Source organism: Aegilops tauschii, chromosome 1 (assembly GCF_002575655.3).
Source record: "Aegilops tauschii subsp. strangulata cultivar AL8/78 chromosome 1, Aet v6.0, whole genome shotgun sequence".
NCBI classification, from domain to species: Eukaryota; Viridiplantae; Streptophyta; class Magnoliopsida; order Poales; family Poaceae; genus Aegilops; species Aegilops tauschii.
In genome coordinates this window covers 35,732,058-35,804,146 of record NC_053035.3, presented here as the reverse complement: position 1 = coordinate 35,804,146, position 72,089 = coordinate 35,732,058, and the positions used below count along the sequence as shown (strand labels likewise).

At 45.2% G+C, this 72,089-nt stretch overlaps 3 protein-coding genes across 3 annotated transcripts; 2 read left to right on the top strand and 1 right to left on the bottom strand.

Moving 5' to 3' along the window:
- The first annotated feature begins 29,745 nt into the window (after positions 1–29,745).
- LOC109747471 (uncharacterized) lies at positions 29,746–30,564 on the top strand. The gene is made up of 2 exons (XM_020306519.3): positions 29,746–30,112; positions 30,181–30,564. Exons 1-2 carry the CDS (start codon positions 29,784–29,786, stop codon positions 30,305–30,307), a joined length of 456 nt encoding a protein of 151 aa, XP_020162108.1. The 5' UTR covers positions 29,746–29,783; the 3' UTR covers positions 30,308–30,564.
- Positions 30,565–34,806: 4,242 nt separating this feature from the next.
- On the top strand, positions 34,807–37,059 carry LOC141027214 (protein FAR1-RELATED SEQUENCE 5-like). The gene is made up of 3 exons (XM_073504195.1): positions 34,807–36,408; positions 36,598–36,954; positions 37,039–37,059. Exons 1-3 carry the CDS (start codon positions 34,807–34,809, stop codon positions 37,057–37,059), a joined length of 1,980 nt encoding a protein of 659 aa, XP_073360296.1.
- A 14,541-nt stretch (positions 37,060–51,600) lies between these two features.
- On the bottom strand, positions 51,601–52,990 carry LOC109784925 (uncharacterized). The gene is made up of 2 exons (XM_020343542.1): positions 52,827–52,990; positions 51,601–52,027 (listed from the first exon to the last, which is right to left on the bottom strand). The coding sequence occupies exons 1-2, from the start codon at positions 52,988–52,990 to the stop codon at positions 51,601–51,603; spliced, it is 591 nt and encodes a 196-aa protein (XP_020199131.1).
- Between the last annotated feature and the right edge of the window lie 19,099 nt (positions 52,991–72,089).

The following is a 72,089-nucleotide window of genomic DNA, read 5'->3' as shown; positions in this document are numbered from 1 at the left end:
CAGCAGCGGCGCGGCGAGATGCGGCGCAAGGGCGGCGCCCTCGCCTTTTAAAGGCGAAGGAGGAGGCGGTTGCGTGGGGGAGGGGCTGGAGGAGGCCGGGGCGGAGACGGCGGCGCCGGCGGAGTCGGGCGGGAGACGGACTCCCCGCTGGAGGTCGGGGACGAGGCGGTGCGGGGCTGGTCATATGATAAAAACAAAAATAATAAAAACAAAATAAATAAAAAATATTATATAGGCATATGATATATCAAAATTTTCAGAAAAATATTTTCTACAATATGAATATTTTTCTAACGTCAAATAAAATTCACAAAAAATTCAAATAAATCAAACAGTGCTACTGCTCTAATAAAATCCAATAAAAAATCATTTTAAAAAAGTACCAAAATGAGTTCAAATTTATTTCTCTCCAATTTTCTGATGTAGGGAATCATTTTACCCTATTTTCCATATATTTTATTTTTGGAGAAAAATAATTTGAATAAAAACCAAAATAACTCCAAATTGAAAATAATTTCAAAGGGGCACTAAATTTGGTTTCTTTGAAACTCCCAACTCATATTTCATATCGTTTGAAGAAGTCATTTTATCTTCTCTCATGAAAATCATTGAGTTGCATAAAGTTTCTGAATTGGAAATAGTTCCAAATGGAATTCAAATCTTTTCAAAACCCTTTTCATTTATTTAAATGGAAGAAGTCATGTCATCTTCTCTCCAGGGTTTTGTGATGAAAAGAATTTGAACTCACAGAGACCAAAAAGCAAAGGTGAAAGTTTGGGGAAATCATTTCATTCCCTCTCATTTAACTTTCAAAAAGTTCCGAATTTCACCCACTTTTAGTCAATCAATCACACGACAATCAAACAATCAATCAAATCTATTTATTTAATATAACATTCCAAAATTTAGAATTTTGGGATGTTACAGCACCCTTCCCGCCGCTGCACCTCCTCCGTCAAGATGCCACACACCTCCGCCGTCGAGATGTCGCACGCGATGGGAGGGATGGACCACGCCAGGGGCGACGTCCAGGACGCCGGCGAGGGGTCGAGCGCGCAGCAGGGCCGTCTTGACGTCCTCGTCGCCGTCCTAGATCTTCATCCGGAGCAGGTGGCTCCTCCGCCAGTGTAGGTGACTCTTCGGCCGCAGCTGTTGACTCCTCCGCCCGAGCCCGTGGTCGACGGCGACGATGACGGAGAAGAGGTATGTCATTTATCTTCTTCTGGGCCAAATCCAAAGTTTTATCTGGTGAGTGCTTTCCTCCTTTTTTGGGGAAGACTAGGGTTTCTGTTTTCCTTTAGTTGAAGAAATCCCTGCCAAGATTCTGTAGATCTAGGTTCAGGGGTAGGTCCACATGGGTGCATGGGTGTACATCTGTACATCCCAATTTTTTGGCAGAAAGTTAAGGAAGGTGTATGCAAGGTTAAAAGACTAAAAGTGGTGTACTTTGTTCACTAAACTTCATGCCAATTCGTATAAAACTGCTTGCTTCTTGGAGCCCAATTACCACTGATTTCATTCTATGGTCATGCAGTAAATAATCCTAATTTTCTGTCATTCATGATAGTACTATCATTATGATGGAATAGAAATTATTTTCACATGAACATTTCAGATATTACTCCCTCTGTATCAAAATTATTTGTGGGTTTTTTGTTTACGATATAAATTTTTGAACACCCTAGTGTGAAATCCTGGATCGGCTGCTGTCTAGGTAGGTTACATTTTTTCAACCATGTATATGTCATTTTTTTATCTATATAAGTTATTGTGCTAATAATCTTGCATGGGCGGGCTTGACGTCCTTGCTGCCGTCCAGGTTCTTCGGTCGCAGCAGGTGGCTCATCAGCCGGAGCAGGTGGCTCCTCTGCCGCAGCGGAGCAGGTGGCTCCTCTACCGCAGCCGGTTCCTCTGCCGCTGGTTCCTCTTGTGCCCGAGCTTGTGGTCGCCGTCGACGTCGACGAAGAAGACATTAGTCATCTATCTCCTTTATTATTATTGTAAAATCCTAGGTTTTATATGGTATGTCCTTTTCTCTATTTTTGGGGAAGGCCAGGGTTTCTTTTTTCTTTAATCGATGAAATGCCTATCTAGATTGTGTAGATGTGTTACCTAACTTGCTAGCTTACATGTGTTGAGCCCTTTAGAGGTCATTTTTGATCTATAGAAATTGTTCAGCTAATAATCCGACTATGTTTGGTTATTGTGCTCATACTATTTCGTAGTTGCACCTTGGAATTGAATTTCCTATGCAGATGATTGTGATAATAACATACAGATTGATTTGCCCAGAGCACGAGTTTTGCACTAGGCAAGGTCTTAAAATGTTGAGTATATGCTTTGCTGCTTTTGTTCTTTGAGCACTGATTTTTGGTTCTTATTTAATGATCTTCCTAAGTGATTGTGACAATGATTTTAAACATTGATTATCTCTAAGCAGCGGCTAATGCATAAAGAAACTGGATTTCATCACTGTTTTACTTGAGGATTGTTAATTAGTTTCTTTGTAAATACAAAATTTTGGATCGCTTCTTGTCAGAATTCATAATAACTACTTAGCTAGAATGTTGAATAGTTAAGGACCATTGACGGTCGGGGTATCAATAGGGGAATCTGCCACGACGATAACTTGGGGACTTTCAATATCCATGATCCTAACCACACAAAATCTATATGTTTCTAGATACAGGGTGGCTCTTTTATGACAATGGACTGGATGCAAGAAAGCAACAGAATGGTCTTATTTATATAGCAATTTGCGGTTAGCTAACGAGATCCATAAGATAGACAACTGGCGGTATCTTTAAGATAGAGAACCAGGAAATAGTAGCTGGATATGGTAGTCAAATCTTACTACTTGACTAGCAAATATATCAGTGAGCAAGGGAGGTCTGTTGGAAGCTTGGAGAATACATATGTAGTTGATTTTTTACTGTTCTAGAGATGTCTCTCTTTTCCTATATTGCTAAATATATACAAATCACTACCTATTTTATCAAGTCATGCACCAGTGACACATCAGCAAGTCATCCATGTAAGTTTTAAGTCTTGTTTTTGCATTGGTACATCTTTACGCAGCTCTGCCATGGTACATCATCAGTTCATGCATTTTACGTCGTGAGTGAATTTTTTTGCATTAAGTTGTGTGCTCTCATCGTCATGGTAACCGTCTTTGGTGCATGGCACATAAATGTATGGTTGATCCTTCATTATTTTCTATTATATGTTATCCCATTGGTTGTTTTTGTAGCACCTAATAAACAACAAACTTCTTTCATCAAGATCATTTGGGGTTTCGGGTTTACGCTATCATCTATAATATTATGTTTCATAGACTCTGTGCCTGCTGAATTCCCATTATTTACGCAACATTTTTTACTACATGTAGATACTATTTGAAGACGTCGATAGTGACGAAGAAGGCCAGATGATCTACATGAGTCACAAGGGGAGGGAGCTTCTCGGTGGTGTGCATGCCAGACGTGTCAGGCCTAGTGCTGGGTGCTACGGATGCCCTTTCTGCAACCACAAGGTTAATAACACCCGTATGAGTGTTATCTAGCATGCACTCGGACGAGCCGCTAGCCACGCCCATGGATATGCTTCCAGGGTGGCACACGCCGCGCTTGCTGAGTTCTTGGAGAGGATTTAGGGCAGTGCGTGCACCCTGGCAGCTAGAATGGAAGCTCTTTTGGTCTGAACTAGGTTAAGTACTACCTTAGTTTGTGGTATGTTGGCGAGACTTTATGGATGAACTATGTTAAGAAGTACCGCATGCTTACTGTTGAACTATGGTACAACTATGCATGTTAAGTTGTGTGCCGACTACATATCTAACGTACCAGTGCAATGGAATTGCAGCCTTGAGCTGCAATCAGCTTGGTAGATGGAAATCCAAGCTTCTCTTATAGCAACCTAGGATTGGAATATTGATGTTGTAGTACTCCCTCCGTCCCAGAATTCTTGTCTTAGATTTGTGTAAATACAGACGTACCAAGTCATGTTTTACTCAAAATTTTGGGACGGAGTATTTTCTTGTTGTTTTTTCGAATTATTGTCACACGCTTGTTAGTTTATGACATCACGTGATGACATTGCTAACATCGCAAATGCATGCGAGACGTGACGATTATCGATGCATGGCTTGAGGGTCTAGGCGGCCAACGGTGCATGGTGTGATGTCTACATGGCCACGGAGACCATCGTGTTGGTTGTGGCGTGGCTACATGATGACCACAAAGTCTCGATCCAAGTAATACTATAATGGCCTCTGCGTACACTTCTATCTCAGCTTGAAATTTCTAGATCACTTGCTGACAATTTGATCTGATGTTTCACAAGTCTTGAGCACTAGGGTTTATGTACAAAATTTTCAATCCCCAAACCCATCCACCCCGGACACGATCTTTGGATTGCATCACGTAGATGTACAAAATCCAGTTCCTAGCGCCTGCCCCAAGCACCTATGATTATGATTTTTTTTCCAGGATCCTAATTAAGCGCCTAAATAAGCACCGCTGCATTGAAGGTGCCCAATGGCAACCATCAATTCTTCTCACAAGTATTTCCGGTATAGTAGGTAACTACCAATTACTCCCCGCATCTCTCCCCCTAGGGTACGCTCTAAAACCATCGCCACCGCTCACACGCCCGCCTCCCTGCCGTCGGATATGAAATCCACACGTGGAGGTCAATTGGCCATCGTGACAGATCGGGGCCATGGACGTGGGGGGCCTGTCATGGACGCTGTCGTGACAGATCGTGGACTTGCATGGCTAACCACCGACGTCATCGTCCATCGCATGGGTCAGGATCCCCACGAGAAAGATTTGGACTACTCGGTGTCCGACCCAGAGAAGCATCGTGTCAACGAGGAGGTGTACTACTCCGTCGTCGATCACAAGCAGCAGCACATGCACGGCATGGACTGGAATTCCAATACGGTAATTTTATTTTTTAACCCTAGATCTTTCTTCAAGTTTAAGCTTAGAGGTTAATCATTGAACCATCAATATGTTGTTGAGTTGGCATAATGGAATCTAGCTCTAAATATACTGTTGATCATTAGTATGTAATGATCATTATTTATTCAATCAATCTTTGAGAAATTAATGGTTCATCCACTCCACAATTTAGTGTGTTTTTGTTTTATGCTAAAAGTCCGACATCATAAAGGTTCTCCATGTTTATTGACAATTTTTTTTAAAGTACATCGTATGATTTACGCTTCCATATGGATTTGATATAGCTTTTTTCTCCTTAAATTTTCAAAGTTAATAAATATTTATTTTAAAAATAATTTATAGGCACTAAAGTATGGAACTTAGGGAATATTAGGTATTGTAAACAATGGTGCAGCTTATATCATACATAATTTAAACTTGCACCCTTATTCTGATGATTATGCAGACATTTTCGAAGGAGAGATGGATGGACACACTCAGAAAACCCTTGAAGAATTGCAGAATGGACTGTGCAACGTGCTTAAGCGTATGGCGTATCGTTGCACGTTGTTATGTAGCAAATATCTGGACCCGGCTTTCGTTAGTATTCTTGAGCACGCCGAATGAGTTGCCAAAGGCTACCAAATGAAGCATGGTGTAAGGGCGAAACACAAGGCGCTAGCCCAATATCTCAGGAATTTTTTGGACAAAGAGAAGGTCCGAAGAAGGCGTTACGAGAACCAGCATGCCAAAGAATAGATGAATAATCGAAACCCTGAAGAAGTTCTGGTTGGCATAAGTAGTCATTCGCGTTTTTTTTAAATGCCAATGAATATTTTAATTATCATAGTTTTTGCAAAAATGTTAAATGTATTAAATTTGATCATAAAAATGCATACAATTCAATTATTGATTTTTAAAAAAAAATTAACCTTGCATCGAATAGTTTACCATTTTATTGGTTAACCATTATTTTCATATATATATATATATATATATATATATATATATACCGTGGAGTGCTTAAAATTATTCAAGATCAATTGGTGTACTGAAAGACTCATGCACATGCAATATGAACAACACTGTATTTTTAGGGTTTCTTCAAAAGCACACCTGTGGTGGTCCTGCTGGCCTGGTGATGCTGTTCTTTTCTGTTTGGACAGAATTGGTAAGCTGCCAAAGCTGCATCTGATGCGGCCCGACACTTTGTTCCTTTTGTGGGCCTGTACAAGTGGGAGGCAGAGAGAAAAGCGAGCGAGATGGCCCCAACCCCAACCCCACCCCCATTCCCAATCCCACCACACTTCGTTCTTTGCAGAGACAGAGAGGAGACGCGGTGGGCGACGGCTAGGGTTTGCCAAGCCGTCACCTTGGCCGCCCCCGTCGTCGTCAAATTCGCCGGATCCGCCACCCACTCCCCCTGCTCCGGCCACGATTCTCCACTACTTCGTCGACAACAAGGTCCGACAATGGCACCTCTTCTCCCCAGTACCTAGCCTCGCCGCCCGAAGCTCCGGTGGTGCCAGCTTCGAACAAGTCTACTCCAGCCCCATCTGATAACACTTCGCAGGTAAGATTGATCTTCCCTGCCCTTCGCATGTCGATCTGACCTTAATTTTGCGATCTATTAGCACCGCCCAAGTTAAAAGCTGACCCTTGCTTGTGTGCATGTTTTGGGTATACGCAGATTTACTGTCAACTACTAGGTCATATTGCAACAAGTAATTTTACAGCAAGATAACCTGACAATGTACTGCATAATCATGGTTTTACTTGTTCGTATGGGTAGTAATGGGTAAACACTTTGGTAGCAAGGAAGAGAAAAGGGTGGGAGTTGGCCAGCATACCTTGCTCGTCGACATAGCCTTCACTATGTTATCATCTTGCTTGACAGATGCTATCAAGTAATTTTTCTCCCTGGAAAATGATCCCCCACTGCTAGATATAGAAAAAGTATATTCACAGGAGCATACACATGTTTTGGTTTGTTGGGATAGTTTGAAGACTGTGTATACGTATTTGCTGATGCTTAATTATTAAAAACTAAAAGGCGAGCACAGAAGCAGTCCATGAGGAAATTTGTAATGATGGAATGAGGACCAGTTATAGTTTCATGTATTACTCGATGGTAGTATGATGATTAGTGCATATTTTGAAGGATTTGTCAAGTATAGACGGCTCTTGATTGGTGCATGTTTTTGATGATATGTGCACACATGTAACATTTTTGGTTGGTGCATATTTTTGATGATTGTTGTTACTGCTTACTTGAATTATGTCAGCCTATCTCCATGATATGGTATGGGCTTGTTGGGGTCAATGAAGATTTTATGTGAGCTAGTAGTTCATATTGCAACAAATTCCTCAGTGTTGGATTTTCTGCCATTATACTTCATAATCATGATTTTACTTGTTGGTATGGGTAGTAATGAGTAAATACATAGCAAGTATACAAAAGGGTGACTGTTGGTCAGCATACCTTGCTCGTTCTCATAGCCTTCACTATGATGTCATCTTGCTTCAGAGATGATATCATGTCCGTATTCTCACTGGAAAATTAACCTCCACAGCTACCTCTAAAATGTTATGTACAGGAGCAAATGCATTATTTGTTTTGTTGGGGCAATTTAAAGACTTTATATTTATTACCTGATGGTACCACGCAACAGCCAACCAAAAAATTTGAAGTGATCAAAGGCAGATCAGTTATAGTTTCACGTATTACTCGATGAGAGCAGTCAATTATGGTTCATTTTTTGAATGATTTGTTAAGTATGCAAGGCTACTAATTTGTGCATACCTTTGATGAAATGATTTGTTAAGTGATTGGTTGGCTACTAATCATGGTGTAACAATTATGGTTGGTTTATATTTTTGATGATTCTTTTTACCGCTTGTTCGAATTATGAGTGAAATTGGTTTGATGCCAAATATACATGGCTACTAATTGGTTGGTTACCAAGTTTTCTTGTCCAGATCACATAAATTTGCCAATATTTGGGAATGCCAACATTGCTAGCAAGTCAATCATGATCTGTCAGCATGAATTGTTCGATGCCAAAATTTGGCATGCCAATATCTGGCAAAATGACAAATGTTCGCTAGCGATTGGTTGGCTACCAACTATTTCTGCCAATCTCACAAAAATATGCCAAAAAAATTGTAACTTTGAAATATCCTAATTGGTTATGTCTGCCCAGTGATTATGAGTCTAACCACTAGTCTTGACTAGTCATTCAAATAGTCTAGTAGTATCAATCTGGTTGTCGACTAGATTTTTCGTGTAGATGTTTATACATTAGATACGTACTTAGCAAGAAGTATGCGAAAAGATTATTCACATTGTATATGGTGCTAACAAGTTCTAGTGTAAGACTGATTTCATATATCAATAACTAACATTTGTTCATTGCAATGCATGGAACATGTTTGAATGGCAAGGGAAACCATCCTCATCAGCAGTGAAGAGAGTGATCACCGGACTACCTCAGATGATGCTTCAAATGGCACTTCACATGGGAGTGACGGCTATAGCGGTAATGACGACACCTCTAGCGACTATGACACTGATGATAGTTCTGGTGGAGATGGATATGTGGACCACGATCCCATCTTGGCACACAGGGGTAAAGTTATATATGGCTGGTCAGATATTAAATGAACCGTGAACTATCTAAAGTTGATGTTTGAGTGACACTTGATTACCACACATTACTCTGTTTGGGTTCTAGATGACCTTCCAAATCAACATTGACTGAACTAGAGCTTAAATAGAGCAGTGTTTAGTTGTTAGTTTAAATAAATCAAATATTCAATTTGCCCATGTTTCTACGAGATATTGCTGGGTGGATGTGATTGGGTTATCTATGTCCTTCATTTCTTGATCATTGAAGTAGGCATTGATCATCAACCTAGTGCTGATGTTCTAGATCTTATGTATGAAATTATTTACTACTCTGTCATCTTAATTTTTTTCTACAGGTCCGGGATACCCGGGGAGAAGATGAACTTTCGAGGATCGCATCTTCTACGGCAACCATGTATTGCTAAACCAGGATCGCTGGGACCTTCTCAAATCCATAGTAAAGCAGTGCAAAACTCCCATACCATACTATGTCAGCACCGTCACTCGCTCGGCAGTCATCAGAGGGAAGAGCAAGATGGTAAACACTTGGACTTCTTTTTTTGCAAATCATATTTCACGAGTGAAAATTCCATCATGTAGAGAGAGAGAGGAGGATGGGCATGGTTGTGCAAATCATACTTAATTTTTTTTGTGCAAATCATACTTAATTTTTTATGTAACATTATTTATTTCCCTGTGCAATCAGTGCTTCTCAAAGGATTACAGTCAGGCCTACCTCAAAGACTATCTGCGAAAGCCCATGGTTGTGCGTGTCACCAACGAAAATTTTGAAGGTTCTAAAAAGGTCTTGTTCAAGATGGGCAAGAAGGACGGGCGTGCGATCATGACGAAGAACAGGAGAGAAGTCGTTCAGGGCGCCAAAATGAAAGAAGATCAAATGGCTATCTTCAGGTTCATGGAAAGGAGTGGAGGCGGGCTTAGGGTGAACATGGCCTGTGGCATGAGGATTCGTTGACCCATGGAAGTAGTTTGACGCTAGTTTTATAATATGCATGTAGTAGCCAGGAAGTTGGTAGTATCAGCTTTTGGGTCCAGTAAGTGCAACTTACTAGTAATTGGTACTTGGTAGTAACTGGTATTTTGGTGGTGTAACTTTTGGGTTCGACTGGATATGGAGATCGTCCAGTAAGTGGAACTTGGCAGTAACTTGGTAGTATGAACTTATGTGGCGTAATGTACTTGCTATGCAAGTTTGTTCTTATAACGCACCCTGGCACCCTTCCTAATAGAATTACCTTTATGGACTGCACTGATATTTCCTTTTTTTGCCACAATGATGCTACTATTTTTAAAATCAAATCTAACTGGGTTTCATATGGATGAGATGCTACTTTCATTTTAAGAACGAGGTTTTTGTGTTGGCTAGTGCGAGTTATTTTAAAAATAAGGTTTGCATGTGTTGCATAAAAAATGCAATTCAAAAACAAAAACTTATGGGTCGAATCTTTCATATTTAAAAAATGACGTTTCTGTCATTTTCGAAATGGCATGCTATTTTCAAAAACAGAGCAAACCAGCATGTTATTTTAAAAAATTTAAAAACAGCGTAATTAAAAAAATGCAGTTTTCAAAATCTTTAAAAACAGCGTAATTAAAAAATGTTGTTTTCAAAATCAGCATGCTACTTTCAAAACAGCATATTTAAAAAGCATGTAATTTTTTAAATCAGCATGCTATTTTAAAAACAGCATTATATTTTAGAAATCAGGATGTTATTTTGAAATCAGCATGCTATTTTGAAAAACAACATATTCAAAACAACATGATATTTTTAAAATCATCATGCTATTTTTGAAATTAGCATGCTATTTTTGAAATCTGCATGCTATTTTAAAACTAGCATATTGAAAAGAGCATTATATTTTCAAAAGTAGCATCCTATTGTTGAAATCAGCATGCTTATTTTGAAAACAACATATTGAAAACAGCATAATATTTTTAAAATCAACATGCTATTTTTAAAATCAGCATTATATTTTTAAAATCAGCATGCTATTTTTAAAATAGCATGCTGAGTTTATAAATAGCATATTCAAAGCAGCATGCTATTTTTAAATCTGCATATTCATTCTATCTTCAAATGAACATGCTTTTTTCAAATGAGCATGCTATTTTTAAAATATCAGTATGCTTATTTACTATTTCAAAATAAACATTTTTCAAGATTATTTGAAAACGAGGTTTCTATTTTGATTTCAAGTAGGTTTCGGAGGAAATCCAACGTTCTATTTTCATATATATATATAGTTTTTGGTTTCTATTTTATATTTCAAGTATGAAATTTGACTACACTTTTAACAACATTTGGCAATATATTGCGTAAAAAATGAAAAAAATACAGAAACTTCACTAAAAATGCATTGTTTGATCGATGTTGATAAATCATAACTAGCCGACCATGTCGACCCGTCCATAATAAAATGAGGGTGTACTAATCAAACGAGGAATTCAGAAAAATAGTAGCAGTCCATCAAATAGGTCTAATACATAAGAAACAAGGTGGATCACGGCATGGAAAACTGTTTAATTCAGTTTGTTCTCATTTTCTCGACCCAGAAATCTTTTTGTTTTATCTGCATGACCCTGTGCATCTAAACATCCTGTCTCGACTTCACTTTAGCTTTCCTGTGTGAAACAACGTTTGTTAATAGGATAGCAAAGTAGATTTGAGCATCTATAGTACATTTGAACACAAAAAACACTAACTTTACTGATTTTCTCTTCATAGCAAGCTTACTTGACAGCTCTTATTCGCTCAGCCTTTGGTACATTCCTAGCAGGCCTTTTTGTCTTCATCACCCCTTTGGACTGTTCTTTACCGCCCTTCCTAGAGTCTTTCCTAGAAAAGTTAAGAAACGTCAACACAGTACTAAGAAAGACCTGACTTGTAGAGCGGACATGTATGTAGAGATACTAACTTCACTGGTTTTCCTCGTGCACCCTTGTCATCGTTCTTTTTCTTCCTCCCAGCTTTGACATTTGGAGCGCCCTGACGTTTCCTACAAAAAATGAAATAGATGAATCTGCAGCCAGCATTCGAAAACATGTTTAAATAGGAACAATTGTGGTAATGCCCACTTATTTGGTTTTGCATAATCCTCTTCTCCAACCTCCAATGGTCTCTTCCTAGCCCTCCTCAGCCCACCATCTTCTGCATCTGAATCTTCCTCTTCTTCTGCAGCTGAATCTTCCTCTACTTCTGCATCTGAAGCTTCCTCTTCTTCTGCAGCTGAATCTTCCTCTTCTTCTGCATCTGAATCTTCCTCTTCTTCTGTACATGGATCTTCCTCTTCTTCTGTATCTGCGTCTATCTCTTCTTCTATATCTGTCTCTGTCTCTTCTTCTGTATCTGACTCTGTCTCTTCTTTTTGCTTCCTCCTCCTTGTGACCTTTGATTTCCATGATTTTTTCTTGCGTAAATTGAAGAAAAACATGTGAACACTCTCCGGGAGAACATATTAACACTGTAAGCATGTATGGAAATGAACAATGAGATTAACATGTGCACTAACTTTGTTGCTTTTTTTGAAGCTTCCTCTTCTTCTGTATCTGACTCTGTGTCTTCTTCTGTCTCTGAGTCTTTCCCTTTTCGCTTCTTCCTCCTTGTGACCTTTGATTTCCCCGATTTTTCCCTGCGTAAATTGAAGAAAAACATGTGAACACTCTCCCGGAGAACATATTAACACTGTAAGCATGTATGGAAATGAACAATGAGATTAACATGTGCACTAACTTCGTTGCTTTTTTTAAGCTTCCTCTTCTTCTGTATATGACTCTGTGTCTTCTTCTGTCTCTGAGTCTTTCCCTTTTCTGTTCTTCCTCCTTGTGACCTTTGATTTCCCCGATTTTTTCCTACGTAAATTGAAGAAAAACATGTGAACAATCTCCCGGAGAACATATTAACACTGTAAGCATGTATGGAAATGAACAATGAGATTAACATGTGCACTAACTTCGTTTCTTTTTTTTCCTCTCATCCGCTCACGCCTGGATTTAATCCTCTTGTTCGATTCTTCAGTAGTTGGTCTCCCTTTTGGAACTATTTTGATTGGATTTTCCACGTCATCAGTGCAGCATTCGCGAGCAGCAGCGAAGTATGCTGGCAAAGGAACAAACGATTTCTGGCCTTCATCCAGATCAGTTTTTTTCTCCATCAACCAATATACTCTGGAGGAGCTCCATCACCAGTTCTGACTGTGAATCGCTAGCTGCGGCTGTGAATAAAGCGTCACTAGCCATGTTGCGTAGTTGATGATACTTATTCATGTGATCAGACCATTCATGAGTATTCGCAGTCCTCGAGGAAGGGAACGCTGGCTTGGCATGCATTGTCCATCTTTTCTTCACTATTTTTTTGGAAATGTGTGTACACCAAGATGATCCAGAATGCAGAATATATGTGCGCATGGGTAATCCTGACTTTCCAACTTTTTAAATTTACAAGATGCAGCGTCCAGTCTTGCTCCTATAAACAGACAAGTCACGTGATATATAAAATCCACAGGCTTAGCATCCATGGCTTGTGCATCCAACTTTTTTGCATCCAACTCCTCACTGTCCTTACCTTCCAAGTCATTGGGATCCTTAGCATCCAGGATTTTTGCATGCAAGTCCACACCATCCTTGCCTTCCAAGTCATTGGGATCCTCAACATCCAAGTTTTTTGCATGCAAGTCATCGGCATCCTTACCTTCCAAGTCTGTAGGAACCTTAGCATCCGAGTCCTTACCATCCTTATCTTGCAATTCTCTAGCATCCCTGCCATATGGGACTTCGCACAAAACTCCAAACACGACCAAACCATCACACGCTACCCGGTCTGTGACCTGCCAATTTGTTCCTTCGACAATCTGACGCTTTACCCGTGGAAACATCACAGTTGTATAAATATAAGAGGCAGCAATCTCCAGAGGGTGTGCATTCAGCTTAGTGAAGGGTATCGTATGTGTCGCTACTGCATCTAATGCTGCTTCATTCTTACGCATTATGGATACAAAGTGTTCAACATGCTGCAACAAATCAACAAGCTGCATCTTCCTATTAAGGTGCACATGAAGCCTTGAGTTGAGAGACTCACTCCTCTGATTGCTCATCATGCCTAGGAAATATCTACCCTTTGTGTACGCAGCAGCCCATATGTGTCGCAGCTCGTACATCCTGTTAACCCATGACGACCTCTTCCCCGTTGGTTTTATTTTGAACCAAACCTTATAAGCCTCTCATCTTTTCTCAAATTCATCAACATCCCAACGACGGTAAATGAATTCCCTAAATTCCTCAAGCTTTTTCTTGCGGAGGTGGATCAGCATATTCTCCTAGATATGCCACGTGCACAAACGATGATCTGTTCCGGTCCAGACAGTAGCTATTGCTTTAGCCATTGAACCATCCCCATCGGTGATTGTTGAAATGGGTGCCGTCTGGGACATTGCCTCCAAAAATTCATGAAGAAGCCACTGGTATGATGCAACTGTCTCGTCTGACACTAGACCGGCCCCAAACAAAATTGTGTTGCGGTGATGGTTCAGACCAACAAATGGAAAAAACGAAAGTCTGTACTTGTTAGACCGATATGTACTGTCGAACACCACGACACCACCAAAGGCAACATAGTCAATCCGGGATTGTGAATCACCCCAGAATATGTTCCTCAAATGGCCTTCGCTGTCTTTTGTGTATTTGAAAAAGAATTCTGGGTCTGCTTTTTTCTGTGCAATCATATAGGTGAGCAAATATCTAGCGTCACTACCTTCTATCTTGCGCTTCTTCTGGATTGAAACATGGTTGTATAGGTCTCGATCTATAAATCCAAGCTTGTGGGGACCTCTGGCATTCTTCTCCATTACATTCATAATATGATGTGTTCGAAGTCCACCGACAGCATACTCGATGACATCGGCCTTTTGTGCGTCAGTCATTCCATGATGAGCCGATAAGTAGGGAGTCAGGTCAGCAGGGACAAACAGATGGTTATGCTTGTCCGCAAAATTCTTGACGAACCAGAGGCCACTGCTATCTTGTAGCTCAACCTGAAAAAGAGCGGGACACCCACACCGAGAAAGACCCCTCGGTGTTCTTTTTCTTTCAGCTCTGTTAAAGTACTTATGGGCCCGCCATCCTTGTTTGCAGCACTTGTATGTCCTTCTGTATGCATTTTGTTTCGGACCCGGACCCCTGTACTTCAGATCATGCTTTGTAACACCAAACCCTTTTTTTCTCGCATAGCCTACGTAGACCATGTAGGCTTCTTCCTCAGTCCTGAAAGTCTTCTTCACAATCTCTAAGTATTCCATACACTCATGCAGGTGTGAACCAGCCATGCCTTTATTATCAATTCCTTTACCTTGCATGTGTACATCATCCATGTCTATGCCATCCTTGCCTGCATCCTCATTATCCTTATCATCCATGCACATGCCATCCATTCCTTTGGGGTCCATGGCTACGAAATCATTGTCCTTATCATCCATGCCTTTGCCTTCGTTGCCTCTATGACCCATGTCCTTGTCATCCTTGCCTGTATCACCCAAGTTTTTGCCATCGTTGCCTTTATCATCCATGTCGTTATGCTGCCAGCGAAAAAAGATAGTCAATGTTACGGATGGGTAGCATACGTTACCGAAATTATGCACTACTCTGCTTAAATAATTGATCTAATTTTTTATATCGGATTCATGTACCTAACTCAGTCCTTCAAAAGCTGTAAGTAAATATGCCCTGACTAAATCCAGAAATTTTTAATTGATTGTAGTAGTTGTAACTGATGATCTCCTAACTAAATAAAAAGTCCACGAGTCCTTCAAATGCCCTGATAGATCCACCCTGGTAGATCAATTATCTCCAAACTCCATTCAAAATTATCTCCTAACTAAATCCAAATTATCTCCTAACTAAATCCAAAAGTATCTCCTAACAAAATCAAATTATCTCCTAACTAAATCCAAAATAAGTCCAAACTCCATACAAAAATACTTATCTCCTAGCTAAATCCAAAATATCTCTAAACTCAATTCAAAAGTATCTCCTAACTAAATCCAAAATAACTTTCTTTGAATCCAAATTTGCTGACAACTTTCTCATGCCACAAAACCCTAAATAAGTCCTTCAATATGCCCTAGCTACATCCGACTTACACTTACTTTCAATCGTAATCTCGTCACAACTTTCTGAAAACATAAACCCTAAACCTCACATGACATATCCTAAACCCTAACCAAATCCGACCGAAATCTCGTCACAACTTTCTAAAACGATAAACCCTAAACCTCACATGACATATCCTAAACCCGGATCAAATTCGACCCCTATTGGTACAATATGAAGAAGGGACCAGAAAAGATTTGAGGTGGCTAGGCAATTACAGCGAAGATCCGGCGTGAAAAAGTTGATGCACGTCGATGAGGATGATGTGGCCTCTCGGGTCGGGGAAGGTGGCGTCCGCTCGGGGAAGGAGTGGACTAGCGGCTCGTCGGAAGATCTGGCGCCGCGACCCGAGTGGGGTGATTTGGGATGGAGGGGGAGGGGGAGTAGGAGCAGGAGGGGTAGACACGGCGAGTGCGATGGGCGGCGATCGAGGGTGCCGGGGGCGATCGGCGGCGATCAAGGGGGCCCGAGGTTAGGGCTCGAAAGGAGGAGAGAGGACGAACCGCTCGAACCGAAATTCAAAAGAATACGCACGATGATTGGACCTCTATAATGAATTGCTTTATTAATGCAATTAATTTAATCGAAAAATTTAGGACGAGAATACCCCTGGACTTAACTGGGCCGATTAAAGGTACAAAAACTTTTAGGTCGAAAATACCCTTGGGCTCAAAAAGGCCCAGTTATTCTCATCCGTTAGATCGCTCATATAATACACGTGCTCTAGTGTATTATAATGCACCGTAAAATTTCCCAAAATTTATGATCTGTAGGTTGCCGTAGCATAGCTGGTTGGTGCTATGATGAAGAGTTCTGCTGTGCGCAGGTGCGATCTGAAGGTTGCTGTAGATGTTCTGTGTTGATCATTCGAATCAGTTGGAGTAGCGGATGCGAATGATGATCCTATATACTGAACCACAAGTCCACGACTACATAACCAAATCGGACTTTCAGGGGAACTTTTTTAAGCCCCTTAAAAATGGTGCTTAAAGTTTTGATTTTTTTATAGGAAATAGCTGCCTTATATTACTTATGCCATGGGCCCGTGGCATCATCAGCCACAATAGCATCCCAAAAACAAGACCGAGAAACATTAAACCAAGTTTTACAAAGATTAAAAAGGCAGCCCTCCCTGGCTTGGCTTCGGTAACACCAGATAGTAACTCTTTGATCTCTTGGACAAGGGGGCCATACTTGGAACGACCCAACATGTCGGATTTGAGAACCCGCACCACAGATTGACTATCTGATTCAAGAACAATTTTAGTGGCGCCAACCTCCAGTGCAAGCTGCATTCCCCTCCGACACGCAAGAAACTCTGCATGTTCTGGAGCTGAGACGTTTGAGAAAGCATGGGAAGCTCCAGCTCGGAAAATACCACAGTGATCGCGAATGACTGCTCCGCCACCTCCTCCAAACCCTTGCTTCTTTAGAGCGCCATCAACGTTAATCTTGAGCCAGTGCTCATCCGGCGATGTCCAGCAGGCTTCCAGAGACAATGCAGGGGCTGTCCCCTCCAGCGCATTTACCTTCACCCACTCATCTATCAACCTGAAGACCAGATCGGCAACCACATGAACCTGTTCAAAAATCTTAGAATCTCTAGCATTGTTACGTACCAGCCACATATGATACAGACTCATCACCATTACAGCCCTAGCCGCCTCCTTACTCTTCCCCAACCAATCGAGCAGCCACCCTGCCAATTGTCGTTGCGACTCAACCCCTTATTTTGTTAACACAGTTCTAGTAATGCTTGGCATAAGTACACCTCCGTGCAATCCGGTCTCCTCACGACCACACGCCAAACAAAAAATCCACGGCTTGATCCTTCTCCGATGAAGTTCTGTACAAACAGCGAGGCCGTTCTTCAATAATCTTCAAGTATGAATCTTAGCCTTGCTAGGAACATTAGTACTCCATAGCTCGTTCCATCCAACATGCATTAGGTCAAAGAAGAACACTCGGGAGAGCCGGTTTTTGAGTCCTTCAGCTTCATCTTCAAATGATATGCTGACCGAACCGTGAAAAGACCATTCTTTGTAAAATTCCAAGCCAACACATCTTCTCTGCGAAAAGATGTAGTCTCTCGTGTGACCAAGGAGAAAGGCCTCTTGGCAAAGTTAATTGGCTTTCTTTCTTGGCGTGTGTGTGCGTCTGCGTTCAATCTTTCACATGGTGTTTGTCTGTGTTCTTGTGTGAGACAAGAGACAGAGTTGTGCGAGTCAGCTCGTGGAAGAAGAAGAAAGGCGCTGCGAGGAGGCGGCGCCAACAAAGACCTCCCACCGGAATCTGAATAATGTCAGCAATGTCACTCTCATGAAAAGCCCTCTGTAGCGTGTGCATGAATACACATGCATGTGCTCTAAGTACCTGTTAAATTTCGTTAATATATGTCACACAAAAAAGGCAAAAATTGGGCCCAAAATCAACAAAAGACAAGCCCATTTTTTGCACACATTTTCTCTTTTTTTGCATCTTTTTTTTTCTTTTTGCGGGTATATTGATGGAAATTTGGCTTGCTATAATACAATGCAATACCTGCATGTACGTACACAATTTTTTGGGCCGTAAAAATACTTTTTTTAGTGGGCGCAATGTGCCAATGCTCCAAAGTCAATATTCAGTGGAAACCCCTTATGTTATCAATCGTTGTGATCTTTGAATTTATGTTTGCAATTTCAGCAATGAAATTGGTTGGAAACCCCTTAATTTAAAGGAAAAAGTATATTTTTCATCCTTCAACTCTTTGAAAAGTATAGAAATCGTCTCTTAACTTTAAAACCAGCAAAATCTAGTCTTTTAACTTTTAAAACCGGATAAGTTTAATCCCTCGGTGGCTTTGTGTGGACGTGGAGTGGTTTTTGATTCAGACACATGCACGGAAGGTGCTCGGCATAATGCCCATCAAGCAGCCGTGCACATGGGAGGTGAAACACGCAAGCAGTAGCGGCAGCGCATGCCGACGGCGCCCGGCAGTGTGCGCACTGAGCGAATATGGCGGCGGCGTGGCTCGGTGCGCGTCAGCTCAGTGTCTCCACGATGAGGCTGCCCAACAACAATCTGTGCAGGATGCCTTTCTAGCGTTTCCTGCCTACGTGGTAGCTGCTGGAGTGCTGGAGGCAGGATGCTCTTGTGCTGGAGGCGGACCTACTCCCTCCATTACATAATGTAGTGCCTATAAATTTTTGTGGAAATTAAACTTTGTCAACTTTAATCAAGTGTATAGAGAAAACAGTCTACATTACAATACCAAACATGTACATTCTGAAAATGTAACTCATGATGTATCCAATGATATGCATTTGGTATTTTAGATGTACCTACTTTTCTTTATAAATATGGTCAAAATTTGTAATGTTTGTTGAAAAATCTATAGGACTACATTATGAAATAGAGGGAGTACGTTGAAGCTTGTGGAGGCAGCTGCCCCCACTCATTTTTTCCATTCGCTTGTAGTACGTGTTGCTGCCTATACTTGTGTGCCCCCACTAGGACGAGTACTCTGCCCCACTCAGCCCGATTTCTTGCGTATTTTCAAAAGCCCATTTACTCTAAACTGTGAAGAAAATAAAGAAATAGCCCAGAAATAAGGACGTGACTACCTGGCGCCCGAGCATCAGTTCGCGGGAGCGAGCGCTCTCCCCAAAAGGAAGGGCCGACCACGCGGCTCCGTCAGGACAGCCCAGAGATGGACCACGATTATCCCATCTGCATTTATTAGAGGATCAAAAACTTTAAAAACTTGTAACTTTTGATTAGAATGTCAAAATTCAAATCCGTTTTCACCGTTGGGTTTCTCATGACGAGTTCTTCAAAACTAGATCCCATATGAGTAGGTTTCGACGAACTTTTTTTTTCGAGCAACTTCGTGTGCTACGGAGGCAACTTTAGTGCTATATAAAAGCAACTTCTTTTCCCCTAGTATGAGTACCTATCAACGGAGGATCCTCTCTAAGTTGGTTACCATGACTACCAATTGACTAGTTTCACCTCTAAATCGCCTACCATAAGGACAACTCCAACGTGGATCATCAAAATCACCCCAAAAAATGTCTTAATAGACCTGTCTGGACACTGACGGTCACCTAATTTGTTTGAACAAGTCCGTACGTCATAAATCCTCCAAAACCGAACGACAAGGGGGTGTTCTCAGGGCTCCTTAGCGCCAATTGCTCCCTCCAACATGAAGCTAGATCCCATCTCCTCATACGACAAGAGGAGCAGAATTCGCCCCTCCTAGTTGAGGCCCCCGCGATGGACAAAGAGTCCGCACTACAAATGGAGATGCTAACCCAATGGTCAACCACCAACCACTATCTGACAATGCCCTCTCTGCTACTCCCGAACAAATACGAAGTCCAAAACTAGATGCCGCCTAACGGAGGAGACGTCGTCCGTCCCCACTGCGCCAACCATTTCTGTTGTAACAAGGAGGTGGCAACAAAGAACTTCGAGTATTGATAAACGCAACCACATATAAAAAAAGACTAAGTTCACCCAACAAACCCCGTTGGGGTAGAAAAAGAAAAACAACCATATGACTTATATGCACTGGAGTTGTACTTAAAAAGCCAGCAACTTTTGGGGTGTTTTTGTGCAACTCCAATGCATTCACCAGACAACTCGTGTGTAGTCTCATCCTAACTGGGTATCTAGATAAAGCTGCCACATATAGAAAATACTAAGTTCACAAGGCAACTCGTGTGTAGTCCAAGCCTGAGAAACTCCACAGTTTTTCTTGCGCACCTAGGCAATAGCGTTTTTCTTGCGCACCTAGGCAATAGCAGAGGAAAAAACACACACACGCGCACACACACATAGTCAGGCGCCTCATATCTCTAGCTAGGAAACCTGACCGGTTCCACCCGCTCCCTTCTATGATCGCACTAAGAGATTCCACCCGAGGTGAGGAAAATCTTGACTACACCTCTATGACACAAACTTAATTACAGGTATCTAAAACGTTTAGATATTTACCAAATAATAATGGTCTTGATAAATGTTTCTGTTCATGAGGATTGGGCAACTGGATACATGGTTTTAGGCAAACTATTTGCTGATCGTGGGCAACTCGATACTTGGTTTTAGGTAATTGTATGATTAATTGTGGGCAACTATATTATCTTTCATGTATTGTGCATAAAAAAGGATGCAAACTATGTAGAGCACCTCAGAGTATTCAGTCTAGCACAAGTTAACTAGGAAATAAAAAAAGAGAAAAAACATAGCAAACTATGTTATCTTTCATGCTTTTAGACAACTGTATGGTTGATTGTGGACAACTAGATATATGATTTTAGATAACTGTACAGATGATTGTCGACAACTAGATACATGGTTTTAGACAACATAAGGGTTGATTGTAGGCAACTATGACAACTAAAAAAGGGATAAAGAACGTAGACATGTTCCTTTCTGGAGGGGGTCACAAATAAACTTAATCACTTGAAAACACTTTGTGGTTTTAGTTATGTCTCCATGACCAGCTCCACACCGCTTCCCCTATATGATCATTCACCTAGTATTTACAATCATACCAAGGGATCCAACCCCGAGGATATGAAATTCGTGATGTGTCTCTATGACACAATCTTAATTGAAAGGTATCTAAAACCTTTACATATAAGCTAAATTAAGGTCTTGGTAATATTTCCGTTCATGAGGGTTGGGCAACTGGATACATGGTTCTAGGCAACTGTATAGCTGATTGTGGGCAACTATGACACCTGAAAAAGGATAAAGAACATTCACATGTTTGCTTTTTTAGGGGTTCACATATAAACTTAATCTCATAAAAATTCCATGGTTTTAGTTATGTCCCCATGACTAGCTCCACCCCACCACCCTCTATGATCATTCGCCAAGTGTTTACGATCATAACAAGGGATCCCACCCGAAGAGAAGAAATTCTTGACACACCACTATGACACAAACTTAATTGAAAGGTATCTAAAACCTTTAGATGTTGGCCAAATCGTGGTCTTGATAATGTTTTTGTTCATATGGATTGGGCAATGGGATACATGCTTTTAGGCAATTGTATGATTAATTGTGGGCAACTATGTTATCTTTCATGTATTCTGCATAAAAAAGAATGCAAACTATGTAGAGCACCTCAGAGTATTCAGTCTAGCACAAGTTAACTAGGAAATAAAAAAAAGGAAAAAACATAGCAGCTCTAAGTGTTTCTGATCAAAACAAAAGAAAGCAACTATAACCTAATTTATGTGCAACTCATGTGTATTTCCCAAACAACTTAGCTGCTGGAAAAAAGCACACAGACAAAAGAAGACATGATCTTGTTACCCCCTCCCCTGCCAACTCCGTCGCTCCATCGTGATCTTGTTAAGCCCATGTACGCCCTTTCTCCTATGGATAAAAGTGTGATATGTTTGTGTTAACCTAGGATAAAAACATTTGTGGAAAAACTAAGAAAAGAAAGAAAATGAAGCATACCACAATAAAACCGTCCCCTATAAATTGGAGCAACTCATGCTAAAAATTGGAGCAACTAGTTGCGAACAACGATTTTAGGCAACTTTACCAGTGATTTTAGGCGAATCGTGTTAAAATTTGAAGCAAGTATTATCAGGCATGTAAAAAATGACTGGTACCCATATCAAAGAAATTTCCTTATAGTAAATATATCATGCATCCCCTATGCAAAAGTATAAACATGCAGCAACTTTTCTTGTGATTTCAGGCAAGTCATACTAAAATTTGAAGCAACTAGTGTTGGGCATTAAAAAAGGGACTGTTGCCCCTATAAGCTCCTTGATGCTGGCCCATCAGTTTGGTTAGTACATTCTAGCAACAGATCAGCGTGAAGATCAGCATGAAGCCCACCACAAATTAAACACATCAGAGTGATCAGCCTGAAGCCCACCACAAATTCATGGGGGAATAAGCCATGGAAAACAAGACTCTAATGTTTTCCTACATTACAACTTCCTGACTGAGCTTTAGCCACATCTGTCGGTCAGAGGAATACATCGTAGAAACAGAAATCTGACAGCTTTTAAAACTGAAAAATGATTCCCTACCCGATTGATTCTAAAGCTTTCAAGGGTCAAACAAGATTTGGAGCCAGAAAGTGGAGCTATATATGGCAGCATCTTCATACATACAGACAATTAAGCTAATCTTTTTCTACCGAACCAACAATATAAGCTCGGCATTGTGCTGTTAGCTCTTCGCTGCAACCTCTCCTCGCTCGTCAGACTTTTTTGAGCAACTCTTACAGCCGTTGTGAGATACTACTAGTCCCGTGAATTACAACTTGTGCAGCTTACCTCCTCAGAAGCATGCCAGCCGTGCTCATCTGCTCGAAGAGTAGACACAGCCGGTCCAGACCTCCGGGTGCACCCTTGTGGACACACACTGGGGACTTGTTCGCCCCGACCAGCAGCGCGGCAACGCTGATGTCGCTCCTTTCATTGCGCTCCATCCAGGACCCCGACGAAGGGAGGTAAAACGGATTGGCGACCTGTGTCGCAGGGAACCGAGGGAGCAGGCCCACCGGGCACGGCGTGGATCCCCAGGAGGAGGCAGGAGGAGGGGTGGTCGGGCGCGTGCCGGCCGTGGCGCTCGTCGCCGGGAATAGGTAAGAGGAAGAGGCGGCCTGGGGTTTGCTTGGCGGGTGCGTGCCGGCCGCGGCGCTCGTCGCCGGGAATAGGTAAGAGGAAGAGACGGCCAGGGGTTTGCTTGGCGCGAGACACGTCGAAGGGAGGAGGACCAGGTGGCAGCCCTGTAGGCGAGAGGAGGAGCGCGACGGAGGGGCGCATGGCCTGGGGGAGGAGCGCGGCGGCGGTCGCATCTCACGGAGGAGGCGTCAGGCGGCAGGTGTGGGACGAAGTGTGGATGGTGGGATGAGTGGATAAGGAATGAGAGTCGGACGACATTGTCGGTAGCGCGTGCGTTCGAAACGACCAAAAGCGCTCCTGCGTTTTCTAGAATTTAGGCAGAAATAAATAGGGTACGGTGTTGCAGCGTCTAGCCTGCAAGCCTGCAGATTGCATTGTTGGCTTGGCCAGCGGCTCGCTCAGATTTCCTCGTGAACACACGCACCCACACGAAACGGCCGAAGCCCTGACCTTGCCGCTCGCAGCCGCCGGCTCGCTCCAACTCCGGCGGCAACTGCTGACTTGCCTATATCCGTCCCTTGCGGCCTTGCACGACGTCACCTTCGCACAACCCGGTCACCAAACCCCGATACTGTAATTTCCCTCTAATTGACATCAAGGTGAGCCGTATAACACATCTAGGTTTTTCTCCTTGCGATTTTTTTTTTGTTAGTTTGTAATTTCAATCTTATAAAAATTAAGATTGAAATTCAACTGTTTGCAATTTCAATCTAGGCCTTGCATGTGTGCTATCAGATTTGTGTATAATTCATCCGTTTGCCCATGCCTTTCTCCTTTTGAAATCTAGATGAGCCATATAAAACATCAAAATATGTGTATAATCCATCAATTTTGATAATTAGGTCAATTCAACTGTTCAATCATTTTTTGTGTCACGTAGAAATTTTAATATGCAATTTTCTACTTAAGGGCAATATTGGCTAGTCCAATTCGAATCAACTATTATAAAAAATTCTAACAATCATTCGTTTGTGCACGCACACACATCAAATGTGTTATTTATATTGATGCAAACACACACATACATCAAATGTGATATTCATATTGATGCTAGTCATTGTCTCAAATTTTTAGTTTTTTTCACTTCACAATGAACTTGATACCTTGTGAAGAATGAGGTGATCATGCCCAAAATTTTAGTTTATACCAATACTTGCCTTGCTAGTTCGTGAATATGCCCATACATTTTGCCCCCTGTAAATTTTTTCCCTGGATCCGCCCCTGCTCTTGTCGCTGCCACCGCTGGTGATTGTGCACAAGCGCTCCGAGTATGATTGCTCGTGCAGGCGCTCAAAAAACAAGCTTTGCACTTACATTTCTTCACATGGCTGTAACTGGATGGAAGGAGGGGCACCAACCGAGACGTTTTACAGGGGACGGGGATCGCGAGCTCCTCCAAGGCGCCGGTGCACATGGATGGTGGGCGCGTGATCTTGTCGTAGCTCAAACTCGCTGCACGTCCGCGTCCCAAGTTTCATGGCGCCTCATCATGGTCCGGTCCTGGGCATCGAAGGCAGCGGAGCCACTTGCTTCTGCTCCTCGGCGCTCGTCGGCACTGGCCCGCGTCCCAAGTTTCAGTGATGCATACGTGCTTATAAGACATGTGGTTGAGATACGGTCTGTTAGCTACTTGATCTCTACGATATACACAGTCTGTACAATTTTCTATACAAGATAATTCTAACTCAACCGACCGAAATCAAGGTACAACACACACACGCACTATTTCCCTGCGACACATATTTCAGTACGGCAGCTGGTCTCGGCATATTGCCGCCCACGGGACAGATATGATGGGGGGCACACTTGTCAATCCCGAGTCAAAAACCACTCCACGTCTGCACGATACCACCGTAAGCGGTACGAAAGACTAAACTTATCATATTTTTAAAGTTGAGAGACCTAGAGCATCTCTAGCCGCGCCCCCAACAGGCCCTCCCAGGCGTTTTTTTCATGCCAGCGCCCAAAAATCGGCCCAACCGCGTCCTCAGAAGCCTTTTTTCGCCGGTTTGGGCCGAAACTGGCGCCGGCGGACCCAGGCCAAACCCGGCGCGTTGGGGGCGCCCGGGGGCACCGGACGAGTGGTTTTGGCGCGAAAGAGGATGGGCCGCCGAGTCAGCGAGACGCCGCTTCGTCGCCCTCATCGCCTCGATTTCCGCGGGAATCAATGCGAAGGCTGTCGCGCTGCCGCGCCGGTCAGCCTCCATTGATGCCTCACGGGCGGCGCAGTGAACGCGCCGCGACGCGCGTCCCATCCTCCCCCCCACGCGTCGCCCGGCATGCAGCCCGTCGCCGCCCCAGGTGCGGCTATAAAAGATGACCTCCCCGCCGGTGGACGCACAGCTCCCATTTTCCCCCCTCTCTGGCGCAGGAAGCAACCCTCTCCCCCTCCTCTCGCTGACGAAAAAGATGGCAGCTAGGTTCCCAGGCGATGGCGCTGCGGCGAATGGCTTCGGGTGCCGCCACCTCCAAGAGCAGGAGGCTCGCCTGCTCTACGAGGCCGAGTACCCGGCGCCCCCGGACATGCGGGTGCCGGGGATGTGGAGGTTGAGCGCCGGCGTCGTCCCGGTGCCACCGGTGCCAGAAGGGGCGGCGCGGCGGGCCGAGATAGCCCGTATCCGGTCGTCCCTGGCGGAGGAACAGCGGAACGAGCCGTGCTACGCCGCCGACAGCCACACCCTCTGGACCATGTACTTCGAGCGCCGCCGCGAGGAGCAGATCGCCTCTTGCAACGGCGTCATTCCCCGCGGCCGACACAACGCCGTCGGGCGCCGGGAGTGGTGGGGCGTGCCAGGCCACACCCTCGAGGTCGTCCTCGACCACATCGAGACCGGCAACGTGCCGCGCCTCGAGTACCCGCCACCGCCCTCCTTCTCTCGCCACCGTGGCAGCTCCTAGACGCCGCGGCGGATGGAGCCGGGGTCGTCCTCGTCGTCCGGCTCCGGCTCGCCGGCCGCGCTCCGCCCCGTCAAGCCCGAGCCGGAGGAGACACCGCTCGGGCGCCGCACTCGCAGCGGCGCCCTCGCCATCAACGAGGGTGCACGGCCCTCCCCGCACGGCTCCCTCCGCCTGGTCCGGCCGAAGCCGGAGCATGTCGAGATGGCGGCCCCGGACGACGAGTCCGCCCTCAAGTGGGCGAAGGAGGACTACGTCCGGGAGCAGGTGCGCCGCTAGCGTCGGGCGTACGCGCGGCTCCAGGCCCAGCGCCGCGGTCGCGAGGAGGGCGACATCATTTTCCTCGACAGCGACAAGGAGAACGACGCCGGGCCGTCCAGCGCCCCACCGCGCCTCGGCGACCCCGGCCAGGGCTGTAGCTGGGACGGCGCCGGCTCAAGCCAGGCGCGCAACGACGACGACGACGGCGACGGCGGTGACTACACCCACTTCTACAGGCTTCTCGGCATGTAGACGACGACGACGGGCGGCGGCGGTGGCGGCTAGGCGTTGTTTGGTGTAGGCGTAGTTTGGCGTAGTTTAGGCGTAGTTTGGCGTAGTTTGCATGTTTTTATGGTTTTTGTACAAAATTTAGTGAAGTTTCGCCGAGTTTGTGCCAAAATTGTCGAGTTTGCATACATTTGTAAGAAACAACGCCGAACCCGGGGCGACGCGTGGGCCGACGACTGGGTCCAAAGTCGCCCTCAGGGGCCGATCTAGCGCCGGCTCGCCTCCAGGCGGCACTTTTTCGGCGCCCTCGGGGGCCGAACGGCTGGAGATGCTCTTAGATTTACTGGTTTTGGATTTGAGGGATCATTTGTATATTTTCGAAATAGTTGAAGGACGGAAAATATACTTTTCCCTAATTTAAAAAACATCTTGAGTTTTTTACGGTCTTATTATTCATGCACATGATCTGTCATTTTTTTACTGCACTAGAACTACCTTTAACCGTGAACTGGGAATCATTGTTTAAAGGATCAGTTGGTGCCTTGGTGGCACACTCCACTTGTTTTGCACTCTTGCAGTATCGTGTCTATATATATGTTTGTACACTCAACTGCTATTGTTTTCTTATTACAACATTTATATTTTCTTGCACTAAAATGTTAATAAAAGAAAGAAGAAATAGCTACTCTGATTTCTTACTGCCAACTGAGAAGAAAGGGATATTTCACAACCGATAGTGCTATGAGGAAACCTTGGATATTTTAGGGAGTTTTGGAGGTTGAAAATCCCAATGACTGAAGAGATTTTATTGTGAATTGTTATAGCATAAATCCCCATATACCTCACACTCAGAAGTAAACAACTTGTATGCATTGGCTCATGTTTATGGTGATTATAAATGTTGTTGATGGCTGGGTACTCACATGCTATCTTTTTTTTTTCGGAAAAACTCACATAGTATCTTTATCAAGCCTTTAGAGGTTGGAATAAAATAAAAAATAAAATAAAGGAGTCTGTGCACCGAGATCTGCCATAAAAGGTAGCCATAGCAAGTGCGAGAAGCTATACGGCATGTGTACTTCGAACCAAGTTGTGAAGAAAATTTCTTTGGGAGTCATTAGGAAAGACGTCATTCCATGATATTTTGTTGAGTGATGACCAGCCAGCAGAAGCAGTACGCCGGCACGCCGTTAATGGCTCGCGGGATCTATGGCCATCCCTCACGGTGCCGCCAGTCCCTCTGCCTTTCCGTACCAACCGAGGTTGGGGGGTTTCGATAAAGGGCGTTTTTATTATCTCAACAAAGCGTTATGAGTAACACCCGGCCTCTACATAACTATATATGATAACTGATTGAATTGAGCAGTTATAAATATATGACATGATGTGAGTTACTATTTGCCACAATATTACATTGAATATTTATGTATAAAGCATTTTAGAATCATAAATTATATATCTAGCTTCCTTAATTATATAATGCAATTTGAAATAATTAATTAGTATCACTAATGGGAAAAGGCATATAGGTGGGCTCACATTAGTGCCGATCGTAGTCTAGCGTCTGCCACTGATAATCTAAGAAATTAGCAGTGGGGGTGCAAAACCCCACTCGCCACTGCTATTGTATTACCAGTGGCGGACACCAGTTTGTGCCTACCACTGGTAACACATGTCCAGATTTATCTTGGGACAACTGTTACCAGGGCGGCTCGGGCGAACCCTACCCGCCGCCTAGAACCCTTCTCCCTCCCGCTCTTCGCATCGCGGCTCGCCTCCTACCCTCGCATGGAGGCCTCTTGCTGTGGTGCGACAACACCCCTGGGCGCCCGACGTGGCGGCGGAGTTGGGATGCTGGGGCGGGGGCCCTGGGATACCAGCAAAGGATGTGCAGAAGTCCAGATCCATCAGCTCTCCAACTGCCGTTTGATTTGAGATCCAACGGTTCTGGAGTTCGTATCACGGGAGCAGCTAAGCGTGTGGAGCACCTGATACTTTCCCTCCTTGATGACACTCTACTACATGGTCCCGAGACTTAGTGTTGGATACAAGGTTTTCCACGACGGAACTATGTCAGATCACCACGATCATGCATGCAATATGGTCGTCGAAGAATTGTTGGACACATGATGAGGACGAATATAACCCAATTCAGGCAGTCAAGAGGGCGACGGAGGACCTGGCTCTCTTGGATCTTCTTGGAGATAAACCTAGCACTCATGAAGGTCATGCTTGGTGACCACCGGAACCTGTCTGGGTTAAAATTAACACTGATGGATCGGTGGATGCTTTGATGCAGGTAGGAGGAGGAGGCGGTGTAGCACGGTCGCACCTCTCCGTTTTGGGCGCATGGAGCAAGCCCCTACCTGGTACCACTGACACTTCCATTGCCAAAGCGCTTGTGTTATGCGAGGGAGTCATATTTGCCCAACTGAGGGGTTTCTCGCTCGTGGTGATGGAGGTCGATTGTTTAGAGTGGTGAACCTCTAACTGCCGCGTCATAATACAAGATCTGTTGTGACGCCTATTTTCGAGGAAATTAGGAAGAGAGCTATAAATTTTGCTTCCTTTTCAATGCAACATGTTAGTAGGGATGCCGACAGCACGGTCGATCTTTGTGCTAAACATGCTACTTTCTTAGAGGTATCCAAGTGTTGGATGAATATTTGTCCAACCTTCATTGTAAGCAGCCTTAGGGCTGAGTGTAACGGAATTTCATTCATGCAATAAAACTCTCGTGTTTCGCGTAAAAAAATGACGATCTGCTATCTCACCCGCAAAAAGAAATTGCAACCCAATTAGACACGTCCATCCGGCGGGCCTTGACGCCCGGGTTGGCCAGCCCTGGGCAGACCTTGTGAGCCCGACACGTCTCGACCACGTGCTCCTCCAGTGCGCTCTAGAAGTTCTTCACGTGTCGATCGGCAAAGGCCCCGCAGTTCTTCTCGCACTACTATAGTATCCGTTCCGTCTTGCCGATCTCGTCGCCATAGCATCCTCCACCGAACCGACGACGACATGGCGGACGCCAGGGACACAGCCGCCACCAGCACCGACGACCACCACCACCAAACTGGCCGCGCCGCGGCGGCACCGCCAGCGGCGAAAGGCGGCACCACCATATCCATCACCATCGTCCTCCTCGCACTGCTCGTGGCCTCCGTCGCGGCGTTCCTGCTGTCGTCGCCGACGGGCGTGGGGGGCGGCAGCCGCCCCGGCGCCGAGCCGGTGGAGCAGGCCGTAGGCCATGGTGGCGTCCCCGGGTTCAACAGCCGGCTGGACGCGTTCCGCACGTGGGCCAAACTAACGTGGATGAAGCTGGAGCGGCCGCACTCCGATGATCATCGGTACGTATTATTATGTTCCTGGTGTGGAGTACTACTTTGTGAGCATGATGTGATTCTGTTGTGTCAAGGTATGATGCTGGTGGAAATCGAATCGCCGGCTCGGCAGCGGAGGCGACCAAGAAGAGCCTGGAGATGGGCAAAGAGACGGCGGAGCAGGCGGCGGTGACCGCCCCGGGGGTGGCCAAGGACACGTGAAGGGAGTGGCCGCGCCCTCCTCCGATGCCGAGCTCTGAACAGAAGTTTTACTGCATGCCGCCGTGTTCTGTTAGTTTTGCCCGTGTGAATGTGTACTCTACCGTAGTTGTTTGTAGTATACTGGGCATTCTGGGTCCCTGTCTCTTTCTTTTTCTTTTTTTTAATGATTCTGGGTGCCTGAGCACCCTGCGCTGAAGTTCCACATGTATATTGTACTACGACAGAAAGTGAACAGAGATATGTGTTATGCGGCATAATCACAATGCTATAAAACATGATCATAAGAAGAGAAATGCATGATATAAATCGCATCACCACAAGAACTACACAGATATTTGGTACTCCGGGCGGAACTAACGCCCGACAAACCAAAATAATAAAAGTGCTATATATAACGAACGGTTATGAACTTTTTTTTTAAAAGGAGGAAGACCTCGGGCCTCTGCATCCGCATCCGGACGATGCATATATTCATTTTATTAATTATTAATACAAAAACTTACAAAGGCATACATCTATTTTATTAATTAATTATTAATACAAGAACTTACAAAGGCATACATCTATTTTATTAATTATTAATACAAGACCTTACAAAGTCATACAACAGTATGACTAAAGTCACCGCCTAAATAACATCTGTCACTACACCTATTCAGTTGATGAAGGGGCGCTAACAGTGTGGCCTAATACCAAGCAGACCTTATGAAGGGGCGCTAACAGTGTGGCCTAATACCAAGCAGACCTTGCAGCCAAACATAACATTTAAGACCTGAGGTCCCAACCAGGACGTCTGTCGGGTATGGGCACCCACCAGTCTGGCATGCTCCTCAACCAGGATGCCTGCCGGGTATGAGGCCGCCACAGCCACCTGCCACCAATCCATCTTCAGAGCTGTATTGCTGCATCTACCTTGCCCTATCTAGCTGCCGCCGACGCCACCACGATGCCAGACAGCGTTACCCTCCTGCGTGAGTCCATCTCCGCACATCGGGCGTCGAGTCTCCACTGCGCCACGCCGCCGAGATCCGCCGTCATCAATGGGCAAGATCAATCACCGCTCCTCCTTTTGTCCCCTCCAATCAACACTTGCTCCAAAACGATGCCCCCCAAGAGGGAGAACGACACCGAAGGCGCCGTCATCGGATGTCCGATCCGGTAAACCTAGATCTAGGGTTTCCCCCGGAACTTCCCGATCAGATTGACGTGACCTGCAACGACGATGCCCCAAGAAGGGAACGACGTCCGAGACGCCGCCATCCTCCGTCAAGACCGCAATTAGACGCGATTTTCACCGAAAGCCACGTCGTCCCGATCTCGCGGCTGGCTAGAACCGAGCAGAACCTTGCCATGAAGACGTATGGTGCCGTCGGAAAGCCGGTTGAGGACCTCCGGCCGCCCCACCTTGGCCCCATCACGCGCCGCCGGCCGGCCATAGCCGAAGCACGGCGGATTTGGCCGGGACGCCAGATCCACGGCCATCGCCGCCGCCCATCGCATAGCGGAGAATACCACCAGAGGACCTCGCCAGCCCTGGGTTCGCCGGCTGCCGCCGCACAGCTAGGATGCTGCCGTGGCTGCCGCGCGAAGACCCCGCACGAGGCGCCCCGGCCGCCTGATGGGAGATCCGTCGCTTCCCTCCCGCCCTAGCCCTTTAGGCGTCGGGCGCCGCCACCAGCGCGGCCAGTGCCGGCGATAGCGATCTGCCTCGCGTGAAGGCTGGCGGCGCGAGGAATTTGGTCCCCCGGCGTCACCCTGGGTGGCGGCGCGAGGGGGTCGCGAGAGAAAAATACAGATAGATGGCTCAAGTCTGCAGTGCATCTGAAACAGTTGGCTGTATTTTTAAGCCCTGAAGAAGAAACACTAGCACTAGAAGAGTGGCTTGTCTATTTTTTCATGTCTCCAAAGGCGGCATAATCTTGCTCATATAGCCATGCAGATGCCAAGAGTAACGGAATCGTTCGGTTCAGTCATTTTGTTTTTCAATCTGCATGACAGCACATTCACTTCTTCTTATATAAAGTTCGAGAGAAAAAAAAAAGCACTTGCACGCTTGCAGAACATTCCTTTTAAAATTATAAAAGAAAAAAACTCGTAACAAATGATGGGTATACAAAGACCAGATAATAGGCGACACCGGTCTCTCTCAGTAGCTCAGGCTTTCCCTTTTTTAGCCACTTGTTGATCCTTTTTTGACATGGCCACTTGCTGATTCTGATGTTTGTCGATTGGATGGTCTGATACGAACTGATCTCCTACGGGCACTCCTTCAGATAGCGTGGATGTCCGCAGAGACGATGGCGCCAAGTCTGAGCATGTTATATGCAGAGCTGGTAGAATAGGAACCAGCGCATTTCATCGCGACTAGAAATCATCAGAGAACATGCATCACCTCGTCAGGTTGATGTACTGTTAGTTTTGCCGTGTAAATATGCACTCTGCCGTAGCTTTGCCGTGTACTGTTGGTTTTGCCGTGTAAATATGCACTCTACCGTAGTTGATTGTATTGTGCTGCGCCCTGAGCACCCTGCACTGATCGCCCGCGCTGAAGTTCCACATATACTTCCTCCGTTCCTAAAAATATCTCTTTTTAGAGATCTCACTAAGAAATACGTACGAATGTATATAGACATATTTTAGATTGATTGTACATTCACTCATTTTGCTCGGTACGTAGTTCCAATTAAAATCTCGAAAAAGACTTATATTTAGGTATGGAGGGAGTATATTGTACAACAGGAAGTGTCAGAGATGTGTTATGCGGCATAATCAATATGTCTAGATACATCCATTGCCCCGACAAGTATATAAAACTTGGTCACAAGAAGAGATAAATTGCATCACCAGAATTTCACTGATATATTTGGTACTCCGAACAAACCAACGAACAGTTATGAACTGAGAATACAGATGTCTGCTGAAGTCTGAACTGCACCTAAAACAGTTACCCTTCTGTTCTTAGCCGTCGTGAACCATTCTTTCAAGTGTTGCAGCATCAGCCAAACGAAGATCTTGCAGTTCATCATCACCCTGAATCTTCAGATAGCGTTCACGCCCGTAAAGCCAATGGCAGATCATGTTACACACAGAACTGATAGAATAGGAACCAGCACACCTCATCCCCACAGGGAAACATCGGAGAGCATGCACCACCTCGATCGTTGGGTTGGATCTAGACCACATGAACATCATCCCACAAATGACATGCTCAACATCCTGCTGCGACATCCCGAACCCATCCGAGAGCATGCATCTCCTCTTCACAGTTATAGGGGCCATGATGACTCGCTTGCCTGGCTTCTCCAAAACCAGGGACAAATTCAACAACACGGCGGCAACTAGAGCCAAACCAAGCCACTTCATATGCTAGGACAAGGCATGTCACGATAATGTGGCCAGTACGGGGCAAGAGACCAGGCCACAACGACTTCCATCTTACAAGAGAGAACCTGAAGCATAGCATAGCTTCTAGATGATTTCCTAGCTATGAAAACCTCAGAAACTTCCTCAATAGTTTGATCCTGCAAACAACTGGCCATGACAGAGACTCTCAGCTCCCCATCGTCTTCAACAGATACGACGCGGCGCGAGAGCTGTATCGTGCCATCAGCTACAACAGGCAGTTTGTCCTCTCCGAAATCAAGCAACTTCCATGTCGTCTATACTGGCAGTGGTGACAGTAAACACACCTCGAATTCCTTCTGGCCATTCCCCATCCACCATTCTCACACTGATGGTGGCCTCCACGGAGTGAACCATGTCTCCCAGTGTCAACTCCATTGTGCTAAGCCTGCTAGTCCTGACACGATTGAACACGTAGGACTTCATTGAGCCAGAAATATAATACGGCTCGACGTGATAGCTTAACTATTTGAGCTGTTTTACGGTGATTGGGTTAGTACTCGGAATACTTAGCAGTACTTACATCTCTGATCACGTCTGATTTTTATTAGCCGTCCGATCTTGTGGGGAATTAAACTTGATTAAATTTAATATGTTAATTGCGATAAGGGCATAATGGTCCAGGGGGAAATATCTTTTCTTGAACCGGTCACCTGAGGACCAGATCCATGTCTACTCGATCCAGATCAGAATCCTCCTCCGATCTATTCGTCGCCGCTCCTGACCTTCTCCGTCCTCGACCTGCCCGGTGAGAGGAATAAATTCATCGTCCTCGTCCTCCACCCAACCAACCCCAGCCCCCCCACACCGTCACCGAAGAAGAAGAAGGCCAGATCTGCGCTGGCTGAATCGGCGGCGACGGCGGCGGACGATCCCATCTCTTCGCGCGTACCAGGTATGAATCCAGTTTATTAGAGTCATCATCCATGCTAGGATAGTACTTGTTGGGCGTTGATGATTGGTTTCCCTCACCTGTCAAACAAGCAAAGTCATTTCCATGCACTTGTCTTTGCCTATGAGCTATTTTACACCTGCAACATTGATAAACAGAAAGATGTTGATGATTGGTTTCCCTCACATGTCATATGCAGGAAGACATGGCGTATGCAAGTGATGAGAGTATGTTCGAGTATCTAAATGTTGTCAGCAAGATGTTTGATAGTGAGGCTGAAGGCTATGAATTCTACAACAAATATGCTCTTGAAAAAGGTTTTAGTGTGAGGAAAAGCTACGTTGAGTGGGATGGATCCAACAAATACATAATTTTAAGGAAAATTGTGTGTAGTCGTCAAGGGTTTCGCGAAGAGAAGCACATGAAAAGAAAGATGGAAGATAGAAAGAGGAGGCCACGAAGTTTAACTCGTGTTGGGTGTAATGCTAAATTGGTCATTACGAGACAGGAGGAAACCGGTCGGTGGTTTGTCAAGGATTTCATCGATGAGCACAGCCATCCTCTAGCCCCACGGGATCTTTCTTGTCTGCTGCGTTCGCACAGACGAATTAGCGATGAGCAGAAAGCGGACATTGCGGACATGGAAAAATGTGGGATCCGCAAATACCGTATTATGGATATTTTGTGCTTTCAATACGGTGGATTTGATAAGGTTGGATGCATAAAGAGGGACATTTATAATTTCTGCCATGCTAATAAGCAGGAGACAATCAGTGTCGGTGATGCTAATACGGTGATCATGCACATGATGGCGAGGCGAGAGCGAGATGTGGATTTTTTCTTCAAGTACTTGGTAGACGAGCATGGCCATCTGAAGGGACTGTTCTGGGCTGATAGTCAATCGCGACTTGACTACGAGGCTTTCGGAGACGTCATTGTTTTCGATAGCACATATAGAACCAACAAATACAATCTGCCATTCGTGCCGTTTGTCGGGTTGAATCACCACCGGAGCACTGTCATTTTTGGTTGTGGTATAATTTCTCATGAAACAAGCCAGGCATACGAGTGGATGTTGCGGACCTTTTCTGATTGCATGGCACAGAAGCATCCGATATCTGTGATCACAGATGGGGACCTTGCAATGCAGAGAGCAATCAGGGTGGTCTGGCCAGACTCAAACCATAGACTATGTATATGGCACATTCAGCAGAACATTGTACGCCATCTGCATGATGACGACGTAAAGGAGGAATTCAGATCTTTCATTTATGATACTTCTTCCATTGAAGAGCATGAGATAGAATGGATATACTTCTTACAACGGAATAAAGTAACCAGTGAGGAGTCTTGGCTGCATCAGATGTATCAAATGAGAAAGTTGTGGTGTGCTCCATATCTTGAGGGGCGTTGTTTCCTAGGATTGAGCAGCAATCAGAGGAGTGAGAGCTTGAACTCGGTGCTACATACGCATCTTGAGGGTAAGATGTCGTTGTTTGAAATGCTAGAGCACTATGAGCGTTGCCTTGCGTCGCGACGGATTAACGAAGCTCTCCATGACGTCGAAGCCTTGCAGTCCGTTCCATTTACAGAGGAAAATGCTTCGCCGCTTGAGAAACACGCCGCAACAGTTTTCACACCTAGTGTCTTTAAGATGGTCTTATGGAGCATAGATGCTGTCAGCAAATGTCAGATCAGAGAGATACTAGATGGATCAGAAGATTCCACTTATGTTGTGTCCAAGCAGGAAAGAATGGATAAAAAGTTTGGAGTGCGCATTGAAGAGCAAGGAGGTCTTTTGCACAGGGTGAGTTGTTCTTGCCGTAAGCTGGAATGCACAGGCACACCATGTTCCCACATTTTTTACATATTGGGGATTTTAAAACAAACAATTCTGCCCAGTTGTTGCGTTCCCACTAGGTGGACTATGAATGCAAAATGTGCATACGCGCCTACCAGAAAAAACCAGATGTATGACTATTCGGTAAGCCTGCAGAGGTACCGCGAGTTGCGGAATTGTAGTCACGCCGCAAGTTTCAAGGCATGCCACTCTTATGAGGACTATCACCGTCTAATTATGCTTTTGCAAGCACAACATCATGGCAAGCAATCAAGTTTTGAACAAGCTGACAGCAAGGAGTCAACTAATGCTCAGCATAACAACATTAGGTTTGGCCCGTTGATGCTGCACTCGGAGAAAGTTGATAAGGTTCTGGATCCCGTGCATGTGCCAGGCCGAGGTGCACCAAAGAAAAGGCTGCAGGCAAAGACAAAGAAGTCAAGATCACAGAATATCTGTGGCTATTGCAAGAATCCTGGTCACAATCGACGTAAATGCGCTAAATTGCTAGAGGTACGAAATATGTTCATATTTATTTTTTGCATGTGTTTTACTCATAATTGATGTCCATGTGATTTATTCTATTCTTCTGTGTAGGATCTCGAGGCTGAACTGTGATGTCTACATACAGCATGAACCGACGATGAGCCAGAGAAAGTCGTGTGCCATTCAGCTTTCTGTGATGTGGTCTTTACATTCTATTTCATCGTGACAGTAATTTAGTGAAGTGCGGTTGTACTGCCATGTTACTGTATTAGTTTGACATCTTTCGTTTCCATTTTCTGTGTGTATCATTTGATGTCCAACTTTAAGAATGATGATGTATTTCGAACAGGAATAAGGGCTAGCATGGAGCACTTGTTATTGTCGAGTAGAATAATTTTTGTGATGTATTTCTGCACGCACGCACGCACGGCCGCCAGACGGATCTCCCGCGCGATCCCACGGTCTGCATGGCTCATGCATGGCAGGCCGTTTTCGTACGTAGACCCAAACACCGGCCCATCCGAGGTTGCAGCTCCGGACGGCCCACGTCACGTACGATCTGGCGCGTTGTTCTCGTGTAACTAAAAATAGTCCCACCTCGCCCCTCGACCAGCTCCTTTACCTGCTTAAATACCTTCATCGAGGTGATTCATTGTTGGATGAAAATGATTCTTCACCCTTACTATGGTTGTCATGCATATTCATAATCATCATGCATATTCTTCATTTAGAGATCATTAATGACTGACGTATTTTTTAAATAAGCGGGGCCCAGTGGGGTGTGCTTGGAAATATTTGAGAAACCTCCATGCACGTTTATCTTCGCTGCATGCAAATCGGGCGGCAGCCGCTGTGCCAGCAGCTGTCAAGGCCTTGATGAATCACTATTCACATGCAGGTCCCCGACTCTTGCATGCAGGTGCCTGGTTTTTGCATGAAGGTCCTTGGGTCGCATCATTGGTTGAGGAAGTATCTCTAGAGTGTTTCGAACTGACATTGCCCAGGGCATAAAAAATTCAAAAAAATACAAAACCTTGGAAACCTAGCATTGTTTGTGCTAGAGATCATGTGTGCCAAACATGTCTATGAAAGAAATTTTAAAAAAAATTATTTTACAATGCCCCCTTGAGGCATAGACCGATGCTTTCAGCAGTCAGTCTAGAGGGCATTATAAATTCAAAAAAATACAAAAACTTGGAAACCTAGCATTGTATGTGCAAGAGATCATGTGTGCCAAAATTGAGGTGATTTGGAGGTGGTCGAAAAAATGCCCGCATTCCGGAGGGACCATTTGGTCTAACTTAAGCCAGTTTTTGAAAAAAGGTGAATTTTTTCACCGCCTCCAAATCACCCAAATTTTCTTGTACATGGTGACACACATGTGCCAAACATGTCTATGAAAATTATTTTACAATGCCCCCCTTGAGGCATAGACCGATGTTTTCAGCAGTCAGTCTAGAGGGCATTATAAATTCCAAAAAATATAAAAACTTGGAAACCTAGCATTGTTTGTGCAAGAGATCATGTGTGCCAAAATTGAGGTGATTTGGAGGTGGTCGAAAAAATGCCCGCATTCCGGAGGGACCATTTGGTACTTAAGCCAGTTTTTGAAAAAAGGTGAATTTTTCCACCGCCTCCAAATCACCCAAATTTTCTTGTACATGGTGACACACATGTGCCAAACATGTGTATGAAAGAAATTTTTGAAAAAAATTATTTTACAATGCCCCCTTGAGGCATAGACCGATGTTTTCAGCAGTCAGTCTAGAGGGAATTATAAATTGAAAAAAATTCAAAAAAATACAAAAACTTGGAAACCTAGTTTTGTTTGTGGAAGAGATCGTGTGTGCAACATGTCTATGAAAGAAATTTTTGAAAACAATTATTTTACAATGTCCCCTTGAGGTATAGACCAACATTTTGAGCATTAAATCAGGGTGTGTACAACTCTAGCTTGTTTTTGCCAAAATGCAGCATGATGGACAGGCTGCAATGGAAATAATGGTGACAAATGAAAAAAATGAAATAGACGAAAAAAGCCCGCCTACTTGCCCGCTTTCACAATTCAACGGTCTGCATACGACTAGTAACCCAATCATTTATTGGGCCAGGATGCAGAGGCCCGCCAGATTGTGAAAACAGGTAGCAAGTAGGCCCCACAGGGCAGGGACGGAGACGGTTAGGCAATGTGCTGCCCGCTTTAGAAAGGAACTTGAGAGGGAAAGCTCAGCCCGCGAGGTGGGACTAAACTTTCTGCACCCCTGGGATGTGCCCGGCGCGAAGCTCGCTTGGGCCTAATTCGGGTGGGCCGTCCCACGCCAGCCTCACCCGCTGGGTCGCTGGATGGACCATTGGGCCATCTCGTTGTCTGCGCCTGAGGCCTGCATGCATGGGAAGGGCGGCGACGTGGGTTTGCATGCGCGGGTGGCGGACGTGCATGCATGCGAGCGAGGCAATTAAAACCTTGTTTTCACACTTTTCGATTCAACGTGGCAATTAAAACCTTGGTTTCACACTTTTTTGATCCACCCGCATGTATTCAACGTGGCAATTAAAGCCTTGTTTCACACTTTTTTGATCCACCCGCATCTATTCAACGTGGCAATTAAAGTGGCATATGGATCGTTCGACGCGGCTAGCTTGAACGTAAGCGCGGTCGGTTCCCTTCCCTCCCCTTTCCCTATTTAAACCACCAGATCTTCCCCGACCTTCTGCTCGCCGACGGGTGCCTCCACGGCTGCGATGGCAGCGGGAGCAGGCACAACGGTCGCTGCACCGCCAGCTTTCACCGCTATGGCGGACTCAGCCGCTCCACCCACGGTTGCAGCCACGGCAGCAGACTGCTCTGCTCCGATGGTTGCCTCCGGCTCGTCCGCCGCATCTTCACGCCCGCGTTTCATCGTCGGTCGAAGACAGGAGGAGGGAGGCGTAGGAAGGGAGGAGGGTGGTGAGGAAGGAAGAGAGGGTGGTTAGGTTCGGGAAAGGACGAGGGTTTTCTACCCGATTTGGGGAAGAAATGCACTGCTCCCGCCTGTTGGAGTTACCGAGAAGCCGCGGGTGCCGATTTGACTTGACACACCCACCCGGCCGTCCCCATTCCACGTGGGGACGTGGCGGTCGTGCACGTGGTCGTGCACCTCCTGCGGTTTGCCATCAATTGCTATCGGTCTCACAAGTGGGTCCCCTTGTCATCCACACAACCACGCCACCACATGTACCACATTTTTCTTTCTCCCCGTCTTGACCACTCCACATCTTTCTTTCTCCCCTTCTCGACCAGCGCCGCCGCCGCCGCCATCTCCCGACGACCCCTCTCTTCGCTGCCGGTGCGCGGCCGCCGCCAACTCCGGCAAGTACGTGAGATCTCCCCTCTTCTTCCCTTTCCCAACCGCGTCTCCCTATGGAGGCAGATCTGAGCCGATTGGCTGTGTTGGAAATATGCCCTAGAGGCAATAACAAATGGTTATTATTATATTTCTTTGTTCATGGTAATTGTCTATTGTTCATGCTATAATTGTATTGTCCGGAAATCATAATACATGTGTGAATACATAGACCACAACGTGTCCCTAGTAAGCCTCTAGTTGACTAGCTCGTTGATCAACAGATAGTCATGGTTTCCTGACTATGGACATGGGATGTCGTTGATAACGGGATCGCATCATTAGGAGAATGATGTGATAGACAAGACCCAATCCTAAGCATAGCATAAAAGATCGTGTAGTTTCGTTTGCTAGAGATTTTCCAATGTCAAGTATCTTTTCCTTAGACCATGAGATCGTGCAACTCCCGGATACCGTAGGAGTGCTTTGGGTGTGCCAAACGTCACAACGTAACTGGGTGACTATAAAGGTGCACTACGGGTATCTCCGAAAGTGTCTGTTGGGTTGGCACGGATCGAGACTGGGATTTGTCACTCCGTGTGACGGAGAGGTGTCTCTGGGCCCACTCGGTAATGCATCATCATAATGAGCTCTATGTGACTAAGGCGTTAGTCACGGGATCATGCATTTGCGGTACGAGTAAAGAGACTTGCCGGTAACGAGATTGAACAAGGTATTGGGATACCGACGATCGAATCTCGGGCAAGTAACATACCGATTGACAAAGGGAATTCTATACGGGATTGATTGAATCGTCGACATCGTGGTTCATCCGATGAGATCATCGTGGAACATGTGGGAGCCAACATGGGTATCCAGATCCCGCTGTTGGTTATTGACCGGAGAGGCGTCTCGGTCATGTCTGCATGTCTCCCGAACCCGTAGGGTCTACACACTTAAGGTTCGGTGACGCTAGGGTTGTAGAGATATGTGTATGCGGAAACCCAAAAGTTGTTCGGAGTCCCGGATGAGATCCCGGACGTCACGAGGAGTTCCGGAATGGTCCAGAGGTGAAGAATTATATATAGGAAGTCAAGTTTCGGCCACCGGGAAAGTTTCGGGGGTTACCGGTATTGTACCGGGACCACCGGAAGGGTCCCGGGGGTCCACCGAGTGGGGCCACCTATCCCGGAGGGCCCCGTGGGCTGAAGTGGGAAGGTAACCAGCCCCTAGTGGGCTGGGCGCCCCCCCATGGGCCTCCCCCCTGCGCCTAGGGTTGGAAACCCTAGGGTGGGGGGCGCCCCACTTGCCTTGGGGGGCAAGGCACCCCCCTGGCCGCCGCCCCCCATCCAGATGGGATCCCTGGCCAGCGCCCCCCCTCCCAGGGGCCTATATAAAGGGGGGGAGGGAGGGCAGCAACATAACAGCCTTGGGCGCCTCCCTCCTCCCCTGCTACACCTCTCTCTCTCGTAGAAGCTCGGCGAAGCCCTGCCGGCATCCCGCTACATCCACCACCACGCCGTCGTGCTGCTGGATCTCCATCAACCTCTCCTTCCCCCTTGCTGGATCAAGAAGGAGGAGACGTCGCTGCATGGTACGTGTGTTGAACGCGGAGGTGCCGTCCGTTCGGCACTCGGTCATCAGTGATTTGGATCACGGCGAGTACGACTCCGTCATCCACGTTCATTGGAACACTTCCGCTCGCGATCTACAAGGGTATGTAGATGCACTCCTTTCCCCTCGTTGCTAGTATACTCCATAGATGCATCTTGGTGAGCGTAGGAAAATTTTAAAATTATGCTACGATTCCCAACAGTGGCATCATGAGCCAGGCCTATGCGTAGTTACTATGCACGAGTAGAACACAAAGCAGTTGTGGGCGTTGATGTTGCCAATTCTTCTTGCCGCTACTAGTCGTATCTTGTTTCGGCAGCATTGTAGGATGAAGCGGCCCGGACCGACCTTACACATACGCTTATGTGAGACAGGTTCCACCGACTGACATGCACTAGTTGCATAAGGTGGCTAGCGGGTGTCTGTCTCTCCTACTTTAGTCGGAACGGATTCGATGAAAAGGGTCCTTATGAAGGGTAAATAGAAATTGGCAAATCACGTTGTGGTCATATGTAGGTAAGAAACGTTCTTGCTAGAAACCTACAAACCACGTAAAAACTTGCAACAACAATTAGAGGACGTCTAACTTGTTTTTGCAGCATGTGTTATGTGATGTGATATGGCCAGAAGATGTGATGAATGATATATGTGATATATGAGATTGATCATATTCTTGTAATAGGAATCACGACTTGCATGTCGATGAGTATGACAACCGGCAGGAGCCATAGGAGTTGTCTTTATTATTTTGTATGACCCGCGTGTCATTGAATAACACTTTGTTGCTAAACGCGTTAGCCATAGAAGTAGAAGTAATCGTTGGCGTGACGACTTCATGAAGACACAATGATGGAGATCATGATGATGGAGATCATGGTGTCATACCGGTGACGAAGATGATCATGGTGCCCCGAAGATGGAGATCAAAGGAGCATAATGATATTGGCCATATCATGTCACTATTTGATTGCATGTGATGTTTATCATGTTTTTGCATCTTATTTACTTAGAACGACGGTAGTAAGTAAGATGATCCCTTATAATAATTTCAAGAAAGTGTTCACCCTAACTGTGCACCGTTGCGAAGGTTCGTTGTTTCGAAGCACCACGTGATGATCGGGTGTGATAGATTCTAACGTTCGAATACAACGGGTGTTGACGAGCCTAGCATGTACAGACATGGCCTCGGAACACACGCAATACACTTAGGTTGACTTGACGAGCCTAGCATGTACAGACATGGCCTCGGAACACGGAGGACCGAAAGGTCGAGCATGAGTCGTATAGAAGATACAATCAACATGGAGATGTTCACCGATCTTGACTAGTCCGTCTCACGTGATGATCGGACACGGCCTAGTTAACTCGGATCATGTTTCACTTAGATGACTAGAGGGATGTCTATCTGAGTGGGAGTTCATTAAATAATTTGATTAGATGAACTTAATTATCATGAACTTAGTCTAAAATCTTTACACTATGTCTTGTAGATCAAATGGCCAACGTTGTCGTCAATTTCAACGCGTTCCTAGAGAAAACCAAGCTGAAAGATGATGGCAGCAACTATACGGACTGGGTCCGGAACCTGAGGATCATCCTCATAGTAGCCAAGAAAGATTATGTCCTAGAAGCACCGCTAGGTGAAGCACCAATCCCAGAAAACCAATACGTTATGAACGCTTGGCAGCAGCGTGCTGATGATTACTCCCTCGTTCAGTGCGGCATGCTTTACAGCTTAGAACCGGGTCTCCAAAAGCGTTTTGAGAAACATGGAGCATATGAGATGTTCGAGGAGCTGAAATTGGTTTTCCAAGCTCATGCCCGGGTCGAGAGATATGAAGTCTCCGACAAGTTCTTCAGCTGTAAAATTTAGGAAAATAGTTCTGTAAGTGAGCACATACTCAGAATGTCTGGGTTGCACAACCGCTTGACTCAGCTGGGAGTTAATCTCCCGGATGACGCGGTCATTGACAGAATCCTTCAGTCGCTTCCACCAAGCTACAAGAGCTTTGTGATGAACTTCAATATGCAGGGGATGGAAAAGACCATTCCTGAGATATATTCAATGCTGAAATCAGCGGAGGTGGAGATCAGAAAAGAACATCAAGTGTTGATGGTGAATAAAACCACTAAGTTCAAGAAGGGCAAGGGTAAGAAGAACTTCAAGAAGGACGGCAAGGGAGTTGCCGCGCCCGGTAAACCAGTTACTGGGAAGAAGTCAAAGAATGGACCCAAGCCTGAAACTGAGTGCTTTTATTGCAAGGGAAGTGGTCACTGGAAGCGGAACTGCCCCAAATACTTAGCGGACAAGAAGGCTGGCAACACCAAAGGTATATGTGATATACATGTAATTGATGTGTACCTTACCAGTACTCGTAGTAGCTCCTGGGTATTTGATACCGGTGCGGTTGCTCATATTTGTAACTCAAAACAGGAACTACGGAATAAACGGAGACTGGCGAAGGACGAGGTGACGATGCGCGTCGGGAATGGTTCCAAGGTCGATGTGATCGCCGTCGGCGCGCTACCTCTGCATCTACCTACGGGATTAGTTTTAAACCTCAATAATTGTTATTTAGTGCCAGCTTTGAGCATGAACATTGTATCTGGATCTCGTTTAATTCGAGATGGTTACTCATTTAAATCCGAGAATAATGGTTGTTCTATTTATTTGAGAGATATGTTTTATGGTCATGCCCCGCTGGTCAATGGTTTATTCTTGATGAATCTCGAACGTGATGTTACACATGTTCATAGTGTGAATACCAAAAGATGTAAAGTTGATAACGATAGTCCCACATATCTGTGGCACTGCCGCCTTGGTCACATTGGTGTCAAGCGCATGAAGAAGCTCCATGCAGATGGACTTTTGGAGTCTCTTGATTACGAATCATTTGACACGTGCGAACCATGCCTCATGGGTAAGATGACCAAGACTCCGTTCTCTGAAACAATGGAGCGAGCAACCAACTTATTGGAAATCATACATACCGATGTGTGCGGTCCAATGAGTGTTGAGGCTCGCGGAGGATATCGTTATGTTCTCACTCTCACTGATGACTTAAGTAGATATGGGTATGTCTACCTAATGAAACACAAGTCTGAAACCTTTGAAAAGTTGAAGGAATTTCAGAGTGAGGTTGAGAATCAACGTGACAGGAAAATAAAGTTCTTACGATCAGATCGTGGAGGAGAATATTTGAGTCACGAATTTGGTGCACACTTAAGGAAATGTGGAATAGTTTCACAACTCACGCCGCCTGGAACACCTCAGCGAAATGGTGTGTCCGAACGTCGTAATCGCACTCTATTGGATATGGTGCGATCTATGATGTCTCTTACCGATTTACCGCTCTCATTTTGGGGCTATGCTTTAGAGACTGCCGCATTCACTTTAAATAGGGCTCGTCAAAATCCGTTGAGACGACACCGTATGAATTATGGTTTGGGAAGAAACCTAAGCTGTCGTTTCTGAAAGTTTGGGGATGCGATGCTTATGTCAAGAAACTTCAACCTGAAAAGCTCGAACCCAAGTCGGAGAAATGCGTCTTCATAGGATACCCTAAGGAAACCATTGGGTATACCTTCTACCTCAGATCCGAAGGCAAGATCTTCGTTGCCAAGAACGGGTCCTTTCTGGAGAAGGAGTTTCTCTCGAAAGAATTGAGTGGGAGGAAAGTGGAACTTGATGAGGTGATAGTCACCCCTTCCGTACCGGAAAGTAGCGCAGTGCGGGAAGATGTTCCTGTGGTGCCTACACCGACTGGGGAAGAAGTTAATGATGATGATCATGAAGCTTCGGATCAAGTTGCCACTGAACTTCGTAGGTCCACAAGGACACGTTCCGCACCAGAGTGGTACGGCAACCCTGTCCTGAAAATCATGTTGTTAGACAACGGTGAACCTTCGAACTATGAAGAAGCGATGGCGGGCCCGGATTCCGACAAATGGCTAGAAGCCATGAAATCCGAGATAGGATCCATGTATGAAAACAAAGTATGGACTTTGACCGACTTGCCCGATGATCGGCGAGCCATAGAAAATAAATGGATCTTTAAGAAGAAGACGGACGCGGATGGTAATGTGACCATCTACAAAGCTCGACTTGTCGCTAAGGGTTATCGACAAGTTCAAGGGGTTGACTACGATGGGACTTTCTCACCCGTAGCGAAGCTGAAGTCCGTCCGAATCATGTTAGCAATTGCCGCATACTATGATTATGAGATATGGCAGATGGACGTCAAAACGGCATTCCTTAATGGCTTCCTTAAGGAAGAGTTGTATATGATGCAGCCGGAAGGTTTTGTCGATCCTAAGAATGCTAACAAAGTATGCAAGCTCCAGCGCTCAATCTATGGGCTGGTGCAAGCATCTCGGAGTTGGAACATTCGCTTTGATGAGATGATCAAAGCGTTTGGGTTTACACAGACTTATGGAGAAGCCTGTGTTTACAAGAAAGTGAGTGGGAGCTCTGTAGCATTTCTCATATTATATGTGGATGACATACTATTGATGGGAAATGATATAGAATTCTTGGAAAGTATAAAGGCCTATTTGAATAAGTGTTTTTCGATGAAGGACCTTGGAGAAGCTGCTTATATATTAGGCATCAAGATCTATAGAGATAGATCGAGACGCCTCATTGGTCTTTCACAGAGTACATACCTTGACAAGATATTGGAGAAGTTCAATACGGATCAGTCCAAGAAGGGGTTCTTGCCTGTGTTGCAAGGTGCGCAGTTGAGCACGGCTCAATGCCCGTCCATGGCGGAAGATAGAGAAAAGATGAGTGTCATCCCCTATGCCTCGACCATAGGGTCTATTATGTATGCCATGCTGTGTACCAGACCTGATGTAAACCTTGCCGTGAGTTTGGTAGGAAGGTACCAAAGTAATCCCGGCATAGAACACTGGACAGTGGTCAAGAATATCCTGAAGTACCTGAAGAGGACTAAGGATATGTTTCTCGTTTATGGAGGTGACGAAGAGCTCGTCGTAAAGGGTTACGTCGACGCTAGCTTCGACACAGATCTGGATGACTCGAAGTCACAAACCGGATACGTGTATATTTTGAATGGAGGAGCAGTAAGCTGGTGCAGTTGCAAGCAAAGCGTCGTGGCGGGATCTACATGTGAAGCGGAGTACATGGCAGCCTCGGAGGCAGCACATGAAGCAGTCTGGATGAAGGAGTTCATTACCGACCTAGGGGTGATTCCCAATGCGTCGGGCCCGATGACTCTCTTCTGTGACAACACTGGAGCTATTGCCCTTGCAAAGGAGCCCAGGTTTCACAGGAAGACCAGGCATATCAAGCGTCGCTTCAACTCCATTCGTGAAAGTGTTCAAAATGGAGACATAGATATTTGTAAAGTACATACGGACCTGAATGTAGCAGATCCGTTGACTAAACCTCTCCCTAGAGCAAAACATGATCAACACCAGGACGCAATGGGTGTTCGATTCATCACAACGTAACTAGATTATTGACTCTAGTGCAAGTGGGAGACTGTTGGAAATATGCCCTAGAGGCAATAACAAATGGTTATTATTATATTTCTTTGTTCATGGTAATTGTCTATTGTTCATGCTATAATTGTATTGTCCGGAAATTGTAATACATGTGTGAATACATAGACCACAACGTGTCCCTAGTAAGCCTATAGTTGACTAGCTCATTGATCAACAGATAGTCATGGTTTCCTGACTATGGACATGGGATGTCGTTGATAACGGGATCACATCATTAGGAGAATGATGTGATGGACAAGACCCAATCCTAAGCATAGCATAAATGATCGTGTAGTTTCGTTTGCTAGAGCTTTTCCAATGTCAAGTATCTTTTCCTTAGACCATGAGATCGTGCAACTCCCGGATACCGTAGGAGTGCTTTGGGTGTGCCAAACGTCACAACGTAACTGGGTGACTATAAAGGTGCACTACGGGTATCTCCGAAAGTGTCTGTTGGGTTGGCACGGATCGAGACTGGGATTTGTCACTCCGTGTGACGGAGAGGTGTCTCTGGGCCCACTCGGTAATGCATCATCATAATGAGCTCTATGCGACTAAGGCGTTAGTCACGGGATCATGCATTTGCGGTACGAGTAAAGAGACTTGCCGGTAACGAGATTGAACAAGGTATTGGGATACCGACGATCGAATCTCGGGCAAGTAACATACCGATTGACAAAGGGAATTGTATACGGGATTGATTGAATCCTCGACATCGTGGTTCATCCGATGAGATCATCGTGGAACATGCGGGAGCCAACATGGGTATCCAGATCCCGCTGTTGGTTATTGACCGGAGAGGCGTCTCGGTCATGTCTGCATGTCTCCCGAACCCGTAGGGTCTACACACTTAAGGTTCGGTGACGCTAGGGTTGTAGGGATATGTGTATGCGGAAACCCGAAAGTTGTTCGGAGTCCCGGATGAGATCCCGTACGTCACGAGGAGTTCCGGAATGGTCCGGAGGTGAAGAATTATATATAGGAAGTCAAGTTTCGGCCACCGGGAAAGTTTCGGGGGTTACCGGTATTGTACCGGGACCACCGGAAGGGTCCCGGGGGTCCACCGGGTGGGGTCACCTATCCCGGAGGGCCCCGTGGGCTGAAGTGGGAAGGTAACCAGCCCCTAGTGGGCTGGGCGCCCCCCCATGGGCCTTCCCCCTGCGCCTAGGGTTGGAAACCCTAGGGTGGGGGGCGCCCCACTTGCCTTGGGGGGCAAGGCACCCCCCTGGCCGCCGCCCCCCATCCAGATGGGATCCCTGGCCGGCGCCCCCCCTCCCAGGGGGCCTATATAAAGGGGGGAGGGAGGGCAGCAACATAACAGCCTTGGGCGCCTCCCTCCTCCCCTGCTACACCTCTCTCTCTCAAAGAAGCTCGGCGAAGCCCTGCCGGCATCCCGCTACATCCACCACCACGCCGTCGTGCTGCTGGATCTCCATCAACCTCTCCTTCCCCCTTGCTGGATCAAGAAGGAGGAGACATCACTGCACCGTACGTGTGTTGAACGCGGAGGTGCCGTCCGTTCGGCACTCGGTCATCGGTGATTTGGATCACGGCGAGTACGACTCCATCATCCATGTTCATTGGAACGCTTCCGCTCGCGATCTACAAGGGTATGTAGATGCACTCCTTTCCCCTCGTTGCTAGTATACTCCATAGATGCATCTTGGTGAGCGTAGGAAAATTTTAAAATTATGCTACGATTCCCAACAGGCTGTTGCCGGCCGGAGCTCGTCGGACCTCTCGATGTCATGTCTGATCTAGATCCAAAAGTTGAAAACGGTTTGGACTGGGTTGGATGACTAGCATGTATAGTTCGGTTTGGTCTAGATTCTAAATGAAAATATCTGGATTGGTTTGGTTTTGATGTGTGCCGTGGATTGGACTCGTTTTAGTTTGGATGCCGAACTATTCCCAGGTTTAGATGAGACGGGCATTGCCATTGTCATTGGCATTGCTTTATTACGTAGATGATAGTAAATAGATTGATTGGCCATTGCCAGTATAGGTTATCACTATGATTTATTATATGTATGATCTTTGTATTGTACTATGTACAATTCAACTTAGAGTTCAACATGTTCTGTGTAGAATGGAGGAAGCACCATGTGGACGCTGCAACTCACGGTGCCGGACCAGCCTTTCTACTGCCACGCTGTTCGGCATCTACTTCCAGCCTTCTTTTGTTGTTGCAGCGGTAACAATTTATATGAACCTTCTGACAGTACATTCTTTTTTTTTTGCTATTTCCACTAATGTATTGTGTCTGTTATTTGTTTTTATCTTACACAGATCGTACCATGCAATGTGAGATTTCCATTCAATGAGCTCATCGGAGACACCGTGACCTTCGACGCTCTTGGGGGCCCATACACTATGCAGGTCGAGAAGGGGCGAAAGATAACCCAGATAGGAGGAGATGATTGGGATCGTTTCATCGCTCGCATGCGTCTTAGTGGGGGTGAATTGATCCGCTTCTCCTTCAGAACAGATAGGCCCAGGATTTCTGTTATCTATCTAAATTTGATTCCGGATAGTGAGGATGATGTTCATGAGGAGGAAGATGGTGCTGATTCAGATGATGACGACTCAGATGATGATGAGAACCCACTTGTTGAATACCTGTATGCCCAAGGACTCAGACTGGGCGACAAGGAAATCGGCAACCTCTGGGACATGCTTCCGCTACGTGAAGACTACCTAGGGAAGCCATTCGTGACCCGCCTCACAAGGATGAATGTTAAACGGCATATCATGGTATGTTACTTAGTGTGGTAATTACATGATATGCATGCTTAGTTAGTGTAGTAGTTCATATGATATGCATGTTGTAGTACTGTGATGAGAGGCCTAGTTTAGAATTCATTTAGTGAAGAATTTTATGACATGCATGTAGTGTAGTAATATGCGATGATATGCTTAGTGTACGCAGTAATCTAATGATATGCCTAATTACTGTAGTAATTTGATGCTTGGCGTATAGTGTAGTGATGTGATGATATATATGCTCAGTGTTGAATCCAATGATATAAGTGTCTTGAAGTGTATGCTTTGTTGATAATTGCACGTGACATGATCATATATCATGTCAACTGTTTTCAGAAATTACCTAAGAGGTTACTTGATAGCTGTGGCATCGACCCGGACGAAGAAGGCATGGCTGCTGGACTACGCCTTACCAGAACGGGCTCCATCACCAGCTGTGCCTATGCAGTGGACACAGACGGTCGTACTGTCTTGAGAAGGGCAGGCTGGAAGAAGTTCCTTCGTGGCAAGAATCTTCGGGTAGGACAGGCCATCCTACTCACTGTTGCGAACACCAGTCGCCATGACTTGAGGATGATGATCACCATCCACCTCATTTAGAACTTGTTATGTTAGCTCTTGTTTGCGAGTACTTGTCGTGTATTACCGTACCTATATCTACTCATATCTAGGTACTATTGCTTGTGATGGATTGCAACTATTATTAACTGGTAACTAATGCTCTACTAGCTATGATTATTCCACTGTGTGGTGTTTTATAGACTGTAGTGTGACATGGTAACTATTATATATGGTAGAGGCTGGTCTCTAAGACCTTGTACAATGCAAGGTGCTTAGGGATGTGCTTAGAAAAATAAAGCGGTTTTTTCTGAAGCACCAGTGCCTATTTCTACAGGAGAGACGCCTAGTTAAGCGTCTACCTTGTACAAATAAGCACCGGTGCTTAAGGAAAACCTAGTTTATTTCTCTAAGCACCTCTCTTAAGCACGCTGCATTGTACAAGGCCTAATTGGACCGACATGTTGAACTAGTATCAATGGTAGAGGCTGGCTGCCACAAAGTTCCATTCACAAGCTACTATGAATTTGAAATAATGCATAAACAAAATACGAAGCTTTTCTTAAGCACAGGTGCTTATTTGTACAGGGTAAACGCTTAACTAGGCGTCTCTCCTGTAGAAATAGGCACCAGTGCTTCAGAAAAACCCTGTTTATTTTTCTAAGCACCACCGTACGCATCAAGCATTGTACAAGGCTTATCATGCATCACCAAAATAGTATTAACAACTTGGAACACTAAACCAGAGTAGCAGCAAACTCTTAAGATAAACGGCAGATCAACCACCGCACAACATAAGTTCAGACACACCATAGGACATAAGTTTAGACACACCGAACAACAAAGAAACATAGATATCATAAAAGGACACTGCGCTAGCAACTTGAAGGAAGACTTTGATCTCTCTTCATGCCGCGTAGTGGCAGTGGTAGTAGGGGTCAGCCTCCTGTGCTTCTGAAATTTCCACACCTGATTTGATGTTGTCTATTATCTTCCAAGCCTTGTAGGTGGCGTACGCATCCTTCGCTGCGTACTCGATGAGGTAGTCTGGCAACGGGCTGATCCCCCACAGTTTATGGTCTTCGGTCCTGTTGATCTTCTTCTTCATGTTTTGGTAAAATGGGTGGATGACGCTGGCTGCAACATCAGCCAAGGAGTCGTACTGCTTCTTTCTGCCGGCATATGGAACTCTATAGTTTTTCTGAATGTCGATGTACTTTTCATGGTTGATCTCCAAACCAGACATCTTCAGCATCTCTTTGTCATTATGAATGCTGAAACCGGCAAAGGTGAACAACTTCTTCTCCTGGAGGAAGCTCTTGAGGCGCTTGGGCCTTCAAGGGGAGAGACATATTGAAGATTAGTAGTAATTTTGAAGATTTAGGAGTTGTTTGGTTTGTGACTAAGTTTGCCAAAGATTGCCACACCTAAGGTTAGGCAAGTTTGACCAACTTAGGTGTGTGTTTGGTTCAAGCCACACCTTAGGCAAGCCACACTTGGGTCCCACATGGCATACACACAAAAAGTGTGGCAAGATTCCCTTAGGCTTGCCAACTTGTGGCCCTCATTTTGATGAACTAACCTTAGGCAAACTTGGCAAAAAATTGTGGCAAAGTGTGACAATGCTAGTGCTAGAACCAAACACTACGAGTGATGAATGCATGAAGTACATGATGTTATTTCTCTTTTTGGATCATACAGTTGAAAATAACACTACAGCAAACTACTTCACTACATCAACTTCAGAAACAACTTTTAATACATCTAGTCCAGTGCATCCACACCGGTAGACACAACACTAATGCATCAATATCAGAAACTACACTAGTATATCAGAAACTACACTAGTAGACACAACACTAATACATCTAGTCCAGTGCATCAACTTCAGAAAATAACACTAATGCATCCACAGCGGTAGACACAACACTAATGCATCAAGATCAGAAACTACACTAGTATATCAAGTTTGGTGATTAATCTGGTGCAAGATTTTAAGATACTAATCCAGTGCATCAGGGTAAAAATCTATGCCAGTGCATGTACTTGAGAAACCACACTAGTGCGTCCACTTCACAATCTACACTAGTACATGCAGTTGAGAAACTAGGGTATATGAGTAGGATGGCTCACCATTTTGTGGCCGCAGCGATGTGGTAGACCAGGCAGAGTTCATCCACGCATAACTGCAGAACTGCTGCGTACTGCGGAGGTTCTTCATCCCTGGTATACTCCACATCAACGCCGACGAATCTAGGATACCTGCCGACGGCTTTCATGAAGAGCCTCGTGAGCATTTCGTCGGCAGTGTCTGGATTGCTGGTGCAGACGACCTCCAGCGTCTCTTTGCCGTGGAGTTCCACCTTGTCAAGTTTGGTGGTGTAGTCGCGCTTCTCACCGGGGACCTGAACGTCGTCTTCCTTGATGCTCTACTCTTCCTTGATGCTCTGGTAGGACGTCTCGCCACAGTGACGCTTGGTAGACGGCTCCTCCGCCATTGCCCTTCTCCAGCGACGGCCGTTTTGAGACAGAGACGGTGGTTGCAGTTTGTGGAGTAGATGGACGTGGTTCGCATAATGAGGGAGGAATGGAGGAGAAGGTGCCTTTTTGAGTTCTGGGGGAGGCAGTTCGTCGCGTGAGGGAGGCGCTCGTCGTTATCGTGATCGTGGGGGTCGTGGGGTTCGTGTTGTTCGTCTTCCATTCTGTAACCACCCACGGTCCTGCATCGTGGCCCATATCACTGGGTTTGTAGTCGTATGCAGGCCGTGGTGTGTGAGAAAACTCATGTTAGGTAGGTGGGCTTTTCTCCTCCTTCACCCGGCGGCCGTGATGTAAACATGAGAAGCAAGTTTGCTAAGGTTGTAAACGGACCGAATATTTTTTCTACATCTTTGTATCAACATGAAAAGCAATCATGACTAGTTTGCTAAGGTTGTCGGCATTTGTATGGATTTTCTAAGTTTTCTGCAACGATAAAATGCTTAAAACACTTCTGACATGTTGCGATGTTTTCGGTATTTAGTGGTCTACTCGCTGGGATTATTCCACTGTGTGATGTTTTGTACGTGCCAGGTTGTAGTATGAAATGCTAACTGTTCTATATGGTAGTGGTTGGTCTCTAATTGGACCGACATGTTGAACTAGTATCAATGGTAGAGGCGTTTCGTTGTGCGCCACATCCAATAGTTCACATAATTAATTATCCAAAGATTAAGGTATCAAACCCTTGGTCATACAAAGCAACATTTCATTCCTAAAAATTAAGGTACTTCCACATTCAAACTAACTACTACTACAAATTCGAAGGAACTACTTAATACATTAACAGCACATAGGGAAGTGGCCCTGGTCCAACGGCTTGAGAAAGGACGAACAAAAGCTGAAAGAAGAAGGATCAGCCAGTAGCAGCACCATCAGCCTCCCAGCCTCACAACTTCAGCCAGCCTGGTGAACTCCAGGTTTTTTCCTGCAAAACACACATGGGATGTTGGAGGCAAGAAAATAAATTTGCCAGGGGTCTTGTCATGGCATCTAATCGCACGGAATGCTAGTACAAATGATGGAGAACAAAACATCCAACATGAGCAAATTCATAGGAGTTCTAGATCCATGGATACCATCAAGAAAAAATGCTCAGTTCTAATTCAGACACAACACTTGGTGAAAACATGCATATTCATATCAGCAACATTGATATGGCATCTTTGCAAGCTTGGGTCAGTGACTTGTCTTGTGTTTCATGGCATGGCAATAATTTTAACAATAAATAGACATGAAATTGACCCAAACTCATGTACAAAGTTAGGACATATGATGCATGGATTAATTCACAAATACATGACAAAATGCCAACTTTGTATAGAATTTGCAGTACTGAAATATTTCAGTGTGTACCGGTGTGTACTGAAACTGCAATACTGAAATAATTCAGTGTGCATCGGTGTGTACTGAAATTGTAGTAACGAAATATTTCATTGCCTACCGGTGTGTACCGAAATATTTCAGTGTCTACCACTACAACATTACAAATTTTGCCTAGGGCAGTACCGAAATATTTCAGTGCCTACCGGTGTGTGCCAAAATATTTCAGTGTCCACCACTACAACATTACAAATTTTGCCTAGGGCAGTACCGAAATATTTCAGTGCCTACCGGTGTGTACCAAAATATTTCAGTGTCCACCACTACAACATTACAAATTTTGCCTAGGGCAGTACCGAAATATTTCAGTGCCTACCGGTGTGTACCGAAATATTTCAGTGTCTACCACTAGAACATTACTAATTTTTCCTAGGGTTCATATGATGCCTAGGGTTCACATACATCATAATCATCCTCCAAATCCATGTACTCAAATATTCATGCAATTCATTGAGATTAAAATGCCATATAGCATTCCCTCTCTGAGCTATTACGATCAGTATCACCACGATGTAAGCACGAGCAGTAGGAAGATGAGGAGTGGGGAAGCTTACTCTAAACATAGCTACCGCCGCCGTTCAGACGAGGAGAGCGGCGAGGGAAGCGTGGAGAACGGCGGGGAAGCGAGGTCGCGACCACTGTCCTCCTCATCTTGTGCTTCGGAGTCTCCGATGACTCGGTTGGAGGCTGCACAATCTGCAACGGCACCTCGTGCACGGTGGGTTCCTGATCCAGTGGATGCTCTACCCTGGATCTGAACGCCCACCACCTCCGCCTGGTCCACTTGCTGGACGAATTGGCCTGCTCCATCGCCCAGAGGAGGATCTCGATTTTGTGAATCGGTTGTGCGGGCGGGGGGCAAAGCTTTGCCCTCTCCTTGTTCGTCAAATTCTTGAGAGTGGCCATTGCCGTCCAGCTCATCTGCCTTGTGTTGTCAAACCAAGAACGGATCTCCCTCAACCTGGCCAACTTGACCTGGTCACCGCCGGCGATCTGCACGAAGTCGGTGTTCTCGCCGCCGGCCATCAGCTCGATCTGCCGATTCTTGCTTCGATGGAAGAGGGGGTGGGGGTGGGTGGGGGGGAGAAGGAGGAGATGACTGCGGTGGACTTGGAGGAGAGGGTGGAGATGGCCGCCGATGAGTAATTGTGGAAGGTGTAGCACCATGGCGGCGGTTTTGCATTCGACGAGAGGGGCGGCGCGTGCAAATTTTCCTAGGACTAAACTGCCCCTATATTAAAACGCGTCCCCACCTTGTCACGAGTACCGGCCCCACTCGTTTTAGTACTTTCGCGTACTTTCATCGGAGTACTACCCAGTACTTCGTATTTGTCTGCCGTTAGATCGACATCAACGAACGGTTCTAAAAAAGCCCAACCACTCTAAAACTTGTATAACTATTTATCCTCGGATTCAGTAGCGCCCTTCACTTGCAATGTAACCTCAAACCACACAGGATCCACCACCATGGAGCTTAAGACAAGAATTTTGGGACGGAGGGAGTATTTAGTAAAATATTTGTAAACCTGAGTATAATATAAACATGTGTGTTATATAAATGTGCGTATTACATATTTGGCTTTCAAATATATAAGTTTGGAGAATTTTTTTTATACACTCATTTTTATTGTTCAAGGTTTGTCTAAACTAAATTTTCATAATTTGTAATTTAAACTATTAATATGAATATTCAATCGTGGCTAATATTTTAATTATATATTATTTTTGAATGTAGGTCATGAGTAAAACTTGTACACAAGTGAATTTCATAAATATTTAGTAAATGTTTGTACTTATCATTTTGTATAATTTAAATATAAGATGCAAGTGTGTATATTTTTTGAATTTATTAAACATATTTATTTAATAAACATTTTCTATGCGTGTTAACTGAATATTTTTTATATAATTCACATGTTTATATTTAAATGTTCTTATTTACTAATCATTATTTTTATGTATGGTATTTTCAACACATAAGTATTTGAATAAAATTTTATTACTTAATTTTTACGAATATCTTAAATGTTTTTATTAATTATGTTTTACTAAATATTATATATAATACACAATTTTATAATTAAATATTTTTATTTACTGATCGTCATTTGAATGTATAATATTTTTAACACGCAAATATAAATTTATTCCTTATGTTTTACAAATATCTTAAAAGAATTATACGTGCAAAGTGGGCCGCATTATCTGCAGTTCATTCAAACTCTGCGTGAGGCCTCGTTTTACATATATGATATATGTTTGTTATCCGTATTAGGCATCAAGTCCTCAAGGCCGTATTGGTTAGACTGTCTACTGTGGTGTTAATTTTCGCATACATGTGCAGTACTATGGTCGGGGTTTTGTGTAAATAAAAAAAATGCGAGGGTGTTCTGTGCTGCGTCGCACTGATTGACTTTTCCCATGAATAATTTTCTTACGAGGGTGTTTTGTGTAAATATGTCTGCATACGCGCAATGTGTGCGTATCTACATGCTTGAGTCAAGTGAAGTGACCACAACACCGTATTTTCAAAGTTCTATCATCAAACTGAATATGCGACACAAGTTTTATGACTCCCGAGATATTACCTCACTAAGAAAATAGAACAAGGAAGTAGTACAATTAATTTTCTCTTTTGAGCAAAAGTAGGGTACAATTGATGATGGAAGGGGTTATAACGGAGCGAGCGATGCAGCGATGGGCCGGCGGCCCGCGAGAGCAAAGTGTGATCGCGATGCGATGCATGCATGCACGCAAAATAGTTAGCCTGGGAGCGATCACGCGCGACCACAAATGTTTGAGGACCAGTCGTGCCACGACCGTGAACCGGACGGTCGGAGCCTGGCACGCTGCATGCTGGTGCCCGTTGCTTCACAAGTCGGTCTGCTTGCAGAGTTGCAGTATCATCTCGCAGTACCAGCACTGTTTATTGATCTACCCCACTACTCTACTTTTGTAGCCTATAGGTAGCGAGCTGACGCACGGCGCGGCACGGGTGTCCGTCCCTGACCGCCCGGCGCGAGCCGCAAGGAGAGCCGGAAATGGAGGGGCACACAGAGGCTGCGCCCAAGAAAGGCCGACTACCTGCTTTCCCTGTTCGGAACTGCCGTTGGTGGACCGGGCGTCCAGGTCAGGTGGAACCGGGTCTCCCTTCCCGCGGCGTCCAGAATTTCAAGGCGATCGTCTCGCGCGCGCGCGTGCCTCCCATGCCTGCCGCCAAACACGTTGCAACTGATCGACGGCACCAAGCTTTACCTAGGTCGGATATGGATTGGTTAATGTTGTGTGCAATGCAATATGGATGAAAGTTGTTGGTCCCTATATATGGAGCTCCTTGCTTCAGCAAAAAAAAAAAAAAACACAACTGTTGCGTTTTTAGCCATTTTGGAGGGTGATAGACTCTAGTTTGGCTTTTGGTTAGACTCCTGACAACGTTGCGTTGACCCCCTCTTAAAAGCATTCTCTTTGACTGTTGTGTCTTTATTCGGTCACATGCTGCTCGACAGGTGGATTATGGTCTACAGTTATAAGATAGGTGGCAGGTTTGTGGAGGTGTTAGCGCTACGCAAGCTGACTGTGGCTACCTTAGGTTTTCTGAAGTGCCAATGCTTGACATCATTTAATTATTGATAATAAATAAATGTGTGGATTGGTCACTAAAGATCATGGGCTTTATCCTCCCTTTTCGGGTGGGTTGGGGGGGATGTTTGTTGATGTGCAACCACTAGTAGAAAACAGGGCTTAGGTCACAGGGCAGTTTTCACATTAGCCCCGGTTCAGTCACGGACCGGGACTAATGTGAGCATTGGTCCCGGTTCGTGAGCCCAGGGGGCCGGCCGGGACCTCGTGGGCATTGGTCCCGGTTCTTATGGACCCTTTGGTCCCGGTTGGTGGTACAAACCGGGACCAATGGGCCACGCTCCTGACCCACCACCCTTTAGTCCCGGTTCATACCACAAACCGGGACTAAAGGGCTGGTCCTAGTTGCGGCCAGTGTTTAGTCCCACCTCGCCAACCGAAGGGCGCTCACACCAGTTTATAAGCCCGTCCCTCTATGCCTTGTTGAGCTTCTCTTAAAGTGAAAATAGATGCCCTTATACAGGAAATTTGACTTAAATTCATAGTAAATTTCATAGAAATTTATTATGAATTTAGGTTGAATTTTCTCTATAAGTGCATCTATGTTCATTTTTTTATATTTATAAAATAAATAAACCTTAATAAAATAAATAAAACTAAATAAACTTTAATAAAATAAAATAAAATAAACTATAGTAACTACAATAAATAAACCTTAATAAATTAAGTAAAAATAGCAGCAGTAAAATAAATAAAAATAAAATAATTAAAGTAAAATACATAAGTAATTAGAAATAAAATAAATAAGTTTTTTGTTGTAAGTAGAAACAAAACCTTTTCAGAGTTCATTTGAAATGCTTTTCAATTTCAGGGTCTTATAGCTCAAAATAATTAGTAAATGCATGAAAAATAACAAATGAAGTCAGAAAGGATTGAAAAATGATGATGTGGCTTTGAATGGTGCACTTTGAACACACAAAAAGTCAGAAGTTCAAATAAGTTTAAAAAAATGAAATCCCTTTGTAACAGACGAGTTTCCGGATGAAATCCTGATACTTTGAAAGAGATTGTCCGTTTTGTACACGAAGTGCATCCAGTTTTTGCCGTAACCCTCTCAACTTTCTTGCACATGCTATGTGGATGAAATGATGATATCATGCCAACTTTCAACCTTTTCAGAGTTCATTTGAAATGCTTTTCAATTTTAGGGTCTTATAGCTCAAAATAATTAGTAAATGCATGAAAAATAACAAATGAAGTCAGAAAGGATTGAAAAATGATGATGTGGCTTTGAATGGTGCATTTTGAACACACAAAAAGTCAGGAGTTCAAATAAGTTTAAAAAAATGAAATCCCTTTGCAACAGACGAGTTTCCGGATGAAATTTAAACTATTCAAATTTGGAAACTAATGGAGTAACAGAAAGTTTATAATTATTCTGAGCTAAAAGCAAAAAGAATAAAAAAATAAAGCAAAAATCAAAAGAAAATAAATAATTCAAAAAACAAAAAATACTGGAAAAAATAAAAAAATGCCGCCTAATGGGCCACACGGCCTGTATACGACTAGAAACCCATCTGCACATGGACCAGGATGCAGGCCCGCAAGCCCAATAGGCCCAACATGGCAGTGACAAAGGTAGGCATGTAATGCCTGCATATTAGAGAGGAGCTCAGCACCTGAGCTGCAACGCAGCTTATAAACAGGTGCTGAGCTCTCTCAGCTAGCAAGGTGGGACTAAACTTCCCACCGCACCGCGCCAGCACATTAGTCCCGGTTGGTGGCTCCAACCGGAACCAATGCTCCCCTTTGGTCCCGGTTGGTGCCACCAACCGGGACCAAAGCCCTCTGCTTCCCGCCCTTTGCGCTGGTGAAAAGAGGCCTTTAGTCCCGGTTGGTGGCACCAACCAACACCAAAGGGTGGGTATTGGTTCCGGTTTGTGCATTGAACCGGGACCAAAGCCTTTGCTATATAAGCAGCACTTTGGAAATTTTCTGATTTCCATCGCCACTGTCCCCCCGCCCGACGACGCCGCGAGCTCGATCTACGCCGCCAGGCTGCCCCGCCGTCGTCGCCGTCGCCCGTGCCCCTGAGCCCACGCCATCGCCCGTCGCCGTCGTCCTCCGCCCCCCGCCGCCGTCGCCGTCGGCCTCCGCCGCGCGCCCCCGAGCCGTCGCCCCGTACGTCACCGTCGCCGCCCTCCGCACCCGGCCCGCCGCGGTCGCCGTCGCCCTCCGCCACCCATGCCGTCGCCCTCCGCCACCCTGTGAGCGCCGCCCCGATCCCCTCCTCCTCCTCCCTGTAATGGCCGCCGCCGCCGCCGCCGCGCCCCCTAGCTATTATATGTGTATGTAGTTTAATTTAGATTTGTAATTTAGTTGTATTAATTTGGATGTGTAGTTAATTTAGTTGTTGTAATTTAGATGTATTAATTTAGATGTGTAGTCTAGATTTTTCATATTTAGAAGTCATTTATGTATGTTCATATTTAGAAGAAAAAGAAGGAGAGAAAAAAGGAAAATAAGAAGAGGAAGAAGGAGGAGAAGAAGAAGAATAAGAAGAAGAGGAGAGGAAGTAGAGGAGAAATAAATAAGAAGATGAAAAAGAAGAAAAAAAGAGTAGAAGAAGAAGGAATAGAGGAGAAGAAGAAGAAATAGAATAATATATTATTCTATTTCTTCTTCTTCTCCTCTATTTCTTCTTCTTCTCCTCTTTTTTTCTTTTTTTTTCTTCGATCTCCTCCTCTATTCCTTTCTTCTTCTCCTCTTTTTTTTCGTCTTCTTCCTCTTCTTATTTTTTATCGGGTATGTCGTTGTCGATATAAGTACCCCCCTCCCCGATAACTTTTAGTAAGTACTACTTAGAAAGTGTTTAATAGAATTAGTTAGAAAAATAATAGAACTAGTTAAACTAGCTAGTTTATTTTTAGTAAGTACTACTTTATTCTATTTATAGTAAGGAAATTAATAGAACTAGTTTGTTTTTTTAGTTAAAGCAATTATTCCCGCATCGACGTCAACGATGCCTATCCCGCATGCTCGTCGTCGACTCGGCGGAGGAGGCCGGCTTGATCAGAGGGGCCATGTCCGGGACTGGGCTCCGCCGGGCTGGTTTTGGGAGGTGCTACCTTCCGGTGGGCGTAGGTTGGTGAGGAACCAGCCGTCGTTGACCCGATCCTTGTTTGGTGGCGCTCGCGTGGGCCAGTGACGGTGCCGAGGCTTCCGGACACCGCGGAGGTGGTACGTCACCGTGTCAGCGAGGAGGACCAGCACGTCCGTCGCTACATGGTTGCGTTGGAGGGCAGGTTCGACAATACCTGGCAGGTTCTTCAGGGATCTCACTGGAGCTATGATCCTGTGATGGTTCCATCCCTTTGGGTGTCCACCGCCCGCGCCGATACCCGTCGGGTGCTACTGTTCTAGCTGTACTAGCGATGCTATATGTATGATAGTATTCAAGGTGTATTAGTGATAATATTCGACGATGTACGGACGCATGGAGATGATGTAGTTTTGCTTATAATTGAATGCATCCTAATTTGAATACTACTTTATTTTGTGATTTGATTTTGCTTATTGAATGCTCAAAGTGGAAAACTACTCCGATCCTACTTTGAATGCTAAAATTGGAGAGCACTATGATTAGTTGATAGCTTATAGGGTTTTTGTTTTCGCAGAAATCTAGGAGCCCCTGAACCCTCCATCATCCCCGCCGTCGTCCTCGTCACCGCCCCCTCTGACATCGAGGTGAGACCAGCCAAATCCTCTTTTAGAAAGACAATTAAATGATATTTCGACTTGACTGTAAGTCTGTCGAGTCTCCACCATATATGAGAGGACGAAGAATCCCGACTGTTGTCGTGGGGGTAGCTTCTCCTTCGTTCCCGTGTGCTAGACAATTTGGTGTAATGCACTCGAGAACGAAAGGAGGAGCTACCATCACCAACGGTCGCAAATGTCAGAGAGGAATCAGTGAGGGAGAGTTCCACCATATATATATGAGAGGACGAAGAATCCCGACTGTTGTCGTGGGGGTCGCTTCTCCTTTGTTCCCGTGTGCTAGCTAGACATTTTGGTGTAATGCACACGGGGACAAAGGGAGGAGCGACCATCACCAACGGTCGAATGTATACACCACGTGAGCTGAGAGTTTTCAAGAAAAGACTCGACAAACCGATAGTCAACCCGTGATGAATAATAATGATCTAACTTAGGCTTTTAGTAAATATATTTAATTGTAGATGTTTAATATTTGAATTATGAACATAGGAAATGTCGTACTCGGACGACGAAAGTCTCCCGGGGGAGTGCGACTGGTGCCACGACGACCGAGGTCAGTGCGACAGGCCTCACCTGGACGAAGATCGGCGCTTCAGTATTAAGCTGGAGGAGACGTTCGAAGTTGAAACGGTACGCAACGATGACAAGTGTTATTTTTTTGTAATTAAGCACGACTTCAACTATTTCAACGTGTACTTTTCATCTTTTACAATTCGGCGAGCTTATCCCATGCCATGCAAGACGCTACGTCTTGGAGAGGATGGGTTTTGAAGACCATGAAAGTATGGAAACAAAGAAAATTCACCTAAGGACCCATCATGATATAGATTTTGAAGTAAAGATGTATAATTCTGAGAGCGTAACCCATTTTGGTTGCGAAAATTGGGAAGCATTTTGCAAGATATATGGTTTTGATGAGGGTATGCTTGTCACCATGGATCTTGGTGATCCTGACATCGGGCAACACAATATGGACATTTGGGTCCTTGTTGATACGTCTCCAATTCTACCGCTATGTGAGTTTCTCAAACATAGTTATTAGCTAATTTATATTGTTCATTTCAAAATAGTTGACAGCTTATTTTCATTGACAGCTTATTTTGATTGTTCAAACAATGTGCGGAACATGGTAGACAGAACCTACTACACCGATGGCTCTGAGTTAACTTATAAGGAGAAAACTCATCTGGTCGGATTTTGTACTGATATTGAGAATTACAATATCTACAATCAAACTCCTCAACATTATGGTCCTCAATACGTGCCACTAGTGCACGTGTTGAACTACGGTAACTACTATGGAGATACCCTGGTAAGATTTCTTACTATTATGACATCCGTGCATATTTTGCATAGTTCTAAAACTAGTACATTATCATTGCTAACTATGAAGTTATTACTATGTTTTTCAACAGATAATCCCAGAGGATTGTGTGCCTCATTTGATGTATCAGAATGGTAGGCTTGATGTTTTGAATACACAACCAGGTCATCCTACGAATCTCAACTGTCCATACCGGATTTCTAAAAGAAGTGGAGACATGCAAATCAAAGAATGGAAAAAATGTATGGACAGTCGCAAGGAGGTTCTTGGAAGCAAAAGGAAGCGAGGCGCAAGAATTGGAGACAGGATGATCTCCATTCTCCATAATGGAGAGTCAGGGTCTATATTTTTTTATGCTATTTTACCTTAAAGAGGGTATTTCGGTCCTACCTAATACTGATGATCATGTGCTAAGAACAATTAAGTAGGGTTGGTTCGATGACTGTGAGGATGATGATCGTATGACTTGTTATTAATAACGAGTAGAAGTTGTATGATGATGATTAGTAGGACTTGTTATTATATATGATGATGCATGATGCGCGCATGAAGAGTTATTATATATCAGCGGGTGAAATGAACATGGATTGGATTGAAGTGAAGGCAACATGCATGTGGTGCGTGTCGAAAGTAGTACAATCCAAACTTGATCAAGTCCGGATTAGTATTACTTTCGACATGCACCACATGTTGCCTTCACTTCAATCTAAGCCATGTTTAGGCATAGCAGTACGTAGCGTTGGTAAACCAAGCACGGAGATATAAGAGAGGACACTTCTCTCTAATAACTACCTAATAACAACCTAAATTAACCCCCCAAAACCCCCAACCCCCCCCCCCCCCCCCTTCAAAAAAAAAACAAAAACCTCAGCTCCTGCCAGGTGCTGACGCGTGGATGCCTATTGGTCCCGGTTGGTGGCACCAACCGGGACCAAAGGCCCCCCTGCCTGGGCTCCCCGCACCGGCCACGTGGACGGCCTTTAGTCCCGGTTCGTGTAAGAACCGGGACTAAAGGGCTACGCATTAGTAACGACCCTTTAGTCCCGGTTCCAGAACCGGGACTAAAGGCCCTTATGAACCGGGGTAAAAGCCCCTTTTCCTACTAGTGAACGTATGGGTGGTGAAACAATTTGCAAGACGCCTCTTTTTTTTGCGGGGTATGTACTGCCATTTTATCATTTTTTAGACAGTAGCATTTTATTGTTTTTCTAGGGGTAGCTTTTTTTTTGGGGTAGCATTCTTTTGTTGAAATAAAAAAATAATTTTTTTTGAGACACTAAAAAAATTAGCTGGTGAAGTAACTTGCTGATGGGCTAAACAGGCCGTCGCTCTGTAAGTAGTGGGAGAAGACACTCACATAGCGGCGGTACACGGGAAGAAAATGCATGCTCGGAAAAGGAAAAACCAGGTGAACAGTGTCAGCCGCTCGTTTAATTTTTCAGGGAAAAGAGCTTGTTCAGTGAAAGAAGCCCAGATCTCATTTTTTAATTAATTAATAAGGATAATAACTGCCAGTGGATACTTCGAGATGCTTGTAATTGGTGAGAGGAGCTTGTCAGAATGTGGGGCCGTGGCGGTGGTTTGGTGTGTGCGTGTGTGTGGGCGTGCCCCCTAGTTTCAAAAGAAAGGCAAAACCCTGCACCCTGAGGCACGGAGAGAGAGAGGGAGAAGAGAGAGAGAGCGCGTGGGGAAAGAAGGAGCCCTCCCCAAATCCTCCCTCCTCCGCGTCAGCGGCGGCATGGACGAGGCAGAGGAGGAGGAGCAGCTGCCGCCGCCGCCCCTGCCGCCCCGCACCGGCCCGAGGTGCGGTCCCTGGCAGCGCAGGCTCAACGTAAGCTCGTCGTCATCCTCTCCCTCCCCCACCCCCCGTTTCTGCGCCCGACGACGACGAAAGAAGCTTCCTATTTTTCTCCTCTGCGTTGCATCGAGCTCCAAGGGTCGATCGCCGGTTTTGGGCGGAGGCCGTGCCAGTTCTTGCCTTCTTGGGGCGCGGCGCCTCCCACGGGCCGGGGGCGAGGAAGGAGCAAGCCGCGCGCGCACGGGGCGCGCGGCCGCGGCGGTGCAACCCGCGTACGGGCGGGGCCGAGCCGTCGAGGGAGTCCCGTCCCGTCCAGGTCCCGCGACTCCCGACGACGCGGCGGGTGGGTTTTTAGCATGTACTCCCTCCCTTCCTAAATATAGGTCTTTCTAGAGATTTCAACAAATGACTACATACGGAGCAAAATGAGTGAATCTACATTCTAAAATATGTCTATATACATTCGTATGTGATAGTTCATTTGAAATCTCTACAAAGACTTATATTTTGGAACGGAGGGAGTATCAGCGTAGTTTTCCTTTGGGCGTGGTATGTGTGAGCGTGGCTGCGCTTGCGCCTCTGCTCTGGGCTCCGATAAACTACATCGATTCAGTGCGTGCTTTGGTAATATATCCAGCAAACCTGGAATCTAGTCTCTTAGACTGCGACTGGGAGCCGCTACATGAGTATTCCCTTTGAGTTTTGCTGTTTTGTTCTTTGATCAGTCTTTTCAGAGCCGTTTCATGCTGTTCTGAATATATTGCTGTGCTGACTAGCTAGTGCGCGTGTATGTGTATTCACTTTGTGAGACCTGTGAAAAGACTGATGCTAGCGATGCAATCTCATCACGTTGGCATTGACACATTACTCTCTTCGTTGACTAAATGCAGGAGATCCCAGTCATTTCATTCGATGTGAACTGTTCCGTTGCTGATTATGTCGTTTTTATGACACTGAGGTTCACAAGAGCCGGTCTTCTCACTCCCTTCAGCTATTGTGGTGCACCCGTCACCCCACACAAGAATCCGAGGGCTAGAGAGAAGGGTGGCAAGGAGATCGATGAAGAGTGTTTTATCATATCATTGAGCTGTTTAACTCCCTTGAGGAAGATGATCGCTCGTTACGTGTGCAACTCTTGGTGTCAGACTATGATGGCTATATGGTTGCAATCAGACGCAGGGTGCTCAACACTTGGGGGGCATGGGGCAGATTCAATCATCTCTATGTGCCTAGTTGGTTAAACTCGGAGGACATGGGCGTAGATGCTTCTCATAATAAGAAGTGAGTTACCATATTTGTCACAAAAACCCATTGCACGTGTATAAAACTATAAATATGATGCAGCTTGCATTCATCAACTAATGTGCATCTCTTGTTGTGTATCAGGACTACGGTTGGAGGGTCACCACTCATGCAGAGCATGTTCTATGCCCTAGTTCGTCCAAATCGCAGCAAGGATGAGATAATTAAGAAAAGCTGCTCTTCGTGCTATAGTAATCTTCATTGAGGCCTTCAGACTCTCGTGCATCTTAAGACTCGTCATGGGCGCCATGAGGACTGGCGAAGAGACTCCTCTGGAACCATATCACTGGGAACGGATAAACAGCTGGGGACACTTATGCAAATTTACACTGCAGAGGGCAAAGTACGGTCAGGTGGAGAGTCCTAATGTTCTGGAAACGATGATGAACACTTGCAATTACACAAGTTTTGACGAGATCATCGGAGACAATGGTGACTTAACATGGTTAATGAGGGATGAGGGTACTTTACTTGATGATGAGCTAAAGCGGTGGCTGCTGCGCAGGGGCGCAGGTACAGACATCGCCAATCCTGATTTCGATGCAGCTGCAGCTGCTGTTGCTGCTGATGATGGTGAACATGAGGATGATGATTAGGTGAGAAGCTGATGGGCGGTGCCGGCTACAAACTGTTGGGATGTGAAACCTTTTCTGTCTGTGCATAAGTATTTGTGATGTCAGTTCCTATTTGGAACGCCAAAAACTTCTTGCTCTTATCTCTGTGATGTACTTGGCAGATTGGAAACTTGTCTCTCTGGAACACTCACCAAAATACATCCATTTCTGTATTAGCGGAAGAGCTTGGATTAATGTGCTAAAGTCTAGCTAGCTTAGATATAAATCAAAATCTAACTACTGTAATGTTGCTCTGATGAATCATCTGGTTTCCTTCTCAAGTATTGTATTTGTTTGCTGGTTTCCTTCTTAATTAAGTTATGAATTGTGATTATGGGGATGCTGGAATTGGTCTCCAGTTTACTGTACCATGCTGTGTAAAACAGTATTCTTATAGTATTACAACTAGGAAAAGGAAGGGAAGAGGAAGCTTTCCCACTGCACTTTGAAAATTCGTATTTAGCATGCTCCCACTAGGTAAAGGTTCAAGCAAGTTTTCCATGAGAGGGAACTCTCCTGCTGTATATTATTTCTACAAATTATCATCATATGCAAAAATAAAAAGAAATAAAACTTAATTCAGTAGATGACATACCAAATTGGCACTCCAGGTAAAGTTTTGCTGCCACCAGGTGCCCACGCACGAACTCCAACAGGGCTACAAGCTTACATCAATATGTAACAGGTCTATACTGCCATTATTGAATATTACTAAATACCAGCATTCTTTAAAAGCATCATGGCGCATATTGAGTGATCTTGCCAACATGAACATTAGTATTACTCACAAATCCCATCATCCTCCTCCCCTCGCGGTTCCCTGGCTCGGGCGGTGGTCTCCGACGACGGTGCACCTCGGCGGGCAGTGCCCCGGTGTAGATCGAGCACATGTGTGGCGGCGGGGGTTGGGCGGCGGAGCCCTGCAGGCCCAGATCTGGGTTAGGGCGGGTTGGTCGTCTGGTCTCCGGCGGGTCGCCTTCGGCTGGATTGGCGAGATGCAGATGTTGGGATCGGCGGCTCCTGTGCTGCGTCGGATGCAGCGCAGCGGCCGGAGCTTAGTGGGCCCGATCTGGGCCCGGCTGGGTAGGGGGTTCGGCATGCTCCTGCTTCTGCGTCCGGTCTGCTACTGCGTGTGCCAGTGGAGGTTGTCCCCTCCCACGTGGTTGCGATACTACCGATCCCTATCATCGGTGGCCTCGTTTGGTTCGATCGGCCTCACAACATCTACGGTGGAGAGACGATGGTGGTGTCCCCATGACTGTGGTGGCGCATGTTGCTGGGAGGTTGGCATGATGGAGCCGCCGGTTGGTCTTGGGTTGTGGGTGTGAGGGGCAGGGCGTAATCCCTCTCGGGTCTGGCCGGCACCGACGCGGTGACGCCTGCAGGCCCCACCAACCTTCTTGAAGGGCATCAGGAGTACCTCTCCTCCGCTTCCCTCCGTGTACTGGGAGAAATCCTAAGGATTCGTCCGGGCAGCAGCGTCGTCGTCGTCATCGCAGGCCTTCTTGAAGGTGTTGCTTGGTACAAGGTGACTATATGGCATTGGAGCATGGTGGATGTATCCGGTGGGCGCAGGGGGATACTACAGGTTTCGATAAATCCGGTGTTGCTGGCATTTCTTTCTCTTGTTTTTCTTCTGTTTTTCTTTTGGGCGTGAATTGTGATGTTTGCCCCAGCGTTGGACTTCTTGTATCGGGTGGTTGCTATATTAATATAGCGGGGCAAAAGCCTATTTCATCAAAGCATGTAAACTGCAACTGTAGTAATAACACAAATAGTATCTTCTTTCGTTTTTTCCTTGCTTACAATTTTTTTAAAGGAGAATGTATTAATATCAAGCATACCAATTACACTTAGCCTCTGCACGAACAAGATGTATAAAAACATCCAGAATGCACACAGCCAAAAAACTAAAAAAGAAGAGAAAAAAACCCTGCCACGGTGATCAATCAGCCGCAGTAGTAGCACTCTAACCATCACCAAAGAGAACACCTGGATTACAAAGAAGGTTCTCCAAAAGCAATATCTCCAAGAAGGAAACAATGCACAAGCGTTGTCATTGCCTGATCAAAGATCGTAGATTTTCACCCTGGAGAAAGACTGCGTTCTCAAAAACAATGTCTTCTACAAGGTCACTGCGAGGCACAATCAATAAAGGCCAGACCTTGGATTTTCACCCTAAAAATCACGACTCGTTACTCAAAGGAGCACCACCAACAAAAAAGTCCTCCAATGCTACCACCCCCACTTGCGAAGGCTACTACTACAAGTCACGTACCACCAGGCTCGCAAGAAATCGTGTCCGGTCTAGACATGAACATATCCCGCAAGCCAAGTCCGAACAACTGCCTGTGAAGCAAAGTCTTCATCGTATCCAAGACCCCACCTTCGGTACTTGCAGGTCCTCCAATCCCGCCATGGCATTCTCCACTTGTGTTGATCCCATGGAAATCTTGGTGCACACATGTCCTAAGGTGTCAACAAAACAGAGCTTTGCGATACCCGGTAGAGCTGATTACGCTGATGTTGCGGGTGCACACAACCGGCCCCAATCCAATCAAGGTGTCCAAAGAGCGCCATATACGCTAGTATTTGTTTTCCTTCGAAGGAGAAGTCTGAAACTCGTCGATGGATAGATCAAAGAGGGCTGGTCGCTACTAGAATGGTGAGCGAAGACCACTAGCTAGGGCCACCGCATGGCCGATTATTTAGCGAGAGATCCCAAGATCAACCATATCTCGATGCCCACCTCCGGCGAAAGGAGGAGGCCGCCACCGCCATGTCCGGGGCAGCTGCCCCGGCGCCCAAGTGATGCGGGCAGAGTCGCCGACCATCGTCAACATAGTGCAGATCGAGCCCTTGTGGCAAAAAACCTACCCAGATCAAGCCTAACCGCCCCGCCACCGTTGTCGGCTGCCTTCTTCCGGCTACCTGCCACCGACGCACCTCCAGCATCATCGCCACGCATCACCGTTGTTGTTGGAGGGAGGGCGTCACCTGCACACCCCTGGCTGCAACCGACGGGAGCCTCGCCGCCGCTGCGCTACGTGGGCTTTGCCCAGCGACATCTCCGATGGCGGCGGAGGGAGGGGAGCGGATGTAGGGAGGAGGGCTCAAGGGAGCCAGCGGTCTCCCTGGTGCGGCGCGCCCCCGCCCCACGGAGGAGGGCCAATACATGGTCCAAATTCTACTATGCAGATTGTTGTGCTTTTGATAACCATCGGAGCAATTTCTCTTCCTTATTGAAATCAATGTTAGCATTAACTATATTCAAGAAAGGTCTACCAATATATAATGGGACAAAAATCATCATGTGGAGAACCAAGAACTAGAAAATGAGTAGGTTATTTGATATTTCCACACAGGACTTCAACATCTCTAACAATCCCAAGCGGTGAAATAGTATCTCTATTTGCAAGTTTAATAGCAATATCAATGTTCTCTATCTCAACAGGTGCAATATCATTCATAATGTCTTGATATAATGTAAATGGAATAGCACTCACACTAGCACCCAAATCACATACACCATCGTAACAACGATCTCCTATTTTAACCGAAACAGCAGGCATGCCAACAACATGTCTATTATTATCTTTAGTATTGGGCTTAGCAAATTCTAGTTGCTTCATCATAAAAGTAAATAACATGTCCATCAATATTATCAACCAAGAGATCTTTAACCATAGCAATATTAGGTTCAACTTTAATTTGTTCAGAGGGTCTAGGTGCTCTAATATTACATTTGTTAACCACAGTTGAAACTTTAGCATGTTCCTTAATCCTAACAAGGAAAGGAGGTTTCCAAGCAGTAGGCACAACTAGATCAACATTGTAAATGATAGTTTTATCTTTAACTATAACGGGTTCCTTAATATTTTATTCAACAGAGGGGTGATATTTACACCACTTATCCTTAGGGAGATCAACGTGAGTAGCAAATGTTTCACAAAAGAGGCTACTATCTAAGAGTCAAGTCCATATTTAGTCTAAACTTATGAAAAACATCGGTTTCCGTAAAAGATTTAACACAATCAAACTCATGTTTTATACTTGACTCTTTACCTTTGTCGAGTTCCCAATCTTCATAGTTGTGTTTAATTCTTTCTAGAAGATGTCATTTGAATTCAATAGTTTTCTTCATAAAGGAACCAGTAGAAGAAGAATTGAGCAAGGATTGATCATTATGAGAAAGCCAAACATAAAAAGTTTGTACGATAATTTCTCTTGAGAGCTCATGATTGGGGCATGTGTACATCATGTACTTAAGCCTCCCCCAAGCTTGAGCGATAGGATAAAACTTCTGATGAAATTCTAATTTCAATCGGTTCCAATCCCACGTTTCAATATCATCACACAACCTATACTATAATAAATATTTTCAGTAGGTTCATTAGGTTGAGGGGAAACTATAATTGCTTCTGGTCGAGGTGAAGATACCCTGAACAAACCTCTCAAATGATTACTTTCCATAGTGACAAGTGACAGTAAATTTCAGCATATAATATAAATGTTTCCTTACCAAATTTCACTCACCAAAGGCGCTTCACTCCCCGACAGCGGCGCCAGAAAAGACAAGTATATGGGATCAATCGTAGTCCTTTCCATAAGTAAGAGTGTCGAACCCAACAAGGAGTAGAAGGAAATGACAAGCGGTTTCCAGCAAGGTATTCTCTGCAAGCAATGAACGGTAACAGATAGTTTGCTAGCAAGGTAATTTGTAACGAGCAACCAGTAGCAACCGTAACAAAGGTGCAGCAAGGTAGCCCAATACTTTTTGTAGCAAAGGACAGGCCGGAAACGGCCTCTTATAATAAGAAAAGTGTTCTCGAGGACACATGGGAATTTCAACTAGTCACTTTCATCATGTTCATTTGATTTTTGTTCGCTACTTTGATAATTTGATATGTGCGTGGACTGGTGCTTGGGTGCTGTTTACTTGGACAAGCCTCCCACTTATGATTACCTCCTCTCGCAAGCATCCTTAACTACGAAAGAAGAATTAAGATAAATCTAACCATTGCATGAAACATATGGATCAAAATCAGCCCCTTACGAAATAACGCATAAACTAGGGT

What these genes read in the sequence shown, in the direction of transcription:
- LOC109784925 (XM_020343542.1), bottom strand. Translation starts at nt 52,990, where the DNA reads ATGCTCACGAGGCTCTTCATGAAAGCCGTCGGCAGGTATCCTAGATTC. An exon ending in ATCGCTGCGGCCACAAAATG is followed by an intron (nt 52,028 to 52,826) that starts GTGAGCCATCCT and finishes CTCCCCTTGAAG; the next exon opens with GCCCAAGCGCCTCAAGAGCT.
- LOC141027214 (XM_073504195.1), top strand. Translation starts at nt 34,807, where the DNA reads ATGGCGTATGCAAGTGATGAGAGTATGTTCGAGTATCTAAATGTTGTC. An exon ending in AAGGAGGTCTTTTGCACAGG is followed by an intron (nt 36,409 to 36,597) that starts GTGAGTTGTTCT and finishes GTAAGCCTGCAG; the next exon opens with AGGTACCGCGAGTTGCGGAA. An exon ending in AATGCGCTAAATTGCTAGAG is followed by an intron (nt 36,955 to 37,038) that starts GTACGAAATATG and finishes TCTTCTGTGTAG; the next exon opens with GATCTCGAGGCTGAACTGTG.
- LOC109747471 (XM_020306519.3), top strand. Translation starts at nt 29,784, where the DNA reads ATGGCGGACGCCAGGGACACAGCCGCCACCAGCACCGACGACCACCAC. An exon ending in CCGCACTCCGATGATCATCG is followed by an intron (nt 30,113 to 30,180) that starts GTACGTATTATT and finishes TGTTGTGTCAAG; the next exon opens with GTATGATGCTGGTGGAAATC.